We start from the raw sequence: 71692 nt of genomic DNA on the forward strand, positions 1-71692 counted from the left end.
TGAGCCCACGTGCTACAACTACTGAAGCCTGTGCACCTAGAGCCTGTGTTCCGCAACAAGAGAAGCCACCGCGATGAGTAGCCCTAGCTTGCTGCAACTAGAGGAAGCCCACAGGCAGCAACGAAGACCCAACGCAGCCAAAAAATAAATAAATAAATAAAATAATTAAAAGATGTGTACTGAAGTTAACAAACAGTTTTTGTTTGTTTGTTTGTTTTTTTGTTTCCCCCATACCTTGAAGCTCTTAAAATGAAGGTTACCAGATCAGGGTAGGGTAATAGGGCTGGGCTACATTTTCACTTTTGTTCTGGTTAAAACAAGTGTCACCACTGGCAACCAGGGCACTGTGGGCTGTGTCTGCAGCCAAGCATGGCTGTCTTTCTTGAGCTGCCTCTTTGCGGGGTTGAGTTCTTGTATTAAGTTTTGCACATTCAGCAGAGCAGGCATGTGTTATGTAAAGCCAGGGATTGTTGCATCACAGTCGTCAAGCCCTCTTACCCACATCCTGTCACATTCAGCTGCAGATGTGGCAAGGCCGCACAAAAGGCTTGGGACTGCAACCTGTGCGCTGGGCCTCAGTCTGCTGTAGGTCAAAGTGAACTGCGGGGGCTGAGCTGTGTGGGACTTCAGTGTCCCCCAAGCAGACAGACCTCAGAATTGTCTGCGCCTTGACATTCTAAGTAAGGAGTCCTTTCTCAGGCAGCACCGATGAGGTGGATTACCTGTGATCTGGGCCCTCCAGCTCTGTGATGGCTGGTCTGGACTAGACCTTGAGACTCCCGTAGAGACAGCTGCCCTCGGTGGCCTCCACCTGGACTGGACCAGAAACTCAAGAACAGCTCCTACTGGAACTGATTCCTGAAGCTTATCCTTGTCAGTCCTAATATCTCTCAGGCTGAGGTCCCTGCTGGTTCTGGCTGATTCTGAAGGCCATGTCCTTCCACACACCCTTCTAACCTGCTGCTTTGCTGAAGAGGCTGAGGGTTGGGGGTTGGGCAGTTGCAGGAGGCCAGGTGGTGAGTGCTCACCGAGCAGGCAGCATGATGTCCATCTGTCCATTAGCGGTAGGCTATGGATTAGGTGTGGTATGAAGGGTATCTTTAAATAGATTTCTCTTGTTTGTTTGGTTTCAGGCCTAGTGATTGAGGTCACTCTGGGAGAAGCTTCAGAAGCAGCAGGAAGCCCTGGTCAGAATTTTGGGGCTTTATGTTTCACAACCATTATCCATCCTCCCACTTCAATGGGGGAAAGAAAAGGTTAGTCAGGTTGGATAGTGGAATAAGGAAGAAAAGCTCTCAGTCTAGAAAAATCAGAATCTAAAGTATTATTAAAATATATATTTTAGGGACTTCCCTGGTGGACCAGTGGTTAAGACGCCGCGCTTCCACTGCAGGGCGCACGGGTTCGAACCCTGGTCGGGGGACTAAGATCCCGCATGCCATGCAGCCAAAAAAAACCAAGACAAAACAACAACAACAACAAAATATATATATGTTTTAACAATTACAGGTAGAGTTCATCTAAGCACAGCTCAGCTTCATCGGGGACTCCTTGGTGCCCAGTACCGGAAATCATCCCACCCCTGTCCCCTGGGAGCCCACGCCTTCACACATGAAAGGCAGGGCCTTAGGATGAGTTTCCACCACATGGAAGGAGAAATGGACTCATCGAAGTCTTGGCTTGAAGTCCTAGTTCTGGCACTTGCTGCCTGTGGTCTCTCCTGACCTCCTGGGGTTCGGCGACTACCAAAAGATGGCTGAGACACTGAGGTCAGGTGTTAGACTCTGATGGGAGAAGTTCTGGGGTTTGGGAGAGAAGTCGGCAGAGAGAAGAAAGAGAATGAGTGGAGTTCCTTCCAGGCCCACCATTCTCAGAAAAACCAAAAAGAAATTTGGTAAACAGTCTTATTTTAAAATTATTAAACTTTCATACTATTAATGATTTATAGTTTCTTTGTAATTCATTCTTTAAAAGTCTCGCAAAGTCACCCGTTGTTGTCCTTTCAATAGTGTGGCATTAGCACCTGGTGGAGGCAGTGTGGAGGGCTTCTTCCTGATGCTCCAGGCTGGGGTGGGAGCCAGTAGGGATAGGGTGGAGTGGATGATTTTGCCTCCAAGCCTTACATCACTGTTTACAAGTTCTTTCCTCCATGCCTCATCACTTCAGTGCCCATAAAAATGGATCACCCTAGAGTGACTGTACATCAAATAATGACAATGTCACCTTTACCTCCTGTGTCCAGGACGTCTCGTCGTTTCACCTCCCTCTCTTCAATCTCATCGCTCGTTCTTCCTGGGTTTGGCCGATGAGAAACTGGTCAAGTGCTGCCACCTACTGGTCAAAATGTATATAACTAAGGAGCTGTGTCCCGGAAAACGTTAAGACCCAGGTTTTCCAAGACAAGGTGATTTGTTGTAAGTGACAGGGCTGCTGCTATTCACGTTACTCGGTTAGCAACCTATAAAGCAAAGAAGGGGTCCACAACTGCACTTTCAGAGAAAAATGAATTTGGGCAAAGTTGTTTAAAGCAAAGTTTTTAAACCTTTTATATCGAAATAATTTGAGACTTACAGAAACGTTGCACAAATAGTACAGGGAGTTCTGTCTACCCTTTATTCAGCTACGTCTAATAGTCACATTTTACATAACCATAGTGCAATTATTGAAGCCAGGAAACTAACATCGACACAATACTTTTAGCTACTCTAAAGACCTAATTTGAATTTTGACTGTTTTCCTACTAATACCCTTTTTCTTGTCCAGAATCCAGTCCAGGAGCTCTCATTGTCAAGTCTTCTGAGTCTTCTACAATAGTGACAATTCCTCAGTCTTTCTTGACCTTAACACTTTAAAAAACAAAAAAAAAAGTTTATTTATGTATTTATTTATGGCTGCGTTGGGTCTTCATTGCTACGTGCGGGCTTTCTCTAGTTGCAGAGAGCGGGGGCTACTCTTTGTTGCGGGGTGTGGGCTTCTCATTGCCGTGGCTTCTCTTGTTGCGGAGCATGGGCTCTAGGCACACAGGCTTCAGTAGTTGTGGCTCGCAGGCTCAGTAGTTGTGGCTCCTGGGCTCTAGAGCGCAGGCTCAGTAGTTGTGGCGCATGGGCTTAGCTGCTCTGTGGCATGTGGGATCTTCCCGGACCAGAGCTCGAACCCGTGCTCCTTGCACTGGTAGGCGGATTCTTAACCAGTGCGCCACCAGTGAAGTCCCGACCTTGGCACTTTTGAAGAGTACTGGCCAGTTAATTTTGTATAATGTTCCTCTGTTTGTCTGATACTTTCTCATGATTAGATTGAAGAAATATATTTTGGGTGGGGTACTGATGTTGATATGCCTTGTTTATAAATAGTGATGCTAACTTTGATCTCTTGGTTAAGGAGCTGTCAGGTTTCTGTGCTGTAAAGTTACTATTTTCCCCTTTGTAATTAGTAAGCAACTCCTGGGAAGATACTTCGAGGTTTTGCATGTATCCAATTTCTCATCATACTTTTACCTATTGATTTTAGCATTCATCAATTGTTGTTGTCTGCAGCACTTATTACGGTGGGGTGGAGTTTGGCTAGTGGTGATTATCTATTTCAGTCTCTCCTAATTTTTAAAATTGGAATTCTACTGTAGAGAAAGGCTGTCCCTTCCTCCCATTAATTTATTTATTCAGTTATGTATTTATATTAGTATAAACTCATGGATATTTATTTTATTGTATGGGTTATAATCCAGTACTCTCATTATTTATTTTGTAGTTCAGATTGTTCAAGCTGAAGCCTTTGGGAGCTCTTCTGAAGCCTGCTCCTGTGCCCTTCGACATGCCTCATTATTTTAGAAATAACAGAATTATTAAGATATAATTCACATAAAATTTACTCTTTTATAGTGTACAACTCAGTGGTTTTTCGTATATTCACAATATTGTGCAACCATCACCACTGTCTAATTCTAGAACATTCTAATCACCCCCCCAAAGAAACCCCGTACCCATTAGCAGTCACTCCCCATTTCCCCTTTTTCTCAGGCCCTGGCAACCACTAATCCACTTTCTTTTTCTATGGACTTGCCTATTCTGGACATTTTATATAAATAGAATCATACAATATTTGGCCTTTTGTGTCTGACTTCTTTCACTTAGCATAACATTTTTGAAGCCCATCCATGTTGTAGCATGTATCCGTTCTTTTTATAGCTGAATAACGGTTCAATACATGGACATACCACATATTGTTTATCCATCTATCCAGTTAATGAACATAATGAACATTTTTTTTTTTTTTTTTTTTTTTTTTTTTTTTTTTTTTTATTTTTATTTTTGGCTGTGTTGGGTCTTCGTTTCTGTGCGAGGGCTTTCTCTAGTTGCAGCAAGCGGGGGCCACTCTTCATCGCCGTGCGCGGGCCTTTCACTGTCACCGTTTCTCTTGTTGCGGGGCACAGGCTCCAGACACACAGGCTCGGTAGTTGTGGCTCACGGGCCTAGTTGCTCCGCGGCATGTGGGATCTTCCCAGACCAGGGTTCGAACCCGTGTCCCCTGCATTGGCAGGCAGACTCTCAACCACTGCGCCACCAGGGAAGCCCCATAATGAACATTTTTAGCTGTTACGATTAATGCTGCTACGAGCATTTGTGTACAGGTTTTTGTGTGAACATATGTTTTCCGTTGTTCTGGTTATATACCTACTAGTAGAATTGCTGGATCAAATGGTAACTCTAAGACTTACAGTTCGAGGAACTGACAATTCATTTTCTGAAGTGGCTGTACCTTACATCCCCACTGGTAACGCAGGAGGGTTCCAATTGCTCTCATCTTTTGCCAACACTTATTATCTTTTTTAATATAGCCAGTCTAGTAGGCATGAAGTAATATTTCCTTGTGGGTTGGATTTGCATTTTCCTTATGACTAATGATGCTGAGCATCTTTTCCTGTGCTCATCTTCCCTGCCATTTATCATATTTTAATTTACTTAGATCATATTTTTCTTTCAATGATGTGTTGTAGTTTTCAGTGTACAAGTCTTGTACTTTCATCAAATTTATTGCTAAGTATTTTATTCTTTTTGTTGTTAATGTAAATAGAACTCTTTTCTTCACTTCATTTTTGGATTGTTCATTGCCAGTGTATACAAATACAGTTGATTTTTATATAATGATCTTGTATCCTGCAAGCTTGCTGAATTTACTTATTAGTTCTATTAACTTTTTTGTAGATCCCTTAGGATTTTCTAAATACAAGACCATGTCATCTGTGAACAGAGATAGTTTTACCTCTTCTTTTCCAGTCTAGATGCCTTTTTCTTATTCTTGCCTAATTGCCCTAGCTAGAAACTCCAGTACAATTTTGAATAGAAGTGATGATCCTATACATTCTTGTTTTGTTCTTGATCTTAGGAGGAAAGCATTCAGTCTTTTGCCATTAAGTACAATGTTAGCCGTGAGTTTTTCATAGATGTGTTTTACCAGGTTGAGGAAGTTCCCTTCTACTTCTACTTTGCTGAGAGTTTCCATCATGAGAAGGTGTTGGATTTTGTCAAATGCCTTTTCTGCATTCCATTAAGGTGATCATATGGATTTTGTTCCTTACTGTATTAAGAATTGATACTCAGATGTTAAATTAATCTTGCATTTTCAGGAGAAATCCCCCTCAATCATGGTGTATCATCCTTTTTATAGGTTGCTGAATTTGGCTTGCTGGTGTTGCCGTGGAGAGCAAAATCAGGCCTGGTTGAAAATCACTGCTGGAGGAAGGACTAAATTATCTTTCTATTCTTTTTATAGTGAACGTTTATGTAAGGAGGAAATCTAAGAGTATGTAGCCAATGCCTTGGCCTGATGGAAGTAGACTTTATATGAAGAAAAAGACTTCCCAGCCCCTCCTTCCCGTGGGCACAGGTGTATATGGCAGCCATAGATGCTATGGAACTGAGGACAGATGGGGCAATCATTGAGTCAGGCATAGGCTGAGGAGACAATCAAATGTGTGTATCACCCGGGGGCTGGAAATGTTAAATCTCAGATCCCACTTCAGAGGTTGAATCCGAATATTCATTTTAACAGGAACCTCAGGTGATGTGTGTGCACTTGTTGAAGATCGTAGACACAAAAAAGCCCAAAGTGGGACCCATATCTCCTGACTCCTGCCTATTGTGTATTTATGTGTGTGTATTTGTGTGTGTGTGTTGTTTGTGAGTAGCCATTGTGGATTTGATTAAATCCACAAAAGTGTATTAAAAGCCTCCCATGTACCAGTGATTGAGCTGGTGCTGATGAAAACTCCATTTACAGGGCTTTTTTTTTTTTTTTTTTTTAATTTCACCTGAGTCAGAGTTCACTCAATTTCAATAACCTTTTCCCTGGGGCACTTGTCAAACAGAGTCAAGTACAATTGTTTAACATTGCAGCTGCTTGAGGTAGTGACAGCAGGTGGGGCAAACAAGAAGCTGACTAAAAAACTTAAAAGGAAAAGCTGGGGAATGAGATGTCCATAAAGGGTTCTGAAAAGCTCTGAAGGATTCCTGGGAATCTGGACATCTATGCACATCGGTGTGGGATAATCTCTTTTACTTAGAGTCAAATTATGAACTGTAATTGCATCCACAAAATACCTTCATAGCAATACCTAGATTAGTGTTTGATTGATAACTGGAGACCAGAAACATAAAACTGACCATTATAGGAGAGAATAGAGCTATAGGGAAGCAAAGTTTTACATACTATTGAACTAAAGTAGGAGGTTTCTTAGAAAATTCCCAACAGGTCAGATAATGATAATTCTCCAAGAAGGGTGTTTGAGGAGAGCTCCAACCCCTTCTGCCCTCTCCAGCGGCTGCTAGGCTGTTGGTTTTCACTGTTCTTATGGAGATTCAGCTGTCTTTCTTAAGTAAACGTTCTTCAGATTGTTGCAATCTGTGAGTTAATTCCTAGGGTTCTGAGAAAGTTAATTTTGACAGTTTTTGCCAGTGTTGTCATTGCTTTTATGAAGGAGTGGCTTTTTGGAGATCCTCACTCTAACATCCCCCTGTCCTAGGGACACAAGCACAGAGGTGTGTCCAGGTGCCCTCTTAGCAAAGAAGCCAGCCAATGCAGGCCAGTGATAACATTCAGAACTCGTAGCGTTTTCGATACCCATGTAACTTCTCCATGGTTGTTACTTTTGTCTTATCAAGTCTGTTTCTCCTCAGGGTAAAATGCTAAGGCCCTGAGGGCCTGGAGTGGGCACAGTGGATTGTGATCAGGATCAGAATGTCACATGCCCTTTTCTGAGTTCATACGTTGAGAACATCATGATATGTCATGTGAGGTTCCTGAGACAGTTAAGAGACATTTCAACGCTGAAATTGTCTTTTGGTCAGTTCACTGTAGAGGGGGCCATGAAATAAATGATTGCAAATGTAAAATCTAAGCAACAGGAAAGAATGGTGATGGTCAGATATTTTGGGAGGAATGATGGTATATGCCCAAGTGAGCAAGCCAGATGTGGTGCCCACCCACCTGGAGAGCGAGTGCGCGTGTGTGTGTGTGTGTGTGTGTGTGCTGGAAGAGGGAGTGGACAAAAGCAGGCAAATAGATACATGAATAAAAATTAAGAAAAGAGTCATGGAGATAAGGGGCAAGAGGCTGTGCTAGAGAATCAGAGGGAGGGAACCAACTATTTCAGCTAGTTGGTCACGAAGAAAAAATGTTTAAGAGACTTAAAGGATGAGGATCCGGGCTGTGAAGATCAGTGAGCAATTCTGCATGATAAAGGGAGGGACAGCATTGCAGACAAAAGGAATTACCTTCAAAGTCTAAGCAGGCTGGGGCTGGGAGGGAAAGCCTGGGGAAGATGGCATGATGTTTAGTAGGTCAGTAAGGGGCCCACCACACAGGATCTTAAGTGACTGTGTGTCCTGGTTTGCCTGGCATAGGGTTTAGATGATAAATTTTATGGTTACCTTACTTATAGGCTATGGTGAACAACATGAATGTTAAGAATATGAATTTTATCCTAACTACAGTGGAGAGCCATGTGTTTTGGGGAGAACATAAACCTTGATTAGGACAATTGATTGGGCCACAAAATAACAGAAGGTTTTACATAACCAGCTGGACTGTTTCACAGAGTTTATCAAACTCTTGACGGTGAGGTATTGAAGTTCCCAGCAATTATTATATTGATTTCTAATTCTCCCTTCAGATGTGTTAGTATTGGATTAATATATTTAGGTGCTCTGATCTTGAGTGCATGTATATTTATGATTATATCCTCTTAATGAGTTGACCCTTTATCATACGATGACTTTCTTTGTCTCTTGTTACAGCTTTTGAGTTAACGACCTTCTTTGTCTCTTACAGCTTTTGAGCTAAAGTCTATTTTCTCTGATATAAGTGTAGCTCTGCTCTCTTTTGGTTCCAACTTGCGTGGAGATATTTTTTTCCATTTCTTCAATTTGAGCCTATGTGTTTCCTTAAAGCTGGAATGAATCTTTTGTAGGCAGCTTTTTTTTTTTTTTAAAATCCGTTCAGCCACTCTGTGCCTTATGATTTGAGAATTTAATCCATTTATATTAGAGTAATTATTGAAAGTAAGGACTTACAAATGCCATCTAATTTTTTCTGGCTATTTTGTAGTTCCCTGTTCCTTTCCTCCTCTTTTTCTCCCTTCCTTTGTTTTTTTAAAATTTACTTAACTTTTTTTTTAATTTTAATTTTTGGTTGTGTTGGGTCTTCATTGCTGCGCACGGACTTTCTCTAGTTGTGGCGAGTAGGGGCTACTCTTCATTCCAGTGTGTGGGCTTCTCGTTGAAGTGGCTTCTCTTGTTGTGTAGCATGGGCTCTAGGCATGTGGGCTTCAGTAGTTGTGGCATGCGGGCTAGAGCACAGGTTTAGTAGTTGTGGCGCATGGGCTTAGCTGCTCCGTGGCATGTGGGATCTTCCTGGACCAGGGCTCGAACCCATGTCCCCTGCATTGGCAGGCAGATTCTTAACCACTGTGCCACTAGGGAAGTCCCTTCCTTCCTTTGTGAATTGATGATTTTCTATAGTGGTATGCTTTGATTCCATTCTCTTTATCTTTTGTGTATCTACTGTTGGTTTTTGCTTTGTGGCTACCATGAGGCTTACATAAAACATTTTATCAACATAATGGTCTATTTTAAGCTGATAACAACTTAACTTTGAGTGCATACAAAAACTCTATCTTTTTACTTCCCCTCTTTTATGTTTCTGATGTCACAATTTACCTCTTTTTATATTGTGTATTCATTAATAAATTATTATAGGTAAGTTATTTCTAATACTTTCATCCTTTAACCTTTATACTAGAGGTAATTGGTTAACCCACCACCATATTATATATTATAGTATTCTGAATTTGAATATATACTTACCTTTATTGGTGTGTTGTATATTTTCATATGTTTTCGCATTACTAAATAGCATCCTTTCATTTCAGCTTGAAGAATGCCTTTCAGCATTTCTTATAAAGCAGGTCTAGTGGTAATGAACTCCCTTAGTTTTTGTTTGTCCGGAAAAGTCTTTATTGCTGCTTCATTTATGAAGGATGACTTGGCTGGATAGTGTATTCCTGATTGATATATTTTTTTCTTTCAGCAGTTTGAATATATCATTCTATTCTCTCCTGACCTGTAAGGTTTCTGTGGAGAAATCCGCTGATAGCCTTCTGGTGGTTCCCTTGTAAGTTACAAGCTTTTCTCTTGCTATTTTAAGATGCTCTATTTGTCTTTGACTTTTGACATTTTATTATAATTTGTCCTAGAGAAGAGCTCTTTGAGTTTGTTTGGGGACTTATGAGCTCCATGAACTTGGGATGTCTAAATCTCTCCCCAGGTTTGTTAAGTTTTTAGCCATTTTTTCCTTAATAAGCTGGGGGTGCCCATGGCCAGTTGGAGGGGATCTATCTGTCTGCAAGACATCCCCAGTAGATCATGGGTGAGCTTCTTGATGGAGTCTGTTGATGTAGTTAGTAGGGTCTGCATCATTTTAATGCCCACTGAGAGTCCTATCTGCCACTCTTCCTGCCACTTCCTACCCCAGTTGTGAGCTCACAATTCTGTACTCTGGATGGAGTGAGAGAGAAATGGACCTCTTTGGCAGCATCCTGCACAGCTGGGGAAAATGGGTGCTCACTCACATACTCTCATTTTCCCCTGTGGAAGAAATCACAGGCCAAGAAGGTATCTCTTGGCCCTGAGCTTTGCTGCTTTGGGTGATGCACTAAAGTCAAACTGTTCCTCTTACCTTCCCCAATGCATCCAATCTCATTTATTTTTGCTCTAATGTTGTGCTGGAACTTCTCTGCTGGACTCCTGGACTTCAGCAAAAGCTCTCTTGTCCATGGGTAACTGCCTAAGACAGTGTTCTCCAGGGCCTCCTAGACCACAGCCAAGAGGGTGTGCAGCCAGCTCACAGTCCATTGAGGGTCCGCGGCTGCAACTGAAGTCTGTATGTCTATTACCCAATGCACAGGTGGGCGAGACTCCACCCAGGTTCCTTGGTGTATGGTGCTGGATCCCACAGCTCCCACAAAGGCACTTTTTTCCATGGATGGATGCCAGATTGTTATTGTTGAAGAGGGGATATGAGTGAGGAACTTCTTATTTGGGTATCTTGCTGATGTCACTCCCCAGGTGTTGGTTTCAAAATCTGTTTTCTTAGGCTGCTGGTTAAAAAAAGATGCCATATCCTATGACCAAAATTCTTGCTGTCTTGGAAAGATGGCTTTTTTTCTTTTTACAGGCTCCGAACGCGCAGGCTCAGCGGCCATGGCTCACGGGCCCAGCCGCTCCGTGGCATGTGGGATCTTCCCAGACCGGGGCACGAACCCGTGTTCCCTACATCGGCAGGCGGACTCTCAACCACTGCGCCACCTGGGAATCCCCTCTTTTTTTTTTGAGAGGTGGCTTTTGAGACCTAATCCCTTCCCCCGACTCCAAATCAAAAAACCTTAAAGAAGACACCAAAGGCAAAAATACTCCCGCTTAACATTTTCTAAGGAACTGGCTGATGTAATAAACACTGTGGTCCTGACCACAGCAACTTGACTAAAATTCAAGTGGAGCAAAGTGAATGACCTGGTAGTGGAAACTTCTTGTGGTTCTGTTGCTGAACCAAGTTTGGTTTGCCTGATGGGCTGAGATGCCAAAGTTTGCAGCAAAGAGAGGGTTTTACTCACAAGACAGCCAAGCTAGGAGACCGGAAAGCAAATTTCAGACCCACTTCCCTGAACGCAGGGGGCCTGTGGTATTTATGGGATAAAGAATAAAGAAGCAGGGCGGTCTGAGGCTTGGGTAGCATGGGAAGAGGCGATTGGAAAAAGGTGTGGGAATTGTGGTTCTGCATAGGCGTTAACTAAACTACAGGGCTCGGCACCTTCATGAATGGAGGCGCTTGGCATGATCTGAAGGTGGAGTTTTCGGCTCTCTGTCTGTCAAAAGGTCACTGAGTGGATGTCCTTACATACCCGGTTGGAGGGTCAGTGGCCCTATCCAGTCTTCACCAGCTCAGCTTGAGCTAGACACAGCTGGAAAACAACTCAGGCAAACATCTTACTGTTTAGGCTACCGGCCCCTAGAGGACACGAAAGTCTTTTGTAGCAACAATTGAAATGACCTTGATTAGTGAAGGCAGGTGAAACGATTTGACTAAAGATTACCCACGGTTTCAGTAACATGTCAGAGGGTTGGAGGTTGGGTAAAGTTTAAACACCTGAGAAAAGAACAAGGCACCTTCTCTCCCATCACCTCCTTCATGCCTGTGAACCCATTTACGGAGTGTATCATACTCTTCACAAGTGTAACCACTGGAAGTGAGGACCCTGCCCAGGAGGGGAGAAATAGGAAAAACTGCTTTGGAAGGAATTGAAATAAATTAAAATTTATAAATATTTGTTTGCCATCTGCAAGCAGTATGTACACAGACTATTTTCAGCGCTTCAGTGAAACAGAAGAGAAATACTGACCCCATCTGGAGTGTTCCATGTTTCTTCTGGCTTCCCTCCCCTGGGCTTTATTTATAACCCTTCTTCAGGGACTTTTAATCCCCCTAGGTCCTCCCTGTGGCGCTTCCTAAATCTACCCAAATTAACTCCATTCTCTTATGGACTCTACAGCTGAAGCCTTTAGGGAATGGTGTTTGAGATGCCTACAGAAGTCTCCCCGTCCTTTGTAAGGCTCAAAGTCACCTGCCCTTCAAAAACTTCCACCCAACAGATAATTCTTTTTTCCTTTCTAGTGTCCTGGTACATAGACATTAAGATGGAGACCTCTTCAGGGTCAACCCACTGGACCACTTGAGAGGGGCCACATTCACGTTTCATTCTACAGCTTTCCCCACCTACCTTTGGAGAATGTGATGGAATTACTGGGATTATGTCAATCAAGTAGCCCTGCTCTTATATTTAAAAAATGAAAAAACCTGACTTAGAAAGTAGTGTTTTTCTTAAATTGGAAAAAATCTGCATTTTAAGATATTTACCAAAAATAATACAAATAGCTAAGATTTATTGAAGATCTGTCATATGCCAGACACTGTGCTAACCTTAACTCACTTCAAATTTCTAATTCTCACAGCAACCCTGTAATATAGATATTTATCCCCATTTTACAGATGAGGAGACTGAGATTTAGGGATGTTAAATAATTAAATTATTTGCCCAAAGTCACAAAGCTAGTAATCAGTATAGCAGGAATTCCAAACCCAGTTTCTCCTTTCCCTGAGCCAGGCCTCTTACTCAGTCAGTATATACTCTATTAAAATACAAGAGGGTCCTAATTTCTCAGCCCTTTCCTAGCTCCACACACATACAACACACACATGCACAAGTTATTTTATTGGACAGGATTTTAAAGGCCATCCTCTCTAATAATAATTTTCATTTCTTCCGAGGGTCAATCAGGTTAATATAAATGGCTAACATCTATAAATAGAACGTCCCGCTTCCATTTAAAAACGTCCTCCAGCTCCACTAGAGAACACCTCTTTCTGTTTTTCCCCCTTAATTAATCTTTCTTTAAATCATGGCACTGGCTTGAGTTCTCAAGCCTGTTGTCCTCTTAACTTCACCCTTCCTCCAAAGAAAACCCACAAGCCACTCACTTAGGATTGCAGAGAGAATAAAAACAAAAGAAGGCAAGAATTGTCTAAATTTAAAGTGCTGGAAAATCCAACATTTTATTTACTACATTTTGGTGACTACATAAATGCTGAAACATTTTAACACTGAAAAGCATGATGGCATCATCACTTGCTTTTTTTTCTTTTTTTCTTTTTTGCTTAGCAAACACAGCTGATGATATTGCACGGCATAAAGTGAGAACAGTAGCGAAGCTTAAAACAAATGAAAGAAACCTTAATGCGGTACAGGAGATACTCATAAACCAGAATAACGCCTAATTCATTACACTTTTTGTTGCTACACACAAAAATACAGAAGAAGCATTGGACAGAGAGAAAGAGAGACAAAATATCAGCAAACAACCATAACTGGGTACAATAATCATTTAGTCTGAAATGTAGATGCAACGTAGAAACTACCACTGCTTTCTAATTGACAAAGAAAATGACAGCAACATTTGTCTGTTATCAAAAATCTTCTAAGCCCCTCATGGTTAGGTTTTAAAATTATTATTTAATTATGTATTTACCTTTTTTTTCCTTTTTTTCATTGCTAAGGAAGAACTCCCTCTGCTCTTGGAAGATTTTCTACTCTACTGATCTTTTTTTTAATTTAATTTTTTTTTTTTTTTTTTTTTTTTTACCTGATGATTGTCTTAGGCACCCTCCTTACATAATAAACCATCAAGCTAACTTGAACAGGGAAACTGAGTCACACTCAAACAATAGCTAAGGTCAAAGGTACTGAAAATAGAAGAGGGGGAAAGGACAGGTCTAAGTGAGTGACAGATGGGCTGACTTCAGAAGGGACAGGAAACACAGGGAGATATGAAGACAACTACCGAAGCAAGTGGAAGACAATGTTTTAAAGTTTATTTTGTTAAAAAATACTTGTCATTTGGTTTAGACGGCAAATGTAAAATGAACCCACAATGATTATGTAATAAATGCAGAACATACCACGAAAAAATCGAGACTCACACAGAAACAGAAAATACGACCTTGTGAATATAACTCTGTTCAGCGTTTCATTGCTGATGGTAAAAGTCTACTCCCTCAACCATTTTCCTGGGCTTTCTATAATTCACTGCACAGCATTTGTATTAAAAACAAGTAATTAATCAATGCTTACCAACAGAGCACTGAATGATCCTGCAACTCAGAGCAGATTTATTGCCCTATTAAAATACATAACGAGTATAAAAATGTTTCTAAGAAAATGTAACATTTGACCCAAAGTCTAAACCCTCCCTTTCCTTCCCCACCCCAAACACCCCTGCAAAAGAAAATAAGGTAAAATTCTTTCATTGGGAGAAAAAGTATTTACATCTATGGATTTATGCCATGTAGTTGAAGCAACTTATTTTAGCAAAACAAAACGAAATAGTGGGCACCGGGTGTTCTGAGGATGCCCTAGTCAGCTGAGAATTCTTTATGTGTGCTGATCTGAAGCAGGGCCAAGTATCTGAACAGCCTCAATTAAGGGGGCCTGGGGCAGGGACCATCTTTAGTGTGGACAAGAAAACTAGTGGGAAGATGAAGAGTGAGAACTGAAATAAGTCTGAAGTTCATTCACCCCTGGGACTCTGACATTTGAGAATTCTTCTAATTCTGGTTGTGGGGAGGTGGTTTGGGGTGAGAAGGGAGTAATTGTGGGTAGTAGATTCCAAGAAAAAAACGTGGGGAGGAATACGTAGCTTTGAAACATCTTTCTTAAACTTGATTGCTAACTGGGGCTCAGCAATCGTGTTTTGCTTCTTCCGTGGGGTGGCTAGACAGGCAGGGGCCAGGTCAGCTGCCCCTTACGCTTGACTTTCTCTGTATGGTATGGAACTGTGATACTCTCTTAGCTCTGTGAAAGGAACTGTGTCTCCATGCCCTGTCCCCTGCCTTGAAGCAGTTCAGAAACTTGGTGCAACTTAAGAGGATTTCCAGATTCAAGTTAGCTTGTCTCTTTGGGTTTTTACACTTTTTACTTCTCACACCTGGGGGAATGGTTAAAAAAAAAAAAAAAAAAAAGCAAAGTTTCTCACAAATGCCGGTGCTTTGAAACATTAAACAAGTCTTAAATTCTTTGGAATTTCAGGTCTAACCTGCAAAGTAATCTTTTCTTAAAAAAAAAAAACTTAATAAATTAAAGGAAGAACAAGAATAATGCCTTTCTTCTCTCTAAGTGACAAAAAAAAAAGACTACCTCGAAACACCCATTTTGGCATGTACAAATTTTTGAGGGGGGAGCCTGGCAGTGTTCACAACACACATTGAAGTGCCTGCTAAGAAAAGCTAAAGATACACCCTGCAGTTAAGAGAAGCTCTTGCCTTCAGCTTATCTTAGCATCGAGAGAACAAAAAGATTGTAACGTAAAGCTTTGGCCATTTCCATTCTACTATATACATTTTAAAAACAACACAGTCATAAATTAATGCAGTGATTAAATAAGCTCATATAAAGTGTAATTTAAATTTAAAAAAATCACAGCACATTATAGAGAAAAATAGGAACCAGTTTCACAAAAAAGAGATTATACATACTTTTTTTACCCTGTGGAAACAAATTTACTACAAAACACAAAACTTCATAAGTAACCATCAAAATGAAAATCGTTTCTTATTCCATTCTTGCATTTTTACACAACCCTTAACCCACCTGGGGAACATTTCCAGAAATTAAGTCTTCCTTGAGCAACAGAGCAGTTCTTCTGAGAAAATAAACCCCAAACCGAAGTGGGGGGCGGGGGACATCCCCAACATACAAACTACAAAATAAATAAGAATTATAAAGTTTTTTTAAAAGTAACCTTAACAGTTATCAAACTAGTGAGTTCTGCCTTATCACATAGACTCTCTATACAACATAACCCTAAAACTTTCTTACTATGAGGTATTTGGAGGAATTGGTAAAAGTGATGCACGGCCTGCCTGGCGAAGGGACTCGGTGAAGTGGGGGGAACTCTGAGAGGGAGCAAGGAGGAGGAGCTTTGGTCTATCAGCAAGAAATTGGGGGGAAAAAAAGTCATCCTTTGGTATCAAAGAAAGTTTCATTGCATGGTTGCACGGAAAAAGCACCACGGTGAATAATTATTCCTTTTTTTTTTTTTTTTTTCATTAGTGGCCTTTCTAAGAGGCTGAGGTATTCAAAGAGTATAAGGTGAGAGAGGTCAACAGCGGTTTAACACTTTGGTTCAAGCAAGGCACTCGTCCTAGGAGTTTACAAAGGTTGCAACATGTTTGCCTAGAGATTTACAAGTAGAGCTACCAGTAATAAGAGTAGTATCTCCTAACGTTGTTGTTATCATTATCGTATTATTATTATTAAGAATGAAGACAAGATTACACACTGAGTGAAGAGTGAGGCGGGGAGAAGAGGCGGGGGAGGAGAAGGGGCGGAGTTCCCTCTGCAGACCAAGGCCGTGCATGAAAATATCTTTGGTATTCTTTGGTATCATCAATGTGATTAAAATCACCAATGGAAATCGAGTGAGGTAGCGTCTTTGGTTCACACTATAAATAGTAGATCTTTACACTTTTTTTTTTTTTTTTTAATACACATGGAAGTAGCTATTTCTTACCTTCTGCTTCTTTGTCCTTACTATTCAGGAAATAGTTACCAAATGTACTGTAAAGCTAACCACACCACAAGAATAATCCAGAAGGCCAGTCGCATCTCAAAACGGCCTCTGGTGTTTGAACGCACCCTAAACAACTAGATAGGAAAGGGAGAAGTGCTTTCTCTTTGTTTGCTAAATGCATAGTTTTCATCCTTTATGTACAAAGAAGGGAGAACCTTTCTTAGGGAAAATGCCTTTATAGCTCATGTGAAAATGTCCTAGGACTCTTTGGTATAGCAAAGTTTGCATTTAACCTGCAAAGACCGGTCATTCACCTGGGGTAGCAATGGGAGTGGCATGAATCCAAAAACAGCACAGAGATTTTACTTTTTTTCCTGGAAAATTATGCTTTTGAGGGGCAGAGTGAGTGACATGTTCAGTTAGAACTTCTAAATTTCCCCACACATTTTCTTTGGGTTTGGGGGTCTGTTCCAGCTTCACCCAGGAACTGGAATACTCAGTGTCTGACACGCAGAATCCTTTTACCTGAACATTTACTGATGTCTGGGCTTTTGGAATGTCCAGACATCACACCTCCCACTCTTTCTCTTGGCCCCCTTTCAGGGAAGTTTCCGGTCATGAGAGCACCTGAATGATTTATGGCCCAAACCAGTCTAACTTCCATTCTACCAAAAAAACCCAAAATGTGTTATTTGGAGTGCAGTTTTGGAATAAACAGGCATACAAAGAAAAGAGTGAGATATCTTTTTAGGTGAATTTTGCTAAAGGATTGAGAAACGATGCATGAACAAATGGCACGGGATCTGCTCTGTAGAGTGTGGTAGGTGAAGAAACCTGAGTCATAAATTAACGCTAGACTAAACAAGAATAGAAGCATTTTCTATGTGCCAAGTCAGAAGCAATAAAGAGTCACTCATACATGATGTAATACATGTATTGCTTGTGAGAAGCTGAGCTTGTCCACTAGGATTTCTAAAAAGCAGAGGTTGTGGGTATGCTTAAACAGTCAAGTAAAAAAAACTGCTTTTCAGGCTCTGATTTGTGCATCTGTTTATGAGAAAATATATCTCTAGGCCCTGAAATTGCATAATGGGTGCAAATCCAATGCTGGTATGAAAATTATCTTTGGTGTTAGCAAATAGGATCACTGGTTATTTTTCAAAAAGAAAAAAAAAACATTATGGGGACTTCCCTGGTGGTCCAGTGGTTAGGACTCCATGCTTCCACTGCAGGGGGCACGGGTTTGATCCCTGGTTGGGGAACTAAGATCCTGAATTCTGGGAGGCACAGCCAAAAAAGAAAAACATTATGGTGGGAATATTAAAAATGTAGCAATATTCTTTGAGACTGTGTCTACACAGTACCAAAATAATTGGTTGAAAATGTAAATCACAGATTAATCTGAGGGGGTTATATAGGAAAAACAAAGCAAAAGACATGGTTGTCTGAATTCAACTTTTGTTTTTCCTGGGGTATTGAATTTGGTAAGATTGTGTGTAGACACAACTTGAATTTCCCTGCATTTAAAATGCTCATGTTTTAAATAAATAAGGCTTTCCTCCCTCCTACATGATAAATACATTATACAGCTGTACCCTGGCCCCTTCCTTTCCTGGAGAGAGAGAAAAAGTTCATCAGTTTTTTTCTTTTTCATTTATGTCATTGACAAGATTACATTTTTAGCAAATCTCGAAGGGTGGCCATTTAAATGATCTCTTTTAATAGCTGAACTATAATTGTGCCATATTTAGAAGGGAAAATTTAAAGATGGAATTTGGGGCGAGATTAAAAATAATACTAAGACAAAATGTGTCAAGGCAAATGCACTATTTCATCAAAGGAGAAGCATGTCTTGGTTTCCTTTTCTCATCCCACGGCAGACATGAAGGAGACACAGATGGCTTGTGGGTTTAGCCTCATCTCTCCAGGTGCCTGCTGCTTCTAGACCTGGACAAGATGCTGAGATTTGATCCGAAGGAGTTAGGTTTTGTGTCAAAATAGTTTAATTTTTTCTTTAGCATTTTAACAAATCTCAATAAACAGCTTACTGTTGAGATAATATTTAATTTTATATTTCTAGTTAGGTGTGGTGATTAAGAGTACCCAATTCTTTACCTATTAGTACAAAAGGCATCTACTTACGTGAGTTACAATTCAACTGAATCCAGAGAGAAGTTTCCTGGGAATCAAGCAATTCACTTGGGTACTACCAGAGCAACTGTACTACTATTATTTTTTTTTTGCCTTGATTTCTATAGCCCTGGTTAAGTGATTTGGAAAAATAGAAATTTAAACTTTTGTATTTGTAAGTTCAGGTCTAGTTTTTAATCTGTCCCTTTTAGAGAGTGGAATCTATGTTACAAAATTTCCAGCTTAATGTAGTAGCAAGAAAGAAGGTAGTATTCTTTAGAGGCTATGCTTAGTGAAATAAATAGCTTAATACCTATGGAACCCAAGGTCTTGTCTTCCACTAGAACTCTTGCTTTTTCTATGCAGTTCCACCATTTCTCTGTTGCACTTGCTATTTTTATTGGTGTCCAAGTCACAAAATGTCTGGGGTTGGCCATAAAATCAGTTGATTATATTTTCAGGATATAATGAACTGCATAGTTCATTTTAATAATAATGTTGGTCTGCTTATTTTGTGTGTTTGTAAAGTATTTTAAACAGGTATTTGGTGTCAAATGCATAAAGCAAACTTAAGTCGAATTAACCTAGTATGGGGTCCTTTATTCAGTGGCCTTTTACTAAAGAGCATTACTTTGAACGAATTTTCTAATTTAGTTACCTGTCCTGTTAAACTTAGTTTTCTAAGTTTACAAATCAGTCCTACTTCAGAAGAATCCCTAGGTTTCCTCAGCTATGAACAGACCATGGAATCATGTCTATATGTTTACTTAAGTGACATTTATGGATCCCGAAAGGGAGGGTGCCATCTGGATGTATATGTATACTGCATTGACCTCTCTGTTCTGATATTGCTTCCCTGAAGCTACATTCTTTCTTGCCAGTTCTGCAAAGTAATATTTCAAATGCTTCAAGAGTCATAAATAATAGTCATGATTCTACGTGGTATGTGTATTACAGCTAGATCAGTTCATACGTATAACTTTACATAGTATCTTGTGTAAAAATAGCTTTGGTTATTAAAATCATTGCAATAAAATACCTGCACTAAAATATTGTGTTCTTTGGTACCTAGGTGATTTTCTTTTTTAATGGATGGACTCTTGTTTCATTTCTTAAAAAATATCTGAACAGTCCTTAACAAACAAAGAGAATGCACTGGTTTAGGTGTCATTCAAATTTCTTTGCTGAGTTTGAATCTGCATTTAGGTCGCGCGCCCGCAGGTTCAAACGCTAGGCTAGACGAGCAAAACCACACTCCTAAGCCAATGAACTCAGACAACCCCACACTATGTTGGTTGCACTCCTACAGCACAACCCTTCCTGAAGACCAGCCCTGCCTAAGTCCCTAACCACTGGTGGTGGTGGAGGTGGTGGTGGTGATGGTGGTGGTGGTGGAGGTGGTGGTGGTGTGTGTGTGTATGTGTGTATATTCAAGCACATACCCACACACAGTACTGAGACACCATACACCTTCGTGGCGCAGCGGAGTGGATGAGAAAGTCTGATCTTAAAGATGTCCACTCAATGGCTCAAAATCACTATGCTCCAAACCACGAAACAGCCAAGCACAGCGAGGATGATCATGGACTAAAGCTGTAAGATCCAGTGGTGTCTTCCCGCTAGTAATTTTTCTTGCCAAGTCATCACCTGGCTGAAGTGTGTGTCTCCAAACAAAGTCCGAATGCAGGTGAGCTAAGTCTTTGGTTTCTTTGGACTATAAATAACACTTTTTTTTTTCTTCAAATATTTCTAAGTATAAACCTGCTATCTTGAGGTCCTGGTCTTTAAAAATTTTTTTTTTTTCTTTTAAAGCTTTTCCACCGAGGTTTCAGTTCGTGGTTATTCCTTCATGCTTTGGTACAAGTGCTTGATGAAGAAGATGAGTTGCCCGAATTGGAGCTGCCCTCGTCCTGCCACTTGTCCAGACTCCTCCTCCTTGCGTTCATGAAGAAGTTGCTGACGGTGCTCAGCTCCAACCCCAGCTGCTGGGAAATGGTGATTTGCAATTCTTTGGATGGACGCTTATTTTCCTTGAATATTGCGTGTAGAGTTCGACGCTGGACATCTGTGAAGACCAGCCTGGGCTTTTTGGGTGTGTTGCCTCTATCTTTCCCGTGTTCTTGCTCTTTCCTTTTGCATGCTGCAAAGAAGCACAGAGGGTGTTAGAAGAGACTGCCTGGGAGAATCGAGAGTAGAAAGGCACAGCCCATAAAATCTGTTAGGCACTCCTCATGGCCAAGTTCTGTCTGCTGACCTCTGACTTTAGCACCATCGTGGGCTGCGAGGGAAGTGTACCAAAAGCATGGAGAGTGAGAAGAAGGTGGAGTTCTGTGAGTCCTGGGCATGAGTCCTGGCTTTGATGAGTATCTGTATTTTGTTGGTGGTAAATCCATTAACCAACACCTGGGCCTCGATTTCTCATCTGCAGAATGTTGGGTTTTAGACAAATGAACTTATTGTTCGAATTTTTATATCACTATCTGTAAAGTGGATATAAGAACATCTACCTTGCTGGGTGTGCTAAGCATATATGAAATAATATGTTAAAGATAATGTTAACTGAAGTGCTTTACAAATGCAAAGTTTTATCACCTAGACGTGGTTGTAGCCCTCAAAGGATTTACGGTCTGCTGCTAGTGGAATACTAAGAGCTTACGTGAGGGTGTAAAAACCAAATAAAAAGGAATTGCATTTGCTCCCTTTCTGATTTTTTGTGTTTCCTAAGAAACTGTATGTGAGAAAACTCTGTACAGAGTGTCCTACCATGCCCATCAAACAGTTTTCCACTGATCCTTCAGTGGAACCAGGACTTGGGGAGCTGTGGTGAAACCCACTTCCTCGACACTGGGGCCAAACCTGTGACATTAGCCTCGTTCACCTTTGGGGTCTCCGTGTGCCTCTCTTTTGTTCTTCACGGGAGTCTTACTCTTGGAGTCCCCCTCTTCCCTCACCCATTCCCTACACACGCCTTTTGGTCCTGTATCATGAAGCTGCCTCTAGGCTGCTAGAGCTATTCTGGTGCATCATCTCAATGTGGTCCTCACGTCCGCAGGGTTTGGTGCTGGATCAGGGTCTCCTCACCTCAGATGCTGTACTCCTCTTTCTCGCCTAATGTAGATCACTAGCTTCCACCTGCCAAAGGGGCACTGAATTGCTAATGACTCCCTCCCGCTCCCCGTCCCCAATCTCCACCATCAATGGATCCCTGCAAGCCATCCCCAAATAACCATGCAACTCAAGTAAGAACAGTGCTCCGGTTAGCTCCTATGCCCTAACTCCAATCAGCTTCCTGTCCCGCAGCTCCCCTGTGTAGGGGTTCTGGAGCAGCCGTGGCTACCGTCACACCTGGCTGGCTACACTCTGATGTGCGCTCCAACCACAGCGAAAGGCTAACAGGGCAGGGCGTCTTCCTGGCGGAGGTAGGGACTGTCGCTCTTTCATGTCGCCTCCAGCTGGCTGCCCTGCCTACTGCTCTCTCCTGCTCCACCTCCCCCCACCCCCACCCCGTCCTTTTGTATCCCAGGTTCTCAATTCCTCCTTAGATGGTTCACCAGCTCTGGCTAGATACAGCCTCTGTACTCTCCCCAGGTAGCCCTGCTCTTCAGCCTGCCCCTACCTTTCATTCCCAGCCGCTCCACATCGTGGAATCCCCTAAGGCCTTAGGTGCCCTTTAGCACAAATTAGCTAGGCAATCGGAGCAGCTAAAAAGCTAAGGGGTAAAGGTTGAAGAAGCCTCCAGTCTTTGGAGTTCAATCTAGGAGTCTCCAGGTTTTTTTTTTTTTTTTTTTTTTGCGGTACGCGTGCCTCTCACCGCTGCGGCCTCTCCCGCCGCGGAGCACAGGCTCCAGACGTGCAGGCCCAGTGGCCATGGCCCACGGGCCCAGCCGCTTTGCGGCATGTGGGATCCTCCCGGACTGGGGAATGAACCCGCGTCCCCTGAATCGGCAGGCGGACCCTCAACAACTGCGCCACCAGGGAAGCCCTCCAGGTTTTTTTAATCATGTGCTATTTAGTAAAAAATGTTTTAAGTATTACATTCCCTTACATTATTTCTTTATAAATGATATGCATGTGTTACTATACTACTGTATTATTATACAGTAGTATAATTAAAAAGCATACACAAAATATAGAAAATTTTAAAGGGGTAAAATAACATAAATAGATATAGAAATTCTCTTCTACAGGTGCATCAGCTTGCCCAGGCCCCAGAGTGCATTTGTCTAACTCCAGGGACCACAGGTCCAATATATCAGGAAATATAAGAATAAGAATTTCAGAATGGACATGAGGGGAGACCTCAGTCATAAAAGAGAGATTTTTAGGCTAGTCAGGTCTTCTTTTATAACACATTCCATAGATCATTGGCTATGCCCTTTGCCCACCATGATGGAAAGCATCAACATAATGGGAAAGATTTATTAAACACCCAGCTCCCTCAGAGCATTGAGCTATATATACTAAACTAGGTGAGAGTCCCCAAATACAGTCCCTCCCCACCAGGAACCCATAGCCTTCACTGGGCAACTAGATTAAGTCCCTGAAAATAAAAGCTGACTAGGCTGAAGTCAAGCCTAGTTAGTTTGAGTCAGCCCATGTAGACACAGCTTTATATAATACTGATACACATGGCTGGTTGATTCATTCACTTACATTCAAAGATGAATATAACACAAGCCTTTCTGTTAAGGAGGTCAGTCTGTGGTTATGTAAGCAAATAACTGCAAAAGCATGAAAAGAGTATACGGGATATTATCTCTGCTTGAGGATATTAAGGAAGGCATCACACAAGAGGGGTGCTTACACTAGGCCCTAAAGGATGAATAGGAGTTTGCTAGTGAGAAAAGTGGGAAAAACTCATTCCCAGCAGGGGGAACAGCATTCGTGAAGGACTGATAAGTAGTAGTAGATTGGTAGTGGGGCAAGAGTACATGCAAGCACATATATACTTCACAGGTAGACAGAGATCAAATTTGAACTATCTTGTAGGTAAGGTTTTGAGTAAGAGTGTCGTGTGATTAAATTTGGGTTTAGAAAAACCCCTCTGGTGGTGGTGTGGGGGATGAATTGGAAAGCATCAAGATTCAGGACCAGTACTCTGTGTATGCCATTCTGACCCCCTTCAGGACTAAGGCACTCACTCATTCTTGTACCTGCTGGAAGAGGCTGGTGGCTCTCAGCTGAGGTCCATACTGGGAATTGCCCTTGGCCAAAGGTTATGCCACCCTGGGGTGCAGTTGGGGGACTAGCCACACCCAGTGGGGGATGGGGGGAGTAGGGGATGGGAGTATGGATGGTGGAGGCTGAAGAAAGTAGGGATGTGTTGGTTTAAGGCTCCCCCACCCCAAACCCTTGCATCAAGTAGGGACAACTCTGAAGGGTTATCTAGTTCCAGAGCACCCTGTAGGATTGGTTGAGGCTATTTTTGCAGCTACATCAAAGTTCAAATCCATCTGCCTGGTCTTACTTCCTCCACTCCCCCTACAGGGGTTAATCTCCATAGCCCTCTTCAATACCCTTCCTGCATGCAAGTCTCAGAGTCTGTTTCTCAGAAAACCTGACCTAAGACAGAAGCCAATTAGAAAATCAGTGTAACGAGGACCCCAAGATAGACAATGGCAGTTGAAGATGGAAAATAGGAAGCAAATTTAAGAGCTTCTTGGAAGGTAGAATCAAGAGGAATCAGTAATAACAACCTGGCTGGGAGGCTGGAGTTCGGAACATCTCCCAGGTTTCTGATTGGATGGTAGTAATAAGGCCATTAGGGAATGCAGATGGAGAAATGAGTTTTATGAGAGCAGTAATCACTTCCATGTGGGACAAATCCATTTGAAATGCGTGTTGGACATCCTATTAAAGATCTCCAGTAGGTGGTTGTCTAGCAGACGGCAGGATATATGGGGCCTGGAGCTCAGGGAAGAGATCTGGGTTAGGAATACAGACTGGGAAGTCATTAGGGACCTAGATGGAAAATTGCACAGAACACATACCTATGGAAAAATAAATAACTGAGCATCGGGTGCAGACTCAACTTATTTATCATTCAAAAGGCAGAACAGGGACTTCCCTGGTGGTCCAGTGGTTAAGACTTGGCTTTCCAATGCAAGGGGTGAAGGTTCGATCCCTGATCGGGGGGCTACGATCCCATATGCCTCACAGCCAAAAAGCCAAAACATAAAACAGAAGCAATATTGTAACAAATTCAACAAGGACTTTAAAAATGGTCCACCTCAAAATAAATCTTAAAAAAAAAGGCAGAACTAAGGGAAATCACAAAGAGATATCTATTTTCTACATAACTAGGGTATCTGAATGACTTCAATGTGGTCCTTAGCATTTGGCAGGACTGAGTGGGCTGAAGCTACTCCAGAGCCACCCTTTCCCAAATGGCATCAGAGGCATGATATTGCCTCAAATAGGAGTTACTTGAAAAGATGGTTTGCAGGCCAAGTACATTGAGAAAAACCTACTATATAGCCTCTTCCTCAAAATGAGTAATACGTGGGCTTCCCTGGTGGCGCAGTGGTTGATAGTCCGCCTGCCGATGCAGGGAACACGTGTTCGTGCCCCGGTCCGGGAAGATCCCACATGCCGCGGAGCGGCTGGGCCCGTGAGCCATGGCCGCTGAGCCTGCGCGTCCGGAGCCCGTGCTCCGCAACGGGAGAGGCCACAGCAGTGAGAGGCCCGCGTATTGCAAAAAAAAAAAAAAAAAGAAAAAAAGTGTAATATGTGTTTAACAAATATAATTTTGTTTCCCAAATTTATTTAATTCCAGAACCTTGTTTGGTAGAGACTGTCTATCAGTGTCTCATATAATACTAATGTTGTGGAAATGCAGTTTGGATGTTCCTGACCCAAGCTCTCAATGTTAGAACCTGGAAAGTGGGATTCTCCTGGAGCAAGGAGGCTAGCAGACTCATAATGTGTCTCCAGGGCAGGCTGGCATAGTGCCTGGCTATAAGGGGAGCTCAGTACCCATATGGGTGCTGGATGGGGTGTCTGTGATTAAATGTGTGTGGTTTTACCTGGAAAGAACTTTGTGCAGAAGCTGGAGTGGCTTCTGGAAGGAAGGAAGCAGAGATATCTGTAGAATGGAGAGTGGACTAAAGCTTGTTGACAGTCAGTGGGTAACCTCAACAAGGTGCCCAGGAGAAGCAACCCACAGAAATAAAATCATGCTTCTAGAAGCTTGTACAGAATTATAGTTGTGAGACCTGTTAAGAGAATATAAATGAGAGCAATGCTTTGGCATTCCCATGGAATTCATTTCAAGGTAGAGATTACCCATTATAAGGTAGGAAATCAGCAACTGGTCCACACAAGTGTGCAATGGAGAGAGAGAGACAGAGTGGGAGCAAAGTCTGACAACAGGAACTGCTGCTTAGGGAAGAGCGTTGCATGTGTTTTATGGGTAAGTTATACTTTTTTGTGTGGGTGTACAGTTTTCATTAAAGATAGAATAGTTATCATAGAACTGGATTAAAGGGAAGAAGATTCCTGTTGCACGTGTAAGGTAGTACTTAAGAGGAAGAAGACCCGTCATGAGTCACCTCCATGAAGGTGGGCAAGCAGATATGTTTGCAGGATGCAGTGGCAAAGTGTAGTGGGGCTGTCTCAGGTGACTTTGATCTTCTCTGGGAATGAGGTCACCTACAGTCAGTACTATATGGGAGACAGAAGCAGACGTGGAAGACGGTAAAAGGCAGAGAATGATTTTGTGCACCACAAGAATAAAAGATTATAAAGAAATTTTTTTTAAAAAAAGCAATGCATGAGGCTGTGGGCAAAGGACAAGCTTTCATCTCAGGCATGACTGGGGCCTATGCTTTGCCCATAGTTGTTAGGACAGAGCCAAGGGTATTTCAAGAAATATGAATTCTGCAGGATGTTGAAAGGCATTCCATGAATATTGAGTTTCGAGTTTAGGCAGTTTGGGAAATGCTGAGTTAATTAATGATTAAGCAAGCTTCTTTAATGCAGGACTTCTCAGAGCCTTTAATATGCTAATGTGCACTGATACTTTCTAGCGTATGGGGTCTCCCAAACTTATTTGATTAAGCAACTCTTTATTCAGGGAATTTCTCTCAGGAATGGTGTTGCTTAGAACAGTGTCTCTCAAAATGTGGTTGCCAGACCTATGTTGGTCTGTAAACTGTTACTGACCTGCAGCAAGATCAGAAAATTGAGAATAAGCAATTAGAAAGTTTTGTGGCAGCTTGACATTGCTCCAACATTCTGTGATTATTGTTTTACTGATACATTTTTTATTGTATTATCAAAACTATTGGTCCAGAACAGATGGAAATTGGAAACAAACAACTACTCCTTCACTGTTTAAGAAGCCCTGTCTTAGAATACACTTTATAAAACATGATATACAGTAACATCCTAGAATCGGCTGTCAGCCAAGCATTTGTATATCAACTTATATTCATTTTCCTGATTTAACGTCACAAAGGACATTACAACATCTAAACTGCTGATTGAACTATGCAAAAGTCTGCCAAGAATTTTTCTGGGAACAAGCAGGCACATTGCTCTACACCTGAAAACAACACAACGTTGTACATCAACTATAGTTCAATAACAGTTACCAAAAAAAAGATCTGTTGTACCAAATTAAAAAAAATAAGTAGGCACAGACATGTGGGCCTGGGAGACATTTATAAAGCCAGACGGACTTACAATACAACTTCTTAGATGAACCTGGGCTCACAGGACACAAGCTCAAGGCCCAGCTCTGTGGCCACTGATAGATGTGTGATCTTGGGCAAGTCCATCGCCTTCTGGAGCCTTAGTTTACCCAGCTGCAAAACAGAGGACAATGGCCTTCTTTCCTCACAGGATTATAATAAGCGTTAAATAAGATAAGCTATGCTGAAGTGATTGTTAAAACTATAAACGCTTAAGAAGTGTTCTAGATGTTTGCAAATTAATTTTCAGATCCTTCCTTTTTTCTTTGGTCAAGATGCAAGTATAAACATTGAATTTACACAGCAGGCTCAGGTCTTTGCTCTGTCTCTAGCCTGTGATATAAACTTGGACACATGACTTGATCTGTTTTTCTGCATCCTTTCAATGAGCAGGCAGTATTCTAAGGCCCCGGCAGGCTTGAAAGCCCTGTGAGTCAATGAATACACCCCTGTAGTGTCTTTCCTGGTTTCCAAAGTCTAACATTATCTCAGTTAAAAAATTTCCAAGGTAACCTTACTCTGTCTTTTAGAATATATAGCCACTATGTTGACTATTCCATTTCACCTTCTCCATCCTTACGGCTTCTCAAAAAGAGCAGGTAATGGCTCTGCGGGGACACCAGCCAGTCCTGCAAATAATCCGGATCCACATTCACCTGAATGAAGGCGATCAAACACAAACTCACATTCCTCACAGTTGCTTCGACCTCATAAGCTTTAGAGATTAAAACAATAACAACAGCAACTACCACAGACCCTGCGAACAGTTATGCATTTGCCCTCCTAGGACTCTGAGCCATTAAACAATAGGTACTCTATATTTTTACTAGTTTCTACTTTTTCATTAAAAATGTAGGAAAATTTGCTTAACTTGCTTCCTGAGGTTCTTGGCATATTTGTCCCAGAGTTGGCTGCTTCACATAGGATGGAATTGTGGATTAGAAGAGGCTGTCTTCTTCGGGGCAGTAGTATATGTTTCAACGTGCCCTTATGGAAGGAACGCCAAGGGTCCAGGTAGAATGAGGGTGTACGTTATATTCCCAGTCTATGAGGGAGGAAGGTTCTGTAAAAACACTGCTCTAGTTGTCAAAAGTTTAGGGTTCTGGCTCTGTTATTAATTAGTTGAATGGCTGGGTTAAACCCCTTAACCAGGCTGGGTCCAGCTTCCTTAACTGTATAATGAAGGGACTTGACTAAATAACTTACAACCCCTTCTAGGTGCAGCTCTATGACTTGACGTATGTAAAGTCAACATGACTCCAGAGGGAAGATGTACAGTTCAGATTTCTATGTCATAAATGGGCACTCGGAGAAGTGTGAGCGTTGAACGGTTCACTCTAGCTGGCCCCTCCCGGGCCCCCTCCCCCCTTTTGTAAGGCCATCCCTGTGCCAACACCTCCTTCTCCCTCCTGGCAGGCAGTGGGGAGAGAAGACTTTTGGGGCGGAACACTTGCAGGTGAGGTAGGAAAGGGAACAAGACCTGTGTGCTTAGTAAACAATACTACCAGGTAAGACCCGAAAATTGAACTTCATAAACTGTAATCACAATTTGTAAAGGTCCTTTAGAAAATTTTCACTGATCTTAGTTATACTGAAGAGGAATATGGAGAAATGTGTGTGTGTGGTGGATGCACAGACAAGTGACCGGGGAGCCACAGTACCTGCTAGAATAAGCTGGGGATGCAGCCAGATGAATGGTAAGCCATGGGTCTGTCACTGTAGAGACATTATTTAATTTTAGCAACAGCTCTGTGAGGCATCGAATCTAATAGGAAATTTGGGAATTTAACCTGAGGAGAGGACAGTTTGGGCCTCAGGGTCTGGATGGTGAACCCTAGAGAGGCAGGATGAAAGGCCTGCGCGGGCGGGGCTGAGACAGAGCCAGGCCTGGGTGATTCAAATCACATTTATTTGGTGGTCTGACTCTGAGGGACTGAGGAAGGAGACTGTATGCCTGCAGCTTCCCCAATCACATGTGGCTTCTACCCTGAGAGTCCTTGCACTATGGCCGTGTACTTCCTCCATACAACTGCTCCAGGGTCTGCTGTCCTCATGTGATTGAGGCGAGGTGGGCCAGGGAGCAGTAAGGGAAAGGGCTGGGATTCCAGGGCATGGTGAAACTGCCCTGTCATCTCAAAGGGTCTGCTAGCGACACAGTGTCTTCCCCCTGAAGGCCGGTGCCAGTGCTGAAAACTGCAACCTGCAGGGCCAAGGGCTCTTGAACAGGTAAGCCTGCGATGTCCCAAGTCACTCAGGGGAGGTCCGGCCTGGATTTGGAGGAGGCGGGTCCAGGCAGCTGCTAGGGCCCTCAGCTCCTTTGCTGCTCCAGTGCCTCCAGGGAAGGTAGGGTGCACTGGGAAGGCAAAAAGCACACTCTGAAATTCTACCCAGATTCCTGACCGACTTTGTAGTAACATTCCTGCACACCCTGCTCTGGGGAGCTTGGGGCTTCGGGGACAGAGAAAAAGGATAAAAAAGCAGCGGCGCCAGAATAGGCAAATCCATAGGGACAGAAGGAAGTTGGTGGTTGCCTGTGGCTGAGTATGTAGTGGGGGGAAATGGGTGGGACTGCTAATGGGTATGGGGTTTCTTTTGGGGGAGGTGATAAAAAGGTTCTAAAATTGATTGTGGTGACGGTTGCACAGCTCTGTGAGTATATTAAAAACCACTGACTTATACTCTTTAAATGGGTAAATTGTATGGTATGTAAATTACTTCTTAGTAAAACTATTTAAGAAAGAAGTAGCTGGGCGTGCATACAGGGTGAGCCCTCTGCTCTCACTTCCCACCGAGAGGAAACCTCTTCTGGACTGGGGCAGGGACAAGGGGGGTTGCTGTTCATGTCTACTGAGCCCCCAAACACTGTCTCTTGACAGCTGAAACTGCTTTTCAGAGTAAACTCTACAAGACAATACGTGTTCGTGGAGGAACAAGCATGCAAATAAAACAGATTTCAGTAAAACAAGAATGGAGGAACCATGGAAGTGAACGTGGCAGGTTCCCAAGCCCATTTTACAGGCCAGCACCCATCCTGTGGAGATCACAGAGCCAGTGGGTGGGCTGCCACAGCTTCAGGATTAGAGCTCAGACTCCAGGAGTGCTGGGTCATAGTGTTATCTGCTTTGCCTTGAGTTACTGTGCTGTCCTGTGCATATTTTTATAAGCCAGGCCCCCAGCTGTTTTGTCAGCTCTTAAGCAGCAAATTTGGAGAACACAGTATAAAGTACAATTTGAAAAGCTACTCCAGTGAGTTCTAACTGATATGGCCACGGGCAGCCTTTACATGGGAAGGGAACTCCTGCACAGACTATCTGGAAACAGTGATGCCCAGGAGAGGGAGGTGGGGCCGATACAACCTGCTGGACACAAGCTAGCTTTTCTGGTATCTGTGACTTTGTGGGTAGCTCAAGCACCTGTGGAAACTCATCTGGGCATGAGTGTGAAAGACCTAAGAAAAACATGCAAAGAGCAGACGTTCTTAGTCAAGAACGATCACTATAACTCACCCCTGTACCTTGCTTTATGGTACTTAAATCACCTCCATTAAACCTTCCCACGTGATCCCCACAAAACTCAGGTGAGGTAGAAATGGGTATTATGTCTTTTTCTGTAGGCGAAGAAACAATGTCAAAGAGGTCAGGAGACTCGCCTATGGGCACGCAGCTGGCTCATTGGGTGACCTCCAACTCCACTGTGCCCTGGAGGCAGATGTCAGCATGGTGGACACATCGTGAAAACTTTCCCCAGGATGGTTACACGGGCAGGAGTAGCTGGTGAGGGGAGCCCGGGAACCCAGAGCCACAGTGCGTGGGGTAGGAGCAGGTAGCCGGCCAGGCGGCAGGCCTGTTGTCAGCCAGAAGGCTCTGGCTGAAAGGATGGCAGTTGGCCCATCCAGGAAATCGGGCTGCATGAAGGGAACTCAGGCCGGGAAGGGCACGGAAGACCCACGCTGGCCTGGGAGGGGGACCAGAGTGAGTCTAGTTTCAGTAGCGGGACAGAGGAGCACTAGACGCTGTCTCTGTGTGGATATCGGCTCTGAGAGGAAGCAAAAGAAAACTAAAAACTTGGCTAAAGCCAAGAGAGGTCTGCTGCATCACATACAGGCTGGAAGAGTCGCCCGAACCTCTCACAACCCCACCCTGTTTGCTTCTGTAACTGAGCTGTCCAGGACAGAGACCTGCCTTCCCTCCCATCTGCTGCCTGGAGTCCTTCTGGAGACAGCATATAACATATCTCCATCAATCTCTCTTCTCTAGGGACAGCTCCACAGCTGTAGCCCAAGAGGCAGGGCTACTGGACTTTATGATCAAAGGAGGGCAGAGGCTGCCTGGGCCTGGGGGGCATGGAAGAGGATCAGCTGAAATGTACAGCTGCTTCCCCTGTGCTAAGCCACACACATGTATCACCTTATGATGTCACTCAACAATTGTGGGAAGCAGGTGCTATTACAGCTGTAGGCTGCTTCCCTGGGCAGCCCCACTGCTCACAGGTGCCCACGATCTGCACTTCTTCTGATCTCCACCCACTTGTCTGCCTAACCTGGCTTTAGACTGAGCATTTATTTAAGAATAAAATCGTGGTGGTGGTTAAAAAAAAAAGTTTACGTTTGTTTACAAATGCACAGCCTGAGGCTCAGAGGTTAAGGGATTGGCCCAAGGTCACCCTAATAGTAAATGGTGGATCTGAGAAAAGTGCCAGGGCAGGGTCCAGTGACAGTGTGGAGGTGATGGTGTGGAGAAGGCGATGGTGTGGAGGAGGCGATGGTGTGGTGGTGGTGATGGTGTGGAGGAGGCGATGGTGTGGAGGTGGTGATGGAGTGGAAGTGATGGTGTGGAGGAGGTGATGGTGTGGTGGTGGTGATGGTGTGGAGGTGATGGTGTGGAGGAGGTGATGATGTGGTGGTGGTGATGGTGTGGAGGTGATGGTGTTGAGGAGGCGATGGTGTGGTGGTGGTGATGGTGTGGAGGTGATGGTGTGGAGGAGGTGATGGTGTGGTGGTGGTGATGGTGTGGAGGTGATGGTGTGGAGGAGGTGATGGTGTGGTGGTGATGGTGTGGAGGTGATGGTGTTGAGGAGGCGATGATGTGGTGGTGGTGATGGTGTGGAGGTGACGGTGTGGAGGTGGTGATGGTGTAGAGGTGATGGTGTGGAGGAGGCGATGGTGTGGTGGTGGTGATGGTGTGGAGGTGATGGTGTGGAGGTGGTGATGGTGTAGAGGTGATGGTGTGGAGGAGGCGATGGTGTGGTGGTGGTGATGGTGTGGAGGTGATGGTGTGGAGGTGATGGTGTTGAGGAGGCGATGGTGTGGTGGTGGTGATGATGTGGAGGTGATGGTGTGGAGGTGGTGATGGTGTAGAGGTGATGGTGTGGAGGAGGCGATGGTGTGGTGGTGGTGATGGTGTGGAGGTGATGGTGTGGAGGAGACGATGGTGTGGTGGTGGTGATGGTGTGGAGGTGATGGTGTGGAGGAGGCGATGGTGTGGTGGTGGTGATGGTGTGGAGGTGATGGTGTGGAGGAGGTGATGGTGTGGAGGTGGTGATGGTGTGGAGGAGCTGGGGCTCAGGTATTCCTCAGGCACAGACTGGGAGGACATCAGAGAATCACAACAGCTTTCACTTTCCATGGCTCCTGAAACAGCCCTTTTTGTGTGATTCTAGACTATCTTAGTTCTGCTTTGTCTTCTCTCATTTTTTCAGTGTTCCCTGTGGTACAGGCTGAACATGAAACAGAAAGGTGAACTGAGAATCCTGTTAAATGAATGCATTTTCATACCCCTGTGATACTTGCATCCATCCTCTTGCTGGCCATTCACTGTCACATGCACACATTTTCCTGGGCACAGGCCCAAGCTTTTTGAGACTCACCAGAAGAGACATGACCACCAGACCCTTCCCTCCTCGAAGCTCCTTCCCTGCATTGCAGCTTCAGAAGAACCGGTGGGAAGAAAAGCTGCTGTCTCGCACCTGCTCCTTCAGTCAGTAACAAGAGGTAATGTGGCTCTTTAATGAAAGGTTGGCTCAGGAATTCTGATTTTTAAATTCCTAAACTTCTGTTAATGCCTGATCCATTGGGGTTTATCACATCAGTCTCCTTCACCTTAAAGAGCCCCTCAATAGTTTGGGCTATAATAATAATAATTGGAAATATGTGATATCGATGCCCTAGTTATGATGTTGATTCTGCAAAACAGTCAAAACAAATGGCAGACCTGATGAATTACATGCTTATTATGCATTATTGTCTCATGCAGGCCTATTGTGAATTGTAAGTCTTAGCTTATTGATCCCATTTCTTTAATTAATAGCCATATATAACACTTTATAATATTCACAGCAATTGGAAGTTATAAAATGGAACTCCTTAAAAAATAACCTACAATTTTGACTTTTCGCCAAGTCATCAGACGTTTTTCATAGTTAATTTCAAATTAGTGGTTTTCCTTGTTTGCATTTCTGGAAAGTCATCTGTAGAGTCAATTGTAAATGCTGTTCTCCCAATGACACATGTAGTATACAATTGGCTTCACAAGGGTCTCTAGTAAGCTTGACAGGAAAGCCCTTCTTGGCCGCTCCATTAAGATAGTCAAGGACCTCGACCCTCTGACCCCAATCACCTTTTCCACTTCACTTCCCACAACTGCTCACCCACCATCCACACTGAGCCACACTGTTCAGAAGTCAGTCCTAAATACATTATGAATGTTCACACCTCTACTCCTTTGCTCAAGCTGTTCCCTCACCCAGAATGTCCTTCCTTCTCTTTCTTGTCCCTATGTAATCAAGGCCCAGCTCAAGCATTTTATTTTCTATTAAGGCTTCTCCATCCCCTCTCTCATCTGGGGTGAATTGTGGTCTCCTGTGCCCATAGTGCTCCCCAGATAACTAGCTATTACCTACCCATCTCTCTCACTAGGAATCCGTGAGTTCTGTAAGAGTAGACCATGGATTATTTCTTTGGCATACTCAGCATCCTTGTTGGATAAATAAGTCAGATGTGGCCCCAGAGAACATGGGGAGACATCTGAGACACAGTCCTTTTAAAGTCCCCAGGTGATTCTAACACATAGGCTAGGCTGAGAACCACTATTCTAAATCAGTGCTTCTCAAACTTGAGTGTACAAACTTGAGTCATTTGGACATTTTGTTAAGATGAAGATTCTGATCCAGCAGGTTTGGGCAGAGCCTGAGATTCTGCACATTTAACAAGCTCCCAGTTGCTCACTGCTCAGTTGCTGGTCCAGGATGGCACTCTGAGTAAACAGGGTCTAGAGTCCAGACCAGAAATTGTAAGGCGTGGGTCAAATACATCAACATCACCTGGGAGCATGACGGGGAGGCTTGTTCAAAATGTATATTCCGGAACCCTATCTTATCCCTACTGAATTAGATTCTCTGAGAGAATGGGATTCAGAAACACACATTTTAAACAAGTTTCCCAGGTAATTTAGAATAAAGTTGGAGGAGATTCTGTCATTAACTGATAGAACTTCCTAATGCCAAGGGGCAGAGGGGCGGCTGCTGTGGAGCTGGAGAGCACCCCCTCTGGCAAATGAGGGTACTTCACACCCATGCCTCCCTCTTCCTCCTGATTATCCACCAGGCTGGCAACGGAACAGAAACAAATAACTGGGGGCTTATCTTCTTTTACGTCACACCTCCACACGCATGCTGACAAAAGGACTGTGATTAGTCTGCACTGCACCTGTTTTATGGTTGCTACATTTAGGATCTTTTAAAGTATTATTTTACATAATAACATGTCGGCACAAAGGCACACACGCACACACACACACACACACACACATATCACAAACCTGTTCTGCATATTTCAGGCTGTGCTTCTCAAACTTTAGTATGCTTTAGAATCATTTAGAGAGCCTGTGAGAAGACAGATTACTGGGCTCTTCCCCTGAGTTTCTGAATCAGCAGGATTTCTAGCAAGTTCCCAAGTGATGTTGGGGCATATGAATGGGGGAAGAATTGAAAATGAATGTTACAGAAAAATTTTCTAGCAGGTTTGTTTATTTTACAGGTATGGCTGAAGCAATTTTGAAATTATTTTAGATGTATTTTAGGATTGAGCAAATGAGTAAGTGTGTGTGTGTGCTGGGGGGTGGATATGTTATTGAGTGCCAGGGTTCTCACTGTAGAGGAAGGGACACACAATTATGGAATGAGGGTAGGCAAGAAGAAATCCTACGGGGATATATTGCAATTAGATGTGGAGGTACTTGTGCGAACTCATGATTTTAAAAATATGTATGTAAGCATGTTTATGTGCACATGTATATTATATATGTATGAGTGCATATGTATATTTGTGGTGTGTGTGTGTGTGTGTGTGTGTGTGTGTAAATATACATGCATATTTTTCCTGGATTTTTCTGAGGAGGCCAAAAAACAAAGTCATGCTACTAGCCATGAGCACACCTAGTGACCAGGCCTTCTTAGTCTCTCATACCATTCCCCACCAGAAAAAACCAGGGCTCATCAAGGAAAGGGCAGATTCTAGGGCTGGGACAGGGTAGGTAACAGATAAGCTTGGAACATCTTATTATGATGCCAGAAAGTAAAAGAAAAAAAAATGGAGGAGAAGGAGGAGGAAAAGAACGATGGAAACAAGTCACAAGAACAGAGGAGCCAGATTAAAAGGGCTCCCACTGTCCAATGTGAGACAGCTTGAGCACCAAAATAGGTAAGTACAGAATTGAATTAGAAACCATTGGGAAAAAAGGAATGTGTGAATCTTATCCAATAACAAATGGATAAGTAAACGAGAGAGAAGGGGCTCTTGCTCACAGAAGAAAGCTGAGAGCTGACTGTCAAACAAGGCAGGAATGCCGGAGATGGAAAATCATTTTAAAGCCGTCGTGATAAACAGGTCAGGCAAGAATCAATAGATGCTAAATCTGTGGGGAATTCTGATGAAGAGTAGGATATCTGCATAATCTTAAAGTATCTCCCCACAGACTGCTTATTAGCTGTAAGAGAGAAAGAGAAAAAAATATGTGATTATACAGTGGAGAAATTAGGCAACACCTCGACCAAGTGATCAGAATTAACTCTCCAGTTAAGTGGGAGACAGACAGACTTCATGGGCCTCCAGATGTGATCCCCAGAGAAGGACACACCTCACCCATGCAGCTTTCTGGGCAAGAAAGCACCGCCTCAATCTAATCACGAGGAAACTTCAGATAAACATAAAATGAGAAATATCTTTTTTTTTTAAAGTGGGGACTATATTCTTCAAACATTTCGATGTTATAAAAGGTTAAAAAAGGCTGTGGAAATGTTTAAGATTAAAGAAAAGAAGAGATATGAAACTTAATCCCAGACTGGATCCTCTCCTGGAGAACAATGCTGTGAAGGACATTACTGGGTCAACGGACAAAAGTGAACTGTGGCTACAGAAGGGAAGGTTCATACTCGTGGAAATACATTCTAAAGTATGTAGGGGTGAGGGGCCATGATGTATGTAACGTACTCTGAAACGGTTCATGAAAAAAAACTCTGTGCATTTGAGAGTGAGAGAGAAAGAGAGATTGAGAGAGAGAGAGAGAGAGAGAGAGCATGCATGTGTGCACAGATGATAAAGCAAATGGGTCAAAATGTTAACAACTGGTCAACTGGTGGGTAAATGGTTTATGTTCTTATTTTATTTTTGCACCTTTTGAAAAATTTGAAAAAAACTTCCAAATAAAATGTTCTTAAATCATGCTTTTGAATAATATTTAATGACACTGAGATAAGTTTGACTGTAAATTCTTTATGAGCTCAATTTTGTGAAAAATTAAAATTAAAATTGTATCTTATTTAGGTAATTTAAAAAAGCTAGAAGGAAACAAACCAACACATAAACAGGTATCAACTCTGGGTTATGGGATTATGGATGATTTGATCCTGTCGTATGTTTATAGTGTTTCATATTTTCCAAAGTTATGAGAGAAAAATTATTTTTGAAAGAGGAAAACAAATATTCAGAAAAGTTCTGCATATGTTGCTGACTGCTGTGCCATTGACTGATAATAGCAAAAACAAAACAAAACCAAAAACTTGAAATCATTGAAATGTCCAATGAAAGGTTGTTGGAGAGGTTATGTAAATTATGATGCTTCTGAAATATTATATAGTCATAAAATTTATGTTTGCCCAATCAATTTATGGACCAACCTAAGCATCCAAAAATAGGGGATTGGTTAAATTATAGCATAGTTGTAAAACATAAAATGTGCAGAAAGCTTTTTGATCCAGAGCGCTCCAGGAGCAGAGGGAGGGCTTTGACCTCTTTGCTGTCTTGCAAACTGTAAATACCCTATCTATACATATCTGCTAAATGAATAAGTGCTACTGGTGAGGTATTTGGGGGGGGTCAGGAATGGTGGAATTACCAGGGGGTTTTATTGTCTCCAGTTTTCTTTTATGTATTTTCAAATATTCTATCATAAATTTAATAACATGGGATTTTTAATTTAAAAAGTTATAATATAGTATGTATGGATCATCTCATTGAGAAGAGATTGGAAAGATATTCACAAAAAGGGGGTTATCTCTGTTTGGGGGTGTTATGGGTGATCCTTGTCACCTTTTTTCTTGATTAGTAGTAATAATTTTACAAAGAAGTTATTTTTAAAAGACACTGGACCATCATTAAAAAGTCTACAAATAATAAACGCTGGAGAGGGTGTGGAGAAAAGGAAATTTCTTGCACTGTCGGTGGGAATGTAAATTGGTGCAGCCACTATGGAGAACAGATGGAGGTTCCTTAAAAAACTAAAAAAAAAGTTATCATATAATCCTGCAATCCACTCCTAGGCATATATCTGGGGAAAACTCTAATTTGAAAAGATATATGCACCCCTATGTTAATTGCAGCACTATTTACAATAGCCAAGACATGGAAGCAACCTAAATGTCCATTGACAGATGAATGGATAAAGAAAATGTGGTGCAGGGGCTTCCCTGGTGGCGCAGTGGTTGGGAGTCCGCCTGCCAATGCAGGGGACGCGGGTTCGTGCCCCAGTCCGGGAGGATCCCACATGCAGCTCAGCGGCAGGACCCGTGAGCCATGGCCACCGAGCCTGCATGTCCAGAGCCTGTGCTCCGCAACAGGAGAGGCCGCAACAGCGAGAGTCCCGCGTACCACAAAAAAAAAAAAAAAAAAAAAAAAAAAAATGTGGTGTAGATATACAATGGAATATTACTCAGCCATAAAGAAGAATGAAATAATGCTATTTGCAGTGACATGGATGGACCTAGAGATTATCATATTAAGTGAAGTAAGTTAGACAGAGAAAGACAATATCATGTGATATCGCTTATATGTGGAATCTAAAACATGATACAAATAAACTTATTTACAAAACAGAAATAAACTCACAGACATGGCAAACAAATTCGTGACTACCAAAGGGGATAATGGGGTGGGAGGGGGAGATAAATTAGGAGTTTGGGATTAACAGATACACACTACAAAATATAAGATAGATGAACAGCAAGGAACTGTTGTATGGCATGGGGATCTATATTCAGTGTCTTGTAGTAACCTATAATGGAAAAGAATCTGAAAAAGAATATATATTCTCTCCATCTCTGCTGACAATGGCAGGCAATCCGACCCTCATCATCTATTGCCACCCTCCTAGCTAGTCCCCTGCTGCTGCTACTTCTCCTATCGGCTCACACAATGCTACCTTTCAAAAGCACAAGCCTGACAACTTCACTCTACTAGAGGTCACAACTTTCTTCAGCTCCTGCTGTCACAGACCCAAGTCCCTTGGCTGGCACAGGCATACAAGATCCTATGTACTCTCTTTTCAGTCTTCTTTCCAGGTTCCTCCCTGCTCCCACATAACTGTTTTCCTGCCTATCCCAGCACTCATCAAGGACATTGTAAGTATTTGTTTCCCCACACACATCCTCCCGTGAGCTCCTCCAGGATACCGCACGTTGTGCCTCTTTTGAGCCCCAGTACTTAGCCCAGCGCCCTTCAAATAGGAGGTACTCCATCAGCCTGAGGGCAAATGAAGGAAAATGGACCTTCTGAATGATGTAATATGACCCTCAGTGACTTGAATGGGCACATGAATTTCCTACGGATCTTGTCAAGGTGCAGGTTCAGATTCAGTAGGTCTGGGGTGGAACCTGAGAGTCTGCATTTCCTTATGTTCTGCTGCTGGTCTGGGGACCACACTGAGTAGTAAGGACCCAGAGAACAATAAGAGTTTTTCAGATGGAAGAGAGTATGGATACAATCATTCTTATAGGAATATTGAATTTTTTTAACATCTTCATTGGAGTATAATTGCTTTACAATGGTGTGTTAGTTTCTGCTGTATAACTAGGTGAATCAGCTACACATATACATATATCCCCATATCTCCTCCCTCTTGCGTCTCCCTCTCACCCTCCCTATCCCACCCCTCTGGGTGGTCACAAAGCACTGAGCTGATCTCCCTGTGCTATGCGGCTGCTTCCCACTAGCTATCATTTTACATTTGGTAGTGTATATATGTCCATGCCACTGTCTCACTTTGTCACAGCTTACCCTTCCCCCTCCCCGTGTCCTCAAGTCCATTCTCTACATCTGCATCTTTATTCCTGTCCTGCCCCTAGGTTCTTCAGAACCATTTTTTTTTTTTTTAGATTCTATATATATGTGTTAACATACAGTATTTGTTTTGCTCTTTCTGACTTACTTTACTCTGTATGACAGACTCTAGGTCCGTCCACCTCACTACAAATAACTCAATTTCGTTTCTTTTTATGGCTAAGTAATTAGGAATATTGAATTTTTGAGTGAACTTTTAACATCAAAAGAGATAAAAGAAGTAAAATATTATATAATGATATAATATATATATTATATATCATTAAAAAATAAACGTAAAGCTATGGAACTATAGGTTATTCCAGAAAAAGGGTAAAATAAATAACAAAGGGGCAAAAATATAAGTCATTTGCTCTTAAATTCTCAATATCAATATTCTTTTTTTAATAGAAATATAGTTGATTTACAATGTTGTGTTAGTTCCTGGTGTACAGCAAAGTGATTCAGTTATACATATATATATATATATATTGTTTTTCAGATTCTTTTCCATTATAGGTTATTACAATATATTGAATATAGTTCTCTGTGCTATACAGTAGGTCCTTGTTGTTTATTTTATACATAGTAGTGCTCAATATCAATATTCTAATTATCAACTTGGAGTTAAAGTAAAATCACCTGGGAGGCTTTTTAATCAGCATATATTTTCTTGCCACCTCTCTGCCACCAACCTGATTTGAGGTATATGAAACTCTCCGTCCACCCCTCCCCACTACAAAAAACTACAGCCTTGGAGAAAGCTTTTGTTACTGATGGGAAGGCATCGTTTCACTCAGCTGTGCTGGGGAAGAAACAAGCTTCCAGCTATACAATAATTCGGATCCAAGAAATCTTCTGCAAAGGGGTTTTACCCACGGCATCCACACATGCTATTGTTCCCTCTGCCTGAAAACCTCTTTCCCCATTTCTGACCAAGTCCTGTTTTTTTTTTTTTTTTTTCCAGAGCTTCAAAACTATTCCTTCATCACACCCTAAACCGTTCCTTCTTGGCACAAAAAAGCAGCCAAGCTATTTGTCTCTCTTCCCCACTAGACTATGAGCTCCAAAAGATTTGTTTGTGCTCAGTACATCCCCAGTACTGAGCACAGCACTGTCATAGCTGTACTCAAATGAATAAAGAAAAAACCACTCTTTCCATATCTAATGAAATTTCCTCTTTCTCATCTTATGCCCTGTCCACAGTTGGCCAGATATAATTCCTAAGAGAGCTGACATTTAGTACAGGGCTAAGAACTGTGTAAATGACAACTGAAATGTCCTGGGGTTTATTTGGTCCAAGTTGTTCAGGTTGGGGAATCAGACAGGAACAATCTTTTTCCTCCCCAAAGTTAAAATTAAATAATATTTACCTGTTACAAAACATGTATATTTAAGATAGGAAGCACAGGAACTAAATGAACACTGATGAAGGCAGCACCTGACAAAAGAACTAGAACATCTGCTGTCTGTGAAGCTATAAGGGTGTTCTCTCCTTTTATCTCTAGCCTTTCCCTACTGGAGGTACCACTCTTAGGAACTTGAGTTTATTATTAACTTGTTTTTTCCACATACCTACGTATCTCTAAACAATAAGTTGTTTAGCATTTCTTGCTTTTAAGCCTTGAAAAAATGGTATTGTTCTGGTGTGGTTTTCTATAGCTTGTTCTTCTTTTTTTTTTTTTTAAAAAAAAGAAATTCAACACTGTTCCTAAGACTCAACTATGCTGTTGTGTATAGCTGTGGCTCATTCATTTTCATCACTCCAATATACTCCTGCATTATATGAAGACATCACAGTTTATTCCTGCATTCCTCGTCAGTGGGCATTTGGGATGTTTCTGGTTATTTGTTCTTAGAAGCAACGCGGTTACAGACCATCCTTGTACTCATCTTCAGGAGCACCTGTGAGCTTATCTAGGGTATATACCAAGGGGTAGACTTCGTTCAGCTGTGGGTGCAGGTTTATAAGCCAAATTATCTTTTGAAGCAACGGTGGCAATTTACATCCCCACCAGCAGTGCATGAATTCCCGATGATCCACATCCTTACCAACGCAGGTATTGTAACCTCAAGCTGAAATATTTTTGTGCCAGAAGGCAGTGCTCCTGACTGGAAAGGCTCTTTCCTACTGGCCATCTGATAGGAGAGCCTGATCTGAGACTCTGCCCAAGAGATGGGTGCCAGGGACTTACACCTTGTTGAATCCTGACTTTGGGACAGAGCATTAAATTGAGAAAAGAGACGGTCATGGATACACAGTCATCATAGAAGGCAATCATTCATAGAATGTGCGATCTGGAAGGACCCTAAGGCCAAATCCTTCATTCTACATTTAAGGAGACTGAGACCCAGAAAGGTTAAATGACAAGTTCTCAGAGCTAATTTGTACAAAAACTTGTCTCTGGGGCTCTCATTTCTTAGTCTAGAGTTTTTTTTTTTTAATATGTTTATTTGGTTTAGTAATTTAAGGTAACACAATCTAGTAAATTAAAAATGACTCCGTAAATATTCAAATACCTGCTAATTTATCTTTAAAAGGTAGCTGTTTGACTTCCGTGACTGATGAATTTGATAACTTCAGCTTCTTGTGAAGTAAACAGTAATACTGAATTTCAATGGGATAAATAGGGGAAAGATGCAATCTCCATAGTAATGGTTTTCAATAGGCAAATTTAACAGTATTAAAAGACACTGATCCCCTGGGGAAATTAATTCCCAATTTTTTGACGGATCATCCTCATCCTTGGATCATCCCCCCAGGCAAATGATAGGCATGGGCTTAAGAAGCCATTTTATGAGGAAGGCCAACTTCAAATGCAGTGAAATTTCAATTCATCCTCCTCTTCTGAGTACTCAAAATTAACCTATCGTAGGAGGCTGGGAACTGTTTGCGGTATTATGGCAAAAGAGCCTCAGTAATCCGATGGTATATAATCTCAGATGCCTTTACTTGTGAATGTCGGAAAACTCTGAAAAGAGACCAGTTTGCAGCTGAGGTACTTAGTGCTCTTCAGAGTGTGCATAAGAAGCATGATGTGTACAAAGGAATCTGTCCCCACATACGAAGCAGTAAAAATGCAACTGGGGAGGGGAGGAAGACTGCCTAATAGGAAGGGTGTCTGTGTGAAGGAGAGCGGCTTCGAAAGCCTGCAGTGGGAATCTTCATCCTGGAGCTGTTTCCTACAGGGACCCCTCCCTCCACCTCCCCTGTCCAAATGCCTTGCTCCTCTCTACCCCAAGAATCCATTTACCATTTGAAAATATCTTTGGTTTAACAATGTCAGCAGGCTGGCAATAAAAGCTTTCCAAGAGGCATCCCTCTTTTTTTTTTTTTTTTGCGGTACACGGGCCTCTCACTGTTGTGGCTTCTCCCGTTGTGGAGCACAGGCTCCGGACGCGCAGGCTCAGCAGCCATGGCTCACGGGCCCAGCCGCTCCGCGGCATAGTGGGATCTTCCCGGACCGGGGCACGAACCCGTGTCCCCTGCATCGGCAAGCGGACTCTCAACCACTGCACCACCAGGGAAGCCCAGCATCCCTCTTTTAATGTCAGGATACGACTCAGGAGCTGCTTATTGCTTTGGGGCGGGGGGCGGGCTTGGAGGGAAAGGACACCAAGTAATTTTGCTAGGAATGCTGACCAAACGGTACCGAGGTACTCCTGGTTCAGGTTTTCCTCCCAGCAGTCATTTTAATCAGCACTTCCCCTATTTAATGAGCTTGTAGTGCCATTACATAATCACCCAGCTCACTGGATTAATGACGAAAAGAGGAACTGATTTTTCCAGTTGCATCATTTGAAGCAAATGTTAACTTTCTTTCTGAGTCCTTAGTTAACCGCATTAGTGTGACAAATATGTCTTTGTCTAGCATAAGTAATTAGAATTTAATCACTTTAACTGCATCTTAATTACCCTAAATGAATTGAAAGGACATTTAATAGTAAAGATTAAATTGCCTTAATGAACGATTTTTGTGACTCCATCAATACTTGAATCGCGTTAGCCACTCCTCTCACGCACTTCACCTGCAGTGAGCAGACGGGTCACTAGGTGGCGCGCTTCGCTCGTTTATTTATTTAATTTCCCCCATTGATCTGTTTTAGAAGACGTCAGGAAAGAAAGCGAAAAGCATAGAGTTTATTATGTTCCTTTGATAACCTCTCTTTGGGACTACGAGGTCATCACCAGATGCAAAATGAAAGCAGCGATTTCAGAAACTGTCGATTCTGCGTACCCTATGGCATATGCAAAGGGAGATGAGAAACGCATGGGTAACTGGAAACTTGCGGTGCTTGAGGGAAATTGTAAGTTGCCCTCTGGATGATTGCCAACATATATACAGAGTTTAAGTCAATTTATTATTTTTTAGTGCAGAGTCCTAAAACATGAGTAACAGGCAAGCTTGGAATAGCAAGACAGGCACTGATGTGAAGCCAAGAAATATAACTGCTGTGCAAGTGCAGATCAGAACACCAATGCCTGAAAGAATGGGAGGTTTGGGCCTTTGGGCCCTCCTCCAGGCTGGCTCCCAATAGACCAGTCCTACCCACAGAAAACATCTAATGAGATGGGTCTTGCCTGTGAATAACTGTTTACGTGAACAAATGGATGGAGAGACTTGGGTTCCGCGTCTAGCTCTGTGACTGCCTCACATTCCCTCTGGCTGCTTCCTCAAAAGAGAGCAATAAAAAGTCTCTCTTATAAGTCTTGAGTAAAAAAGAAATAAGTTTCCACAAGTAACTCTCTTTGAGAGTCCCAGAGGGAAGACACACATTCTCTAATTTCGAGACCTTATTATGCAGAGACTTTCCAGATTGGTGTTTATGACAGTGGATCAGACATTTCCACATTCTGGGTCCACTGACCTAGTGGACTTGCACCCATAATCGAGGCACAGGGTGGAGGGTAAGGGTGTTCTGAGCTTTAAGCTGGGAAAGCTGAGTTCAGGGTCTCAGTGATTTCCAGCTCTGCTACCACAGGTAAGTTATTCAACCTCATTGAACAGAGAAACAGGAAAAATAATGGTAATTTCCCTGTAAACTAGCAGCTCCCAAACTTTGTTGCACATTAAAATCACCTCAGAGCTCTTAAATATCCTAGTGCCCAGGTCATGCCCTATACTACTAATGCCAGGATATTTGAGGTTTTAGCCAGGAATCATTTTTTTTAAAAGATCCCTAAATGATTCCAATGCATAGCAAGATTTGGGAGCCACTGGCACAGACAGTGAGTATTAAATGAGAACATCTATGTGCCTAGCACAGTACCTGACTAATAAAATGTACACAATGGACACAGACTCCTTCCTTATCAGTTGACTTCCTTATCACTTGCCAAGACAAATGTGAGGGTTGTACTTCAAGGTCTGGTTCTGTTCAGCTGTTATCTTATCAAATTGTCTCACCTAAAGGAGAAGAAAATTTCTAGAAGCTAATTTGTTCCAACTTTATGATCATGTAACATGTTTTGGGAGGAACATAATGGGGATGATTCTATAGCAAGACCCTGTGATAAGACATAAATTTATATGTTTTTATCTAAATAATAAGATTGCCCTGTGATTGGTCTGGTCATCTAAGCCAATCCTACAATTTCAGAAGAAAATTAAGCTTCATTAGTATCAACATACTTGTATTACAATAAAAGTCTGTGCAAATCTGTTGATAGAAAACAGTAATTTATGATTATGCACTAAATTCATTCACATTAGAAATCAGTTTTTTCCTTTTTGCTAAACTCTGTGAGGCTGATACTATTCATGTAAAAATAATGTGGCTTTCTTCTCCCAAAGGTGCTTACCCATCTTATTTAAATACACACAAAATGAAAATAGTATTTAATGAATACTTGTTGAATCCTTTATCCAAGATTATAGGAAATCTATCCTCTAACTACTATGACTTCAATAGGACCCTCCTTCTGTTGCTACTTTAGGTTGGGGACCATTCAATTTTGCCAAGAGTGTGGAAACTGCTGTTTTCAAGGGGACTGAAATGAGACTAGTCACTTCTCATCCAATCCGTCAAGGCTCCTTGGTTGACTTAAAATAGTAAATTGGTGTTTAACTATTCCGATATATGGAATTTACAAAGAACACTGAGCACTCTTACTTGAAGGGCGAGGCTTTTAACTATGGACTTTGAGGAGCAAGACACCTGAGAACCTCCTTTTTAATTACCCACCTTCATTAGACTTGAGGATTTTCTTTCTTGCAAGGAAATCAAGAATAAATGTTACCGATATACACTGTGAGAACTATTTCTTCTGAGAACTTTGGGTAGCAGCGTCTGTTTGATTAGCTGAATTTGCCATGAATGTGGAAATGATGACATCAAAACAGCTCATGTAACAACCTCCTCAAAGACCTTGTAGATTAGAGATGACTATAGATTTTCCCCAGCACGGATCAAAGGGACTGAATTGAACGTTTTAGCTTAATGATCCAACCCCTGTCACACCCATAGGGACTCGAATTCCGATTGTATAAGCAGGTGTGCCCATGGACTCAGACGCACACAGAAAGCTGCTGGAGAGGGAGGAAAAAGATCAACCACCTGATCGACGAGGATAGGTTTGATCTTTTCCATTACTTGACTGTGCCCGTGTGTACTACTGGTGGGGCCTCACGATTTCTCATAAACTTTGAAATATTAGCTGTTAGTTTTTGTTTCCTCATCACAACTGTTCAAAGCCATCCTAGCCACCCACCAGGGGCAAGAGAAACCCTGGCAACAGGCCTGGCTAGGCCCTGTCCAGGGTCCTGACTCCGCACCAGGGCTCCAGGCCGCTAGGCCTCCCAGAGCCCTTCACCCAGCCCACCAGACAGCAAACAAAGACCTTCAAGCTCAAAGCCTCAGGGCAGCCTTCTAACTCCCATCAGTTAGCTGGAAGGGGAAACAACAAAGGGAACGCTAATCCACCCTCCCTTCACTACACCCCGAGCCCCAACCTCCCATTTCAGACTGCCAGGGTCACCTTCTCTACTGTGACCCTGTTAGTCTCAAACAAAAACATGCCAGCAAAAATATAATTTGGATATAATTTCCAAACGTGCATCTTGAGAGGTTAGAGTTGGGGTATAATTTGGAGGGATGGCAATTTTGTCTCATCAGTGGGGTAATACCCAGGAATTGTTTAGGAGCAAGACAGATCCACTAGGTATCCTTTTCTCCCTCCACTACACTCTCTACCTGTCAAAATAGTTTTCATTTTGAAAATCACTAAGACATCAATGTTCTAAAAACAAAGCCTCTCCTCTCCGCAGCGGGTTGAACCACAGAGGCTTTCTGGGTGCCTGGCCTCGCGGCCCGCAGGGGGCATGCGCAGCTACTGGGGAAGATGAGTCCACAAGGAGGGCATCAGTGAGGGCACGAGCTTAGCTTCTTGTGGTGCGCTGAGCGCTTGAAGATAAAGAAAGATGCAGCCTGGGCTTTGAGTTGCTTTGCTGCTACAACACAACGGTGCTATTGTTGGCACAGACCGTCCCAAGTGCCAGCTGCAAAACAGCGACGGCAGGACTGGGTCTCTACTGACCCCGATCGCCCACTGGGTGCTTGCAAAGGGCCTGGGGCTGCACCCGCTGGCGGGAGAGCCAGCCACCCTCGGGACAGGCCGCAGGGTTTATTGTCTCAGGCAGCCGTGCTCGATGCTCTGACACCAGGTCACCACAAAATAACCATCAGGCCTCCTCAAGCCACAGCAGCAGGTCTCCTCCACTCTAGTCAAACTCTCCGCTCCAACCTTCACCACGTGCACACTTCTTAACTCTATGCGCCCCTTCCTCTCCTCCCTGGGGTTTGTGCTCCCCAGTGGGGGCCTCAAGAGAGAACTATTGTTCCACACCCTCCAGGGGTCAGACATGGGCTGTGAGAAAGGCCCACGCAGAGCCTTCTGGGGATTGTCCCCAACAGCCAGACCTGTTCGGCTGGCGTGTGTGTGTATGTGTGGGCGGGGGTCCCTAGCCAACTCTCCGGGAGCACGGGCGACCCTTAGGCCTGAGTTGGTGAGGGGACTCTGGAACTCCTCGGCCTCCGCCTGACGACTGGCTGGCCCCCAGGCCACGCTGGGAGGAGTCTAGCATAAAGCTTCGGAGGTGGCTCTCGTCCGGGGCAGCCAGCCCCCATCGCCCCCAGGCTGCTAGGCGGACGCTGTCGGCAGCGCCCCGCGGGCCCTTTGTTCGGGCCGCAGCCGGCTGAGAGCAGCTGCACTGCCCGAGAACCAACCCGCAGAGACGCCGGGCGTGGCGGGGAACCAGTCCACTTGGCACCTTCTCCTCCGACTCTTGGGCCCAGGAACCCTTCCAGTTCCTGCATTCCACACGCCCAGTTGTGGCTTTTCTCCCGGCCCAGAGTCTTCGAGGACTGGAGAAGTGGAGTTCCCAGGGCCCAGCATCGAACTCCTTCTGCTTGGCTCCCATGGCCCAGAGAAGTGAGGGGACAGTTGAAACGTCGCCCGTTGGTATAAATATTAACAAAAAGCAAATGGACTTGCGCGGGAGCCAGTTAGTTATCAATCAACCAGGCAGCAAGGCCACTTATGGCAAACATGGCCCATGTTGGTCCGGGCGAGACTTTCTCATGGCCACCTCCTGGTCAGACTGCCCCCCCCACGCCCCCTGGTCCCCGGGTGGTCCTGGGGCAAATCCCGTCCAGGAAACAGGAGCAGTCCCGGGTGCTGGAGACCCGTCTGGCTCCCTGGCGCCGCTGTTGGGAGGTTTCTTCGCCTGCAGGTACCGCAGGGTCGAAGCGGTGCAGCACCCACCCCCGCCCGACCCCGGGCCTCGCCTGCTGAGTCTCTGCAGCACCCGTTGGTGGGTGTGCAGTGGCAGCCTCTTCCTGCGCCGGCAGCTCCCCTACTGAGGCCGGAGCTTTCTGGAATCTTTAATTGGAAGCTAATCTCCCCGCGTCTTAATAGGCGCCCACGTCAGAGGCGGGGCACCCACCCACCGGCACAGCCCAGCCCCCCCCCCCCACCTGGAATGAGACGCAGCGTGAGCCTGGTTGCGCTGCACTTTAATGGGGAAGCAGCAAGTGTTACATTGAGGGAACATATATTGATTTTTTAAAGGTAGTTAATTTGGTGAGAATTTCCTCCTGTCTCCCGTCGTCCGCCAGGCGATGTAATTTCGTGAAGAGAAAGCGCCTCTCCAAACACGCTGCCGCGGGCGGGCGGAGGGTTTTGACCCTCCACACCAGGCTGTACGGAACCTGCGGTACCAGGAGGGCATGAAGAAGCCTCTCTCCCTCTACCCAGCGAAGGAGCCGACCTCGATGGGCCTTGCCTCGCATGGGGTAGAAACGAGTTTAAGGGGTCTTTGAGTGCAACGGCGAGCAAGAGCTGCAAGTGGCACCTCCCTCCGTGCACGGGAGCTGGCAGTGGGGAGGAGGGGGCAATGTCTCACAGCTGCGTCCAACATGCCCTGCAATCCGTTTTTAGTCACCTGCAGTCAGGGCCTACCAGAGATCATTTGAACAGTTCAGGAAACGGCCTCGTTCCGCCCGCCCCCGCCCCCACCACCAAATTAAAATGTTAACGGGAGGTCTTGTCGTTCTTCGGCGACTTAAAAACAAGTCTTGGCTCTTGCTGCGTAATGGGATTGATCCCGGCTGGCTCCGCACGCGCGCTCATCCCAGCCCGCCCCACCCCTTTAATGAAGTTAAAGAAAGGAAAATGGGAGAGACAACCCCGCATCCGGGTCTTAGGATAAAGAGTTCGCTGGGGGTTTGGCGCCAAACTCACGTCCCGCCAGAGTCTCCGATTTTCCTTTTTTTTTTTCCTCGAGGAAAAGGCCACGCGCCTCCGTCCAAAGGCTGGGCAGGACTTTCTACGCGCTGCTGGGTGCCAGGCAGCGGCCCCTTCGATAACTTCCTGGGTCCCGTGAGCCCGGGCGGGTACGCCCACCGCACTTCCCGTGTGCAGGGAGCAGTACTAGGGCTGCCCATGCGAGGAGGTGAGAGGGCGCTCGTACAGGGCAGGGCGCTAAGGCGGGTATCCAGGGCTCCGGGGTCGTCCCTGAACCTCATTTATCAGTCTGTCTTTCCAGGGGACAATAGGAGGCAGTGGGGAAGGAGAGTCATTTAAGTCCTGAGCAAGCGCCTTCAGGAGGTGGGGGGTTTGGAACGAGCTTCCCTGGGGGTGGGGGGGGGGGGAACGGCTCTCCATTTGCATCCCCTCCCTCCATTCCCCCAGCCCCATTAACCTGCCTGTGTGTGCACTGCCTCGGTAAAAAGTCCTGAAGCCGGGCTCGAGGCTGGCGTGTGCGTGTGAAAAGGCACTACCTTGGACGCCGGCATAGGCATATCAGTCTGGGAGAGGAATAGCGTTTTCGGCCGTCCCTTCCAGAACTTCAGCTGCCCTCGGGTCTCGGTCTACCCATAGGATGGGGGCGATCTGGTGGCTGCACACAAAGCTAGAGAGTGGAATTGCGGGAGCCCCAGAGGGTACCCTGTCAACCTCTTTCTTCCCCCTCCCGTCCCCTTAACCCCAGCCTCTCCTGGCTTCTGGGCTCGGGCTGCAAGAGTCCTCGTGGGGACTTTGGAGCCAACGAGCGCGGGGTTGGACTGGAAAACCTGGCGGGGCAGAGGCTCAGACGGTGCGGAGCTCCAGCAGGGAGGCCACAAGAACCCAGACCCCAGGACTGCTTTGGGTCGCATCCGGCTGGAGTCGCAGGCTGGCGGGGACGCCGGCACCCGCTTCCCTCTAGCTTCTCATTGGCCCGCACGATGTGGAGGAGGGGGCCCTGGCCTCTTGCTTTGATTTTAGACTGTGAAACGGCTCAGTGCCCACGGCTCTGCGCGGATTGACGGTCTCTCGTTCTCCAGAGACGAATTAATGGAGAACGATCAGTTAATTAACAAACCCTCATTCCGGCTTTTACCTTTTTCTTCGCCAAGACTCAGGCTAGGTCGCCGGGCTGAGATTGGGTGGGGGTGTGGCAGCATGTACCCCAGGAGTCAATCAACTCAGCCCGGGTCTCATCAAACCGAGTCCACCCTCAGCTGCCCTTGGCTGTACCTCTCCGCTTGTCCTCCGCCCTAGGGGGTCGCTGAATCTGCTTGAAATCCCCCGTGTGATTCAGGCTGGGGTCAGTTGTCCCCTCCGCCGGTGGGCCGGCCAGAGCCTTCCCCTTACCTTGGCTTAGAGAGGCTGGGGGAACTGGGCGCAGTGTCTACGCAGCGCCGCCAAGACATTCCCGCTCAAATCGGAAACACCAGGCCCTCGGGGTGTTTGGGCCCGGAGACCTCTGCTCGAAGACTTGTTTTTTTTCCCTCACACTCCCACCCCCTGCGTGGGATTCAGACGAAAATTCATGCAGAGGAATAAAACAAAATGCGAAGCCCTAAGCGAGTCGGCAGCGAAATCGGTCTCTGGGCTAAGCTAGAAGCTCCCTTGTTGCTCGGCCGCCCTCACCTGGACCTTGGCACGATCTGCCTCCCTCTCTACAGCCGGTCACAAGCGCAGAGTGCGTCCTAAACCTTAACGGAGCGTCTGCGCCACACACCCACCGCCGCGCGGCTTCGGAACCTTTGCTGGAACTCCCAGAGTGCGCTCCCCACCCTCCAGCCCCCAACCCCGCCCCGCGCCACTAAAGTGAGCGCGGGAGCGGGGTCACCGCAGCGAGTTCAGCTAAACATTGGCGGGCAGCTCCCGCACGCTCCAGCACAGCGCCCGGGTATGTGCCAGGGATACTGGCTGGCAGCACCTGCGCGCAGTTCCACGCACGCGTCGCCTCTCTCGCCCCACAAACCTGGAGTGCCAAACCCAGAAGCGATGCACAGACCGTATCCAGCCAGGTGCTGGGATTTCTTTCCTCCTACGGTCGTGCGAGCTTCCTGCGCTGTCTCCCAGCACAAATGCTCCTCTGCAATCACCCAGGCCGCGCTGCCCAGTTCCCGGAGCCTTCCACAGCCCAATGCACTGAGTCCTGGAAGAGGCTGTCTGCTCCCGGGAGCCACGCTCTGGCTCTTCCAGGCCTAGGTACCCCCCTTTCGGTGAAAGGAGGACGGGATGAAGCGTGCACAGAGCTCTCTCCTTCCCTGCCTCCTTGGGTCCCTTCAGCTTCCCCAATACCTTATCTCCCCGCGCGCCCAGCTCCTTGGCCCGCTCACCTGCTAAGCGGAGCGCAGACATGCGCTGGAACTCCGGCTCCTGCAGCCACTTCCACATCCTCCGGAAGGTCTCCCGGCCGGATTTGAGTTTGCTCCAGGGTTTGGGGTTGCGCAGCAGGTCCGAGAGGGTCCCTTGGGAGCGACAGAGCACCCTCTGCGCGAAGATGGCCTGTGGTATGCTGTAGCGCTTAAGCTCGGTGGTGATACGCTGCGCCACCTCTTTGGTATTGATCTCTTCCATCTGCCCTGAATTACTTCCATTGCTGACCTGCGCACCGGTTACCGAAGGGTTGGGCTCCCGGGCCGTGCCCAGGAGTTGCCCGTGGCCCTGGGCGTTCAGGTGGGCATGTGGGTGGTGTGGAGGAAGGCCGTTGATGGGAACCATGCCGGCCGAGGTGGGCGTGAGGTGCTGCTCCCCGTGACGGCCGAGCATGGCCGGGTGGTGGGCTTCAAAGCCATTGGGGGTGAGCATCTTGTCGGTGGGCATGGCGGCGCCCGGGTGGGCATAGTGGGGGAGCCCTTGCTGGGAGTTGTGGATGCCGCCCAGACCGGAGCCGGAGAGGGGAGAGAGGCTCTGGCCCATGCCGGCCACGTCCTTGTGATAGGGGGTATAGAGGTTATTCATGGAGGCCAGCCCGCGCTCGTCCCGCATGAGCGTGAAGCTACCGCTCACGTTGCCTGCCAGGCGCTGGTGGTGGTGCGGGTGGTGGTGGTGGTGGTGGTGGTGGTGATGGTGGGGGAACTTGTCCGAGACGGTGGAGATGGGCGGCAGCGGCTGCAGAGGGGTTAAGGTGGTGTAGGTGGTGGGCATGCTCATACCTGGGGGAGTCTCGCAGGCCATGGTCATGGTGGGGTGCAGGGGGCCGGCCAGGCTGTGCTCGGGGGCCCGGTGGTGGTGGTGGTAATCGCCGCTGCCGCTGCCGCCGTCCAGCAAGGACGCCATGCCCATCGAGCGCGGGTGCGCGGGGGGCAGGTGGCTGCCGCGGTGCGCCACGGAGCTTCGCGCGTGGGGGCTACCGCCCAGCAAGTCAGCAGGGGCAGGCACCGGCTCATGGCTCACCCCGTGCAGCTCCCCGATCGCCTCCATGGTCAGCTGCGCGTTCATCGTGATCTGGGCGAGCGGGCGGCGGACACAACATCGATGAGGCCGGGCAGAGGCGGCGAAGGGCGCACGCAGTCCGGTCTTCACATCGGCTGCTGGCGACTGCTGCCTTCCTTCCTTCCTTCCTCTCACCGTGGGGCTCTGTCTCCCTCTCAGTGTGTCTCGTCTTCCCTCTTGCCCCCACCTTCCCCTCTGCGTCCTCGGCTTTTTTTTTTTTTTAATATTAATTTCCAGAAAGGATCCGCGCCGTTGGGCGAGCGCGGTGCCCCCAGCCCGCCCGCCCCCGGCCCCCTCACGTCCCTCTCCTTCCTAGAATTGTGAGGCCCCCGGCTCCCCTGACGCACCCCTTGCGCCTTCCGCGGCTGCTGCCTGCCCGCGCCGCTGGCCAGCTCCAGCCATGGCTCGGTTACTGTTGCAGACTCTGCGGCCGCTGTTCCGCCGCCGCCGCCGCGGCCCGCCCTCACGCCCGCCGGGCGCAGCGCGCAGGCGCGCGGATCAGCCCCGCCCCCTCAGTCCCCGCGCGCGCGGCCGGTGACGTCCCCGTACAAATGAAGGTGGGGGTCCCAGCGCCGCTCGTAAGGCGCTGGGCTGCGGGGGAGCGGTGCGCACGTGCGAGTGTCTAACGTAGAGCGCGATCTGGGGCTGCTACCGCAACCCTGGGAAACTTGGGCCCCTCTCGGCTCCCTGGCTCGGGTGGGCTCCCTTCCCAGCCCTCGGCCACACTTGCTGGGCTCGCCTCCCGGGTGGCGCAGTATGCCTAGAGAGCCATCGCCCCTCTCTCCAGTTGCTGCCTCCCGGTGCAGGTTTCCCGGGGAGCCTCAGCTGGTGTCATCACTCCTTCCACCCTGGCTTGTTTCCCGGGAGGGCCTCTGGGAGTCCACGCTCTCCCCATCTTCAGGTGCTTGGCCTTTTGAGGGGGAGGGGAACAAATATTTTAAAGGCCTTGGTCAACCCGGTGGCTGTTGACCCGACAACCTCTGTCCTCCCTGATAATTCTATGCCCACCCTGACTCTTCCATGCTCTGCGAAGAGGTGAGCTTAGTGCCAAGAGTCCCAGCCCCGGCCATACCTCTCTGTCCTCCTCCGCCTGGGTCCTTCTCCGGCTCAGCTGATAATTAAGGCGGCACGCCGCTTCGTGAATGACTCGGCGTGTGTGTGTGTGTGTGTGTGTGTGTGTGTGTGTGTGTGTGTGTGTTGAGTGCCCTGGTGGGTTCCTATGTTAACTCGTGGGTTCTGGTGGGGCCGCCGAGGCTCGGGCTGTTCCTGCGGTTTCTTCATGGCCCTCCTGGTAAAACACCAAGAGGCCGCTGCTTGCTGGAAGGACTGACGCCGGCAGGGTGGACCAGGCGCGCCGGTCTCTTCTTGGCCCGTAGGGACGCCCTCTTCCCGGCGTCCCTGCGAGAAGCCTCCAGATTTGAAAATCAATTCAGCTTCGGGCGTAATTGTTCGCTTCCCACAATCACGGTCCAATCCGGAATCGAACCTGGTCCTTGGGCCTGGTGGGGACGCGTGGGGAGGCCCCCAGTGTGGGACGTATACCCGGCCGCCACATGCCGCGGCTTTCTTTCATTTACAAAAGAAAGGGGGAAAAAAACCGTAACAAAAGGCAGAGCGTGTCTGCTTAGGTGCTTTCATCCCTCAGAGAAAGGACAGATGTGCCCATTGTCCAGCCCTTGGCAGTTATGACCCGGTCAGCACCGAGCCTCAGCCCCGGGCGAGTGGTGGTCACAATGGGGGACAGCTTCTCAGAACCTGGGTATATGGGTTCGGATATGGAACAAAGTGAGTGTGGCCAAACTCAGATTGTATGTTCCTTTCCTGGGGAAACGGGTCGGAGCCCACCACCGGTGTCTCTGCTGGGAATGTTCCCGACTCTAGGAGAGGTCAGGGTGGTGGAATGGTAGTAGTAGTGGTGGCTGAGTCCCTTAGGCAAAAGCTTGAGCCAGTCTATCCTTGGGGGAAACTTCTCACCAGCTAAGGCATGAGCAGGCCAATCTCTGCCCAGGTCCCTACCACCACCTGGGCAACATCAAGATCAAGGTAGGTCAAGGCCAGTGGGTTACTCTACCTGCCTTCCTTGAAAGTGGTCATGTCCTGAGATCGGTTAACCTGGTTGGTTTCATCACCACGGACATTCCTGTTTTGTCCAAACAATGCCTATGGAGGTCCTGGAGATGGGGGTCCATCTCAGTGGACTTAGCATCAGCTTGCACAGTGAATATTTAGGAATTTAAAACCTCCAGAGAGTAGAAGGTCTTTGGGAAAAATACAGTGACAAAAAGGAACTCAGAAAACAAAATTACTCTATTTAAAGTTACTCTTGTATCTACATCTCTCTAGTCATACATACATATACGCAAACTTAAAACATATTTTCTGCCTAGTGGATCACAATATGTTGATGGGAAGCTGAATTCTTGGCTCCTTATTGTTTCTGTTCTCCTTTCTTACAACATAGAGCATGTAGCTCTTATATGAGACCAAACAATGGGTTAACGTAGAAGGCAGACTTTGAGCTAAACCGTTTGCCCCCCCCATATTTTAATCCCCCTGAAGTGATCGATTTGCCCTTATGACAACTCTCTTTCCCAAAGGCAGTTTGTTAAAAGAAAGAAGTAAATACCACCAAATGCACAAATTGTTCATGGTTTTCTATTTATGTAACTAATTAGGGACTTGATCCTGGAAACGCTCCTTCATGTGAGGCTCTCGACTGAGCCCCTGGAGTCTACCTGAAGAGGGCTGAGATCAGGTGAGCTTAACTCCCTCTGCCCCCCCGGCCCCCCCCCATGAAAAGGGGGCCTGGTTCAGTGCTGGTCCCTAAAGGAGTAGCCAAAGTAAAAATCTGGATAAGTATTGTATATGGTGGACTAATGTGAGTGCAGGACTTGCTTGGGGAGTTTGCAAATCTCCCTAATCTTTCTTGGCTGTTCATTCCTTTCATTTAACCTTTGTTTTCTTGTAGTTGACTGAATTGCAGTAATTTCTCAGAAACATTTTATTCTTATTCAATGTCTTGGAAAACTTTCCTATACTAAGAATGTATGATGGGTGGGATGGATGCTCTTAGGCCTAGTTAGGGTGAATGCACATGTATGCGTGTGTGTGTGTGTGTGTGTGTGTGTGTGTGTGTGTGTGTGGTGGGGTGGGGGGGAAGGACAGGAGGGCTAAGATAGCTTTTTGTCATTTTGTTCCTCTCTTCCCTTCCCTCTTCCACTGCCCAGCATAACATCAGGTGCACTATGGAGGATTAAAGAGGCCAGGGAGGGGTCTCTTGAAATTACTCAGTGGGTGTAGTGTATGTGATTACAGGATACTGTACAGTTCTTTATCACAGTCAAGAAACCTGAAGGGAGGGCTCATTGTCAGCTGGTTAGATTTTGAGTAGCTGCAGGGAACTTAAAGAAAAAAATAATGTCAGTCACCACCCCATTTCATACATGTATATATTTAAGAAAAAGGGAAATAAGACTATGCGCTGGATGCTTGTGGCTGGCAATGTTTTCAGTGTGGAAACAAATATTTTAGACTACTTATTTTGTAGATGTTGGGGTGCTGCTGGTGGTGGTGAGACAGGTGCAATCCTTCCTATGCTGGGTGGGCTAGAGCTTGCCAGGTGACCCCACTAGGCTTAGAAAAGAGAATGAGAATAAGGTCTTTCCTCCAAATGCTGGCCACACAACGTTCTTTGAGAACCTTCCGTGAGTTTCAGAGTTACTGCTTTAGTGCTTTTTGTGAGTAACAGAGATGTAACATATGGCCCAGTCCCAGTTTTCAGGACCATTCCAAAAAACTGTTTCTAGCCCCTCTGAGCCATCAAATGCTAACTTCCCATTTGTTGACCGCACAAACAGCAAACCTGGGTGTCAGGGAAGATTCCCTCACCCAGGGCTCCACGGAGAGTCTGACACCTTGGCCAGGGCCTCAGAATGTAACTCACCAGCATTTCTTTCTTTTTTTTTTTTAAGGCTCTCTCTTTTTTAAAAAATTAATTAATTAATTAATTTTTGGCTGCATTGGGTCTTTGTTGCTGCACATGGACATTCTCTTGTTGCAGCGAGCGGGGGCTACTCTTCGTTGCTGTGCGCAGGCTTCTCATTGCAGTAGCTTCTCTTCTTGTGGAGCAGGGGCTCTAGGCGCATGGGCTTCAGTAGTTGTGGTACGTGGGCTCAGTAGTTGTGGCTCGCAGGCTTCAGAGTACACGCTCAGTAGCTGTGTTGCACGGGCTTAGTTGCTCCGCGGCATGTGGGATCTTCCTGGGCCGGGGCTCAAACCCGTGTCCCCTGCATTGGTAGGCGGATTCTTCACCACTGCGCCACCAGGGAAGTCCGCTCACCAGCATTTCTGATGCCTGTAGCAAGTCTAGAATTAAACTCTCGGTGAGGAACCATTTTTTTGGTGTCTGGCACAGTAGGGCACTTGATAACTGTGGGTGAAGGATTTGGTCCCGGGTACTTCTGGCCAGGTTCTCCTCTTCTTCTTCCCACCTCTGCAGATTTTTGTTTTTCCCCCAGAAAATTGCTATTGGCTTACAATGGAACGCCAAAAAATTCAGAAGAGGGTGGCCTGATGATTCATTATTGACAACAGTTAAAAAAAGTTAGTCAGTGTCTTCTCTCCACTTCATGGGGGCCGAAGGAAGCGGTAATCAATTATTCTAGCCCTCTTCATCAACCTTTGACCTTCATATACTTTTTATACATCTGTTCGGTTTCCTTTGTTCCTTTTTAATGTAAATTACGGTTTTTGCTCATAACAATATATTTTTTTATTCTGTGTTTTGCACTCTCCTTTGTTCCATCTCCTAACCACACCCTCCACATCCCAGAGAAGACGCTCTGGTGAAGAGCTCTTTGACAGCTGGTGCCAACCCCAGAGGACTCCAGGTTATAGGAGGTGCACAGGACGGTCGGGGCAGCGCTTCTAGGACCTCAGACCCCTCTGGGAGCATCTCCGGTTACTTCCATTCTTGGGGCATCCGATAAGCTGGAGGCGGCTTCTCTTGGACTTAGATTCGTTCCAACGGTTGCCCACTTCGGCGAGGGCTTTTCAAGGTCTCCAGCTGAGAGCGCTGAAGGGATAAGGGGTGTCCTGATGCCGTGGGGCTTCGGGTGGGGTCCAAGGCTCCCAGGTGGGACATGCTGGCTTCAGGACCCCGCTGCGGACGCAGCCAGCTAGATGCCAGGGCAGGTGACCTTTTCTGGCCAACCCTTCAGTGGATTTTCTTTCTTGGTCTTATCTTTGTACTGTTGAAGTATATTACAAAGGAGACTTATCCGGGCTGCGGGGTGGGGTAGGGGCAAAGAATTTACCAGATTTGGGGAGGTGGTTAATGCTTTTCCAGTGCCTCCCTTCTGGGGCTCTACTCTGGGTTAGCCGTGCGCCGCCGAGGTAGAGAATGCCAGGGCTGGAGGCTGGGGAGGCCAGAGGCAAGGGAGAGGGGGGCCCTTCCTCTGGAGCAGATCAAAGCGACCCGAAGTGCGGACAACTCAGAGCAAAGGGGGCGGCAGAAGGCACAGTGGGCTCAAGAAGGTCCCCAGGTGGAGCAAGCTCCGGACCTGGAGGACAGGAAGGGCGGAGGTAGCGGGGTGCGGGCCAGCCGGGAGCCTGAGGCTGAAGGGGCGTGGACCCGCGCCGACAGCCCCGGGACGACTGCGGCCTCTGCGGCCTGGCGCGCGGCGCGTTGGCCGATCTCTTCCGCAGCCTCGCTGGATAACGCCGACCCGGGCCCGAGAGCAGCTGCCCTTGGGAAGGAAAACTCTTTAAACAAATCATTTTGGTGTCTAATCAATTAGTGTTTGCGAAGTCAAGTACCATAGATTTAACAGAATAATCGTTACGGCCCTTGTCTTTATTTGACCCGCAGACACCTAGAAGATTTAAAAATGAAACGCCGGTGTTCTGGGCTCCCCATCCCTTGTTTGTGCCTCCCGCCCGGGCTGCGCCGGGCCTTGTGTTTTCTCCAGGCCGAGCCTCCTTTTTCCCTCCCAACCTTCATCTCTCCTTTCCCCTTCACACTTTCCACACGTTTCCTTCTTTTCTTGCCCATCCGGCCCTGTCCGCCTTGCATGTCTCGGCCTCCTCATCCCTTCACCCTCGTGGCTGGCACGAGATGCAGCCTCTGGCTGTGGGACCCTCCGGCTCTGGGCGAGCGCCTGCCCGAGCGCCATTCCGGCGAAGGATTATGGAGTCGTCAGGCGCCCAGAAGTCTCTCCCCCACCCCCATCCCCGCCCTTTAACCCTGAAGCTCACCCTCTTAACCCCCTTCTGAACCGTCCAAGGCCCAAGGGATTCTGTGCAAGCCCTTCAGGGTCGGTGGAGCTCGGAAAAGACCTTCACCTTGATGCGGCAGGACCTTCGTGCGTGAAGGTATCTTGCCCCATAAATGCGGTGACCCAGGGCGCGGGAGGGGGGTTGGGAAGAAAAGCAGAGTGTGTGACCTTAGAACCCCTCTCCCCCAATGGCAGGGTGAGGCGGCAAGGCCTGCGGGGGTGGAGGGCGGGGGCTGGGATTGGGTGAGGGGAAGACGACACTGGGGACCGATATGGGGGGAGGGGCGTTGTTTCTGAGCACGCTTCTCAGGGCCGGGCCAGCGCCCAAGGTCCTGAGTCGGGCCGGGAGGGTCTCCAGGCGTCTCCCTCCCCACCTCTTATCTTTTTTTCAGGCCTAACGGTGTAGATGCATGTTATGCATGTACTTGATGTACTTGTGTAGGCGCAGGGGCTGTTCTCCCCTCCAAGCCTCAGGCCACTGACTGGCATGTGCGAGTCTCCAGCCTTGGGGACTCTTGGTTGAGACCCAAGGGGGTTGATGGGATGGTCACCAGGGCCAATAGACCTGGAGGCGGGGCTAGGAGGCTGTGGGGGAAGATGCGTGGGGGAGCAGTGAGGAACTTTGGGTGTCAAGAATGCCTCCACCTCTCAATTTCTCTAATCATCATTTAACCCAGCAACAGATTGAGCCCGACATACCGGGGTAGTGGGTTGGTTAAATAAGCCTGTAATTCTAAAAGGAGGCGGGAGGGAGAGCGAGCTGGAGTTGAGGTTGTCTTCTCCCTACACTGGCAGACCCTGGGGGATCTCGGATGCCCTTACCTGGGCCTGGACGGTCTTCAGCCCCTGGAAGTGCCTCATAGTCCTGAGCCTCCAGCACTCACCTGAGAAAGGTCGGTCTCAACAATAGATGATTACAATGTACTTGACTAATGCCTGCATTTCCCTGTTTAACATACATTAATCCAAGTAACAAAAAAAATCAATATTGCTAACAATATGGCAAACAAATCCTAGTCTCTCTCACACAAAACCTCGTCCGATCGTCAGATCTTCAGTCACTCTGACCCACTTGAATTTTGTTATCTCTTCTAGCCCACTGGCAGCTCCTGGATAGCCTGGAATCCAGACCTGGCTTTGAATAGCTTTTCTCTAAAAATTCTATTTTTTTCCTCCATGGGGTGTAGGGGGAAGGACTTGGGACCCTCCCAATCATAGCCTCCTCCCACTTGGAGTCCCCTTGAGGACTCTGAGTTTACCTAAAACTTTGTTTCTTCTGCAACCATCGAATGCCCAAAGTCACTGCCCAATGATTTTCGATTTTGTTGTTTTCTCTTCCTAACAACCCCCCGCCCCCGCCCACCACCACGGGGCAGCTCTCAGCCCCTCGGAGGGCTGAAGACCCCATACTCCTCTTTTCCAGCCAATCAGCCCCCACCCTTGCCACCCTTCGCTAATTGCAGACAGTGGTTCCTGGGAGTTTATGATGATTCTTATTATGATTATTTTTTTAAATTAGTATTTTCCACCTGGAAGGAACAAACCGGAGGGGCTGGCTAATGAAGGAACTTAGGTTTGCAAAAACACTGTAAATAATTTAGTATTGTATTTCAAGGAAAAAAAATAGCTTTCTTAAATCATCCCTGCAATATAAATTGCAGACTTACAGTATGGTCCTGGTAAGTCTAAATTTTTAAAGGAGCAATATTCAAAGAGACATAGATGTCTGTATTAATTATTTATTCACCGGTGCCTTCCTTCGTTTCTAACTTATTATTAATTAGGCGCCTCTAGTCTTTCGCAGAGCGCTCCACCGAGCCGGTTGCAGCTTTAAATATGAATTAAAAGCAAATCCAAGCTACTGTAATGCGAAAATTATTCCGTGTCTTGCATGGCAGAGATGAATAGCCGCGTGGATCAATACCGTGAAACTCGGCTCCGAACGACAGGGTTATTGATAGCTTATATTAAAGATGTTAATGATGGAAAAAGGAAAACAACGGCCCACCCGACTTAGAAACTTTTTAGCCGCTGAAACCCCGCAATAAAAACGGGAAGGGGGCAGGAATCGGGCTTAAGTGTAATAAGAAAATTATTTATGAAACCGGATGAATGACTTCAGAGCCTTGATGCATTTGAACCTAACGCTCTCGGCTCCTGGCGGCCCCGGCTCCAGCTGGGGAGACCGCGAAAACCCCAAGCCGCGGGGAGCTGGGGGCGGGGGGTGCTCCGCCAGCCTCTGCAGCCTCCGGTTTGCCGCCCACCTTCCCCCGGTCCCCGCCGGGAGAGCCCTCTGGGGCGCCGGTCGCAGGCGCTTTCGGAAGTTAGTGGAACGGGGCAGGCGCTAGGCTGGTTCCTGCTGTCCCGGCAGGGATGGTGAGGCAATCAGCTGGGCCCGGCAGCACGGACTTTGGCTCGATTTCTTCACTGGTTCTCTTGGCACCTATTCCCACAGAGGAGTTAAATGCTTCGGGCTTGAGGGGGGCACAAGTCTGACTCTGCACTGCCTCCCACCTGACCAAAGCTCTTCGTATCCCCAAAATGCAAACGGGTGGCTGGTGTCTGAGGGGTGCGTGACACTTTGAAAGAAGAGAAACTTCTCTAAACAGGGCAGGAAAAATGGGAAAGAAGTCCACTCTCTTCCTATGTGCCTCAGCGGGTTCTTTACCAGGTACGGGGTTTAACAGGGCCTTGGCATCCAGCGCCGGGCAAGCGAGGGATCCATGAAGCTGGGTTTTCTGGGCGTGGGGAGCAGAATGAGCATGCTGGTTTGGGCCCCATCCTCTTGCAATTCGGCCTGGGCGCCGCCCGCTCCTATGCTGGTCCCAAATATTGACCCACTCTCCCTAGCCGAGGGCCACTGAGTGGCGGGGGCGGGGAGCGAAAGGTTAACTACTGACCCTGGAGGACGGTGGAAAAGGTCAGAGCCCTAGGGTCACTCGAAGGCCCTAGGTTCAACCCCCCTCTGCCAGGCATAGAACCGCCAGGTCCCCTCCCCCGAGCCAGGGTCCTAGGCCCTTGGAAGCAGCGGCGGGGGTCGGGGGATAGGGGGGAGAGGGTGACCTTTGCCATTCACCGCGGGGGGTGTGGGGGGCATCGGCGGACGCTGGGTTAGTAGGTGGGTCCCAGCGGTCCGTGTGCCCTGAGTCCAGCCTTTTGGATTGGAGTAGGAGTTGAGGGTCTTTGAATTTATGCTCGGGACTGTCATTTGTTCTGTGTTCCTGTGGGGAGGAGAAACCACCCGGAGCTGCGGGAAAAGTCCCAGGTAGTCCACAGAGCAAACAGTTTCCCTCTTAAGGATGGGGTACTTTTATTTTTTATTAGGTCTTTTAAAATCTATTTTTCCTTTTTCTTTTCCTTTCTTCCTCTCCTTCACCGTCCTTTTCACTTCTCCTTTTCCCTTTTATTTCTATCTTCCCCCTCTTCCTTCCGTTTTTCTTTCCTCTCCACCTCTTTTCTTGATTTCTTCTTTCCTTCCTCTCTCCACCTCACTCTTTTCTTCTCTGCAGCTTTCTCCCCTCATTCCCTCCCTCCTTCTCTTCCTTCTAGAGCTAGGTGGAGGCCTGGCCGATCTCTCTGCACCTCGAGACTTTCACAAGAGAGGTGCCAACTCCATTTGGCATCAACATCAAATATAATATTGTTTTTGAAAAAAGAAAGAGAGCACCAGAATTCGGAGGAATCATCCATGCCTCTGAGCCCTTTGGAAGTAACTGGCATCCCCTGACACTTCTCCGCTGGGCCTTTGCAGCAGTCCAAGATTGGCCAGCTCAGGGTCATGCCCATTTCCTGAACTTGGGGCTGCTGGGAGAGTGCACTCCCCCTGCTAACGCTCCTCATGGTGTTGTCTGGGCCCTTGACATCATCAAGATTTTTGGGGTTGTTGTTTTTATTTTTGTTTATTTGATTTTGATTTTGAAAAAAATTAAAGTGAATTTCTGAGGCCATAACTCCGAAAAGCACCAGTTGAGCCTTAAATCTGTCCTAGGGCACCAGGCGAGGCCAAGTTGAAACCATTATCTAGATAATTAGACAAAAACCAAACTTCCCCCTCTCAGCTACCTGGCTTCAAAGTCCACAATCAACTATATGTAGTGAAGTCTTAGAGCCACACAATCTACCAGCAAATGGCCCTTCCTCGGAAAGGAAATACAACAGACACTGCACAAAATCACTTGATTCTGGAAAAAATCAATATCGAAATTAGGTTTATTGTCTGCTTATATGATTAAAAATGACAAAGTGTTGCCTTTTATTTTCATAAAAAGACAGAAGTCTGAATAAAATAATTTACTATCGAGTTCTTCTTGTTTCATTTGCCTGGTAAAACCTGAAGGAGGCTGAAAAAGCAGTTGGGAGGTGCAGTGGCCGAGCCAGAGGCTCCCTGGGCAGGGGTGAGCTTGCCATCGGAGATGTGTGCTGCTGTGTGTGCGAGGAGAATATATTTCCTAATGTCCAGATTGCGGCAACTCCGGGCCAGCTGGGTAGTTCTCAGTTCCCCCTCATTCCAAAGAAATGCTCGGTCATTTGTCACTTGCCCCTACCCTCTTTAGCTCAAACCTAGGTCCCAGGTCATTCTTCCCAAAATAATTATCAGGATTGCGCTGCTTTAGTGGTTGCACAACTCCGGCAGCGCCAGGGCCTCCCTCAGTCGTAGCCTCCCAGACCCCCATCTAGCCACCCTGGATCTTTGATCCTACGAAGCACTGCCTCCGTCTGTGTGTGTGTGTGTGTGTGTGTGTGTGTGTGTGTGTGTGTGTGTCTAATCCATTACTTGGCCCGGATGGGGCTCCCTCCCCCGGAAGGCTCGCGGGGTTCCAGAGCCTGGGATGCAATCAGGAAAATGGGGTTTCCGAAACCACTGTGGGCTGGATTCTCCAAGTGTGGCTGGCGGGGCGTGCGTTCGAGGAACACGACTGCATTGGGCGCGCGCGCGCGCGCGCGCGCTGATTACACCAACGCCAGGGTTATCTATCTACGTTAAAAACAAAAAGAAAAAAACAACAACAGCAACTAAAAATCCACTGTGTGAATCTCAGCGTAAATACTCCTCCCCTATCCCCCCATCCCCACAAGCTGAGTTAGAATCTACTCTCATCTCTAGGCCGCTGCTCTTGGGTGAGAGTCCAGCGTGCACAGAGCATGCTGCCACCCCGTTACTACCTCGTTCTAGAACAAAGTAGCTCCCAAACGCGTGAGGTTTCACGGAGCGCGGCCCTCGAGAGAGTGCGAACAGTTTCACGCACACTTAGCACCGTTAGGAAAATAACTGCCAAGACGGATCCCTTAGAACCCCAATTGTGCCTTCACCTTTGGAGTTGGAGCTGTTTGGTGGGCTGCACACGCCGACTCATTTGTTAAAGTCGGTAATTTGTTCTCCTTTTGTTCTGGAACCGAGGGGACTTATCTCCTGGTGGTTGTGGAAATGAAACTCAACCGAACCATCTCCTCCACCGAGTCCCCATGGGCATGGCTTCTCCAAGGTCGTCCTTGCCTTCTCTTGGGGTCGAGGGCTTATGGGGTAGCAGCCGTGGATTATGTATTACTGAGAAATGTGACAGGCCTGGCTGGGCGCCGACGGCGGGCTAGCGGTGGTTGAGCCCCACCTGCTGCCGGGCTCGACGTCTCCCTCTTCCCCCCGGTAGTGTCAGGTCAGCGCACCCTCAAGTCGTTTTTCATGGAGACGCCCAAAGGGAGGCCGCGAAGGCACATGGGTCCAGACACGCAGGTCCGAGGAAGCCACCCTGGGGAGGTGGAAGGCAGCCCGAGGGTTGAGACGTCGGGTGGCCCCTGCTGTAGGGCAGCTTCGGGTTCCTTTCGGCGTGAAGGCAGATTCAGCCACTAACTTATTGGGGAACAAACCTGGCCTCTCGTTTCCTCTCCCGGACCATGTCTCCAGCCTCTTTTTCCTACCTTCGTCCCTCTTCAGCCTTGAGTGCCCTGGAGCTCTAGCCCTAGGGTCAAAGGTCAGGCCTTCACCAGGCCAGGGTGGGAGAGGGCACATCCTCGTTCAGGCACTGGCCAAGTACGTGAGTTGCCCGGGCTATCATTCGGGGCTGGACGCCCATTGCCAAGCAAAGAGAGAACAGACGCTGAACTCAGAGCTCCCTCCTCCCGTACTTAGCTCTCTTTGATGACATGGGGTCTTGAAGGGGATGGCAGCTTAATTTAGAAAATTATATCGAGACTATAAAGTCACTCATCTGGATATTTTAGGAGTTTTTTGGTGGGGGGGCGGGGGTAATGATTTCCACAGGTGTCCACATTGGGGTGGTTTTGAGCACAGGATTGATCGCAAGAGCAGGCTTTCATTGTGTCATTTCCCTTGCCTTAACCCTGGCCAGAGCTAAAAAGAAGTTGCCAGAAGGGGTCCAGGAGAGGGAAACGAATGCCCAGCCTCCTAAGAAGGCAGATCTGTTCCAAAGGGGCCGACCTTTTGCATGAGTGGGGGCAAGGCAGGCAGAGTAAAAAGCAGATCTCTATGCATGTTCATGTGGCTCAATGTAATGAACACATCTCCATCAATTCCCGGAGACCGAGGGCTCAATTTACTTGGGTTTTAGCCGAGGAATGTCCTCAGCCTCAGCTCTGACTACAGAGAAGCCAGAGTAGTTAGAATTCTCTCTCCAACGAAAGCGATGGTCAATAGAATTCTCGGTATCAAATGAGCAATAATTTGCTGTGGCTACATGCTGGATAATGAAAGATGTTAGTGGGATCAATAAAAAATGAAAACACTTTTACTTACATCTTGAGTTACTGTTTTAAGAGAGTGAAAGGGATGCAACAAACCCAAAGCTAGGCTCAGAGCCTCTCCAGACCCCCTCAGACGCACAAAGCTCTGTCACCACCAGACAGAGTCTTTTTGCCACCAGGGCCTCTAACTTCCAGATTCTGTGCTCACAGGCAAGTAGGTTATTTACATCAAATTAACCCCTTAGAATCTGGTAATAGTTTAACTGTCAGGATTTAAACTTTTTTCTACAACCAGAAGTAAATCTTAAATTGTTTTCCGTCAGAATTAAACTGGTTGTAGTTTATGGAAAAAGTAGGAAAGTACCCCAAAGCTGACTTGTTCTTTGAAATGCCTCAGAATGTGCACTTGACCAAGAAACCCAGGAGTGCCTGTGTTCTTTGGTTGTGAATAAAAAATACACAGGTAAAAGAATAGATTTAATTTATTTCAATTTGTTATGTGTGGCCATTAAATCTGAAAAATTCAGACCTTAAAATTGCTCTTTCAAGACCAGTTAATTCCCTCATCTTCTCTCGTAATCATTTCCTCTGTTCAATTTGTTTTCAATTTGCATTGGGTTTATTTGTACCTTCCAGTCTGCTTTTCTCACCATCCAATCCCCAAAGCTTCCCTACATGTCTGGTTCTTAAGAAACCTATTGCAAGACGATCGGGAAAGCATTCTTTCTCTATATATATATTTTAAGATACAAGACTAAAAAACATCCCGAGTGCTCTGCATGAAACAGGCGCAACGAAAAAGCTCATGGTCAGACAGCTTGCAGCACCCGAACCGATATAAACAAAGAACATTAGGAAATCTGTGCTTCTTTTCGTCATTAAAGGAAAAAAAAAAAAAAGACACGAATTTAGCTGCTGCTTTAAGCTGTCTGACCAGAGGAGCTGTTTCTGCCATCGTGATAACGGTCAGTGCTGCAAGGACAGCGGCCTGTGATCATCCTTAGCAGGTTTGGGCTGGATTTGGAGAGACAGCCAAGCAACCTGGGAGATTTAGAAAGCGGCAACCGGCCTAGGGAAGTGTGGACAAGTTCTAATTTGGGGATTTCCTCGGGTCAGTGAATCTGGCTAGCTGCACTTCTACGACGCGCACGACAGCAGGTGCGGTTCTGCCGCTTCACGCGGCTTCGCGGGAGAACCGCGTACAAACCGCAGACGCGCGCTCGCATACCCGCCACCAGGCTGGGCGCGCCCGGATTATTTACACCCTGTTTGGGAGGCCTCCTCCCCGCCCTCATTTGCTGCCTTAAATTTGCCAGGAGGACTTGTTAGCAGCCGAGGCCGTGAGGGCAGGCTGGGAGGGGGGCGCCCTCGTTCGGCTCGCTGGCCGTGACGCGGCTTCTGCCCTCCTCCCTCGGCTCCCACCCTGTTTGCGTGGCTACAGGCTCAGCAGGACCAGCGACGCCGGGACCCTGGAGCCCCTGCCCCGTCCTACCCCCCACCCCCACCCCCGCACGCGCCTGTGAGACTGGCTTACCCTGGTGGGCGAGTCGGTGCGCATTAGCGGATTTCATGGCAAGTTGCTTCTGTGACAAGTGATCAGGTTCGCGTTTAAGGATTTGACCCCTAGGAGGGAGGGAAGCGAGAGTCAATCTGCGTAATTTCAAATGAGAAAGAAACCGGGAAATGAAGCGGGGGAGCCCAATTTCTAGTCCCCTAATTTCCCCCTCCCACGTATCCTATAAGCCACCCCCCTCCCCGCCCCCCTCAGCCAACGCACAGTAAGAAAAAGTGATCCGCACACGTCGCCGGTGATACCTTTTATTGCTCTCATTTTAAAGACAGGGACGGGATGGCTCCCTCCATGAAGCCTTTCTCGGCAGCTCGGCCCCGGGCAGGTGGGTCAACCAGGCAGCTCCAGGGCCCGCAGATTGCTGCAAGGTCGCGAGGTGAGGGGTGCGGAAAAGAGAGACCTCGGGCTCCGTGCCAAACGGCCCCCTTCGGCGCCCGGGGTCTGAGCTAGGCGCACAAACCCAAATTCCCTCCAGCGTCTTCGGCTCCATCTTTAAGTCCAGGCAAAGATCAATTCTCCCTTTCTCTCGCACGCACACATTTGCAGCCATAAATAAACAGCTCCCAGCTAAATCAGGAACCCGAGAAGAGAAAGAGAGAAGAAAGAAGAAGAGAGAAGGATGAGATCCAGAGCAACGGTCTCGCTTCTCCCGGGCGCCGTATGGCTCTTTTTGGTCGGGCCAGTCTTGCATTTGGGGTTGCATCTTGCATTTGAATAGCTGCCTGGGCTTGTTACGGACCCGGGAAAGCACTGAAAGGGAATCACTATGCAAATTGTCCCAGTTACAATCGAAAGGTTCGATCTCCAGGAGCTTCCTGACGGAAGTTGATGTCAGCTATCTATGCATTAGGATTGCATTACCGCCTTCGCCGGCCTCCTCAACACCCGCGCTCGTGCCTGCCGGGGAGGCTTTTTTTTTTTGTCTTATGTGTATATTTCCCTCAGTAATTTAAAAAAAGAGAGAAAGAAGAGAGAAAGAGAGAGGAAGAAAGAAAGGAAGAAAGGAAGAAAAAAAAGAAAGAGAAAGGAAGGAAGGAGCAAGAAAGACAGAAAGAAAGAAAGAAAAAGAAAAAGAAAGAAAGAAGGAAGGAAAGAAAGAAAGAAAAAAAGAAAGAAAGAAAGAAGGGAAAAAAGGGCTTAAGGTGGCTGTGTAGTTGGTTCGGGCCTGGGAGGCCCACGGGCGGAGAGGAGGAGGTGGGGGCAAAGAGGAGGAGGGGGGTGGTCGTTCTTTTGCAGCAGGTGTTGATGGTGCGTTTGAAATCAAACATTTGGAAGCGGTTTTCTAGTGCTTTGCAGGACTAGGCGGCGGCGAGGGGTGGGGGCGGCGACGTCTGCCTCCGCCCGCCTGCTTGATCCTACAATGCCGGCTGCGGATCAATACCCGCTCACTGTAATCCCAGTAATTGTAGGGCTCGCAGCTTTTATTTTAAAGAAATAGGACACTAGAGCGCGGGCGGGCGGCTGAGATAGCGCTGCTGGACCTTGGTGCCTCCGGGCGCCTTTTGGGGCGCCCATCTTTTACCCTAGAGCCCTGAAAGCTCCTCGCAATGGGGTGGTTTCGGGACCCCAGCGTGCGAACATCAGCGTGGCTCGCGTGGCCTCCGGCAGGGAATGGCGCTCGCCCGAAGGCGCTCGTGGTGGCTCAGGGCAGGACGCGTACGGCAGGGCATACGGCGTGGAATCCGGCCTTTTCCGGGCCTGATCGCCGGCCCAGGCGGATGGGCAAGCCTGTAGGTGGGCATCTTGGGCTTGGACGCTGCCCTGTCGGTCTCAGGCCGCACGGATCCCAAACCTCGATGCTCTGGGCCCCCGTTTGCTGGAATATGGGCCTTCCGGCACAGACGGCGAGAAGTTTTGTCTCTTTTCGGCCGCCCTCCAGGGCCCAAGGCCTAACTTGGGCCTACCCTGTGTCGGGCGGTTTGCCTGGGAGGCCGGGAAGGGCGCTATAGGATCCAGAGGTTTTTCGCCTGCGTGGCCACTTAGACCCTTGGTTACCCAGGGGGTGCGGGGCCGCGCGTTTGGCCTAAGCCCGCCGTCCCCGCCGCGCCAGCGGGCCGCCTGCTGCCTCTGCCGGCCCGCCCCTTGCTGGCAGGGCCCGGGCAGGACCGCTGGGGCCTGGGGCCGCAGCCCCCGCGCGGCTGGCAGCCCGCAGCTTCTGGCGCCCCAGAAGATGACCATCTGTCATTCAATTAAGGTTTCAGGGCAGCTGATGGGGGAGCCAGGGTCAGCGACCTCAGGACAAAACGGCCTGCTGCCTCGGATAGGAGAAGTTCAAATGTTAAATGCAGAACATTGTGCCCTCTCCCAGTCCCGGCCCCCACCCGGCCTCAGGTTCGGCCGGTGGACAGCAGCAGGGTGAAGGGCAGCGGTCATTAGCACTTAGATTTCAGCTCTGGGCCGGGCTCCGTCTGTTGGGTCATTTTGACCAGAGAACCTTTAACCCTTTCACGCCAGCCCGCTCTCTAGGGAAGGCCAGCTTGTCTGATGGAGGAAAGAAAGAGGGCGCTTAGATGCACCCATATAAAGAGGGGTCAGATTGTATTTCGGGTCACTTCTTCATTGGAGAAGAAAACCTACAAGGTAGAAGGAAAACAGTTCATTATAGCCAAAACAAACTATAAGATCTTAATAGTTTTATTTTTTAATTTTTAGCTTTGGGGGAGAAGTACATTCATTAAATATGATCAGGGAACTACTGGGCCAGTGTGGGGAGAATGGATTTGTAAAAAATTCCAAACTCCACCCATAATTAAGTGTACTTACCCAAACATGTGTGATGAGCCACTACAGACAACCTGTAGTCTTAAGCCAGCTACAGACAACTTCCTTTAAAGTATTGGTGACGAAGTCTCCACTGCAGCCAGCCTCATCTACAGTTGAAAATACATTGGACGGTTGGGACTTTCTGATAATAAAATGAGGTTAAAATAATTTTAAAAGGAATTCGTAAAATACGTTCATTAAGCATTCACAGGCTGTGGGCATTTAGATGTTAATATTCCTGGCTTCCCTACACTAGACAGAAGGAGAAGCAGCCACATACTTAGCAGTTTTCAGCAGAAGTTCCAACTATTCCTCTCAATTATTAACCATGAAGCCTGAAAACAACTCTATTAGCAAAATATCATTTCAAGGCTTGGAAAACTAGGTCCTTCAGCAGGCTAGTTAGTAATAGAGGAAGGAACTGGGGCTTCTGGCTTCCAGCCCCACTTCTCAATATTGAACCTAGTCTTTACTTTTTGGAAGTAACTATCAAGAAATCAATTAATCAATCAGACATTCAGCATTGAAGCACCTTAGCAAATTTTTCATTGGATAACAATGAATAATACATGGCCCTCCAGTATATTGACTGTGGTAAATGGTCTTTAAGGTAAGGTGCTGCAACAAGTACCTTTAAATAAAATCAAAATAAAAAGTTTACCACAATCATAATAAATTGTTCAGTCATCTTCCTATTGACTCACATAGCATCTTTCTTCAGGGGCATTTGGAGTTATATTTTTCCCCCTTACAGACCAGAACAAATTGATGAATTGAGCTTTCACTATGCTAATTTAGACATTATAAATATTTAATTAACATCCCTAATAGCCAGTCATAGAGGGCCCCGCTCTACTTTACACTGTTCTTAATCTAAAGTAAATGCTTTTCCCATTAATAGCCTGATGCCATATTAGCAGCTTCCTCAGTAAAAGAGCCCCACTTAGTCTAAAAGGAGGCAGCATTGAGTAGTCTGCATTAGATAGGGGTTTATTCTTGTTTGTAAAGGATCCAGGGAATGGTATCAACTCTCTACAAATTCCACCTTTCCCAGTTCTTGCTTAAGACTATTCTAAGAATAGGGACAACCTCTCAGTTT

At 46.5% G+C, this 71692-nt stretch overlaps 1 protein-coding gene across 1 annotated transcript; it reads right to left on the reverse strand.

Annotated features, from left to right (window-relative positions):
* Nucleotides 1–20536: 20536 nt before the first annotated feature.
* On the reverse strand, nucleotides 20537–53553 carry ONECUT1 (one cut homeobox 1). Its single transcript, XM_065872470.1, has 2 exons — nucleotides 52191–53553; nucleotides 20537–20940 (listed from the first exon to the last, which is right to left on the reverse strand). The coding sequence occupies exons 1-2, from the start codon at nucleotides 53293–53295 to the stop codon at nucleotides 20648–20650; spliced, it is 1398 nt and encodes a 465-aa protein (XP_065728542.1). The 5' UTR covers nucleotides 53296–53553; the 3' UTR covers nucleotides 20537–20647.
* Nucleotides 53554–71692: the final 18139 nt, after the last annotated feature.

Source organism: Phocoena phocoena, chromosome 2, assembly GCF_963924675.1.
Source record: "Phocoena phocoena chromosome 2, mPhoPho1.1, whole genome shotgun sequence".
Classification (NCBI taxonomy): Eukaryota; Metazoa; Chordata; class Mammalia; order Artiodactyla; family Phocoenidae; genus Phocoena; species Phocoena phocoena.

Bases quoted from the DNA above. Each gene is read 5' to 3' on its own strand.
- ONECUT1 (XM_065872470.1), bottom strand. From the start codon at position 53,295: ATGAACGCGCAGCTGACCATGGAGGCGATCGGGGAGCTGCACGGGGTG. The intron at 20,941-52,190 runs GTGAGCGGGCCA...GCTTCTTTGCAG, and splicing joins GTCTGCGCTCCGCTTAGCAG to CATGCAAAAGGAAAGAGCAA.